This window comes from Protopterus annectens, chromosome 9.part0 (genome assembly GCF_019279795.1).
Source record: "Protopterus annectens isolate FY-2018-M chromosome 9.part0, PAN1.0, whole genome shotgun sequence".
Lineage (NCBI taxonomy): Eukaryota > Metazoa > Chordata > Ceratodontiformes > Protopteridae > Protopterus > Protopterus annectens.
Window position 1 is genome coordinate 1,679,793,871 of NC_056743.1, and position 72,089 is coordinate 1,679,865,959.

The following is a 72,089-nucleotide window of genomic DNA, read 5'->3' on the forward strand; positions in this document are numbered from 1 at the left end:
AATTCTAGGAACCTTTGAGCTAGGGTGTTGGAGCTAGAGTAATGCTCCCAGTCTATGTTTGGGTAGTTGAAGTCACCCAATATAATGGTGTTTGGAGAGACCTTCATATTTTTCAGTGTTCTCAGGAAGGCTGAGTGGGGTTCCTGGGTTTGGGTGGGTGGTCTGTAGCAGGCTATAAACTGGAAGGCAGTTTTATCCACTGTTAGTTGCACATGGATAGTCTCTGATGCTTTGTGCTGTGCCACTAACCTGGAGGTGTGGGTATCTTTGACGAATATTGATACTGCCCCTCCTTTTCTGGTTCGGTACGAGTTTTGGGGCCAAAAAGCGTGGTATGAGGTATAACCTGGTAGTGCTGGGGTGCACTCGGGAGCCTTCAACCAGGTTTCTGTTACTGCACAGATATCGATGTTCTCCATGCTAAGGAGAGTTTCGAGTGCATGCATCTTGAGGTTTAGACTTCTGGCGTTGAGTAGCATTACTCTTAGTTTCTTATCCCTTGTGATACCTATGGAGGTGGGTTTGTCTTTTGAGCCTTGCCTAAAAAAGTCACAATGGGGGTAGCAAGAGCCTTTGCCAATATCCAAAAGCCCAGGGGTGACAGGTGCAAGGCATTCCCAGCGAAGCATCGTGGCTTGTCGAGCATGTCATCCATGGTGACAGGCATTGGATCCCCTTTGAATGGCACCAATACTTAAGCCAATTGTTGAAATTAATCATCTTGTCTTCATATTGTGGCATCATTCTTGGTGAGGGTAAGATGCTACTCAAGGTCAGGGTCATACCGGCCTGGGCTACATGCTCAGAGAGCTCCTCTATGTCTCTTTTCATGTAGTCCAGGGAAGTACGTCTCAGGTCATTCACACCAGCATGGACAATGACTGAGTCATATTTGTACTTGCCTTGGAGTGACCTGAGTGCTTGGGTTATGTGGCGGATCCTAGCGCCCGACAGGCAGCTCACCATGACCTTCTCCTTGTTCAGCCTGGTGAGCGGGACGTCAGTGTGCCTGACGATAGAGTCACCTATTACAAGTGCATCAGGTGTGTTGTTTAGCCTTAAGGGCTGTGACTGTTCGGCACACTGGCTTTGTGAGCTATGTGTTGCACGTGTTTTGTTTTGGGGTGGCGGTTGCTTGGGTGTCTGCTTTGGAGGTCTCTACTGCTTAGGCAGATTTTTATTTAGAGCCTCCGAGTATGTTTTTGTGTGTTTATGTGTTTGGTTTGCTGTCATGGTAGGTCAGTGTGATACTGGAATTGTAGTGAGTGTGGTATCCTTCTCCTCCTGACTGGTTACGCCAGTACTGAGTTGAGAGAGCTTAGCCTCCAGTTTGGCTATATGGTTGCATCTCTCACATGTGTTGGAATTTGTTGTGAGGAGGAGAGGGATGTCTGTGTACATGAGGCAGTTGTAACATTGCCTCAAGATTCCCAGATTCACCAGCTGGACCGGAGAGGAGATGGACAACTGACCTTTGGACATGCTAGAATAGTATTGGGAATTCCTTTATAATTGAAAAAAAGGGCCAATGGGGAACAAGGTACTAAGGGGAGTTTGTGAGGGTGTAGTGCTTTTAATTTTTTAGTGCTGACTTATATAATTGCTTTAGTGAGCAAGTGCCAGGTAACTTAAATGCAATGTGTTACAGGTAACTTAAATGCAAAACCGACAAACAGTAACTTTCTTTCAAGTGAAACAAGGAAATAAGTACAGTAAGCAATGCAGATATCACTAGGGATCCACAGAGGTGCTGAAAAGCCGTTTTTTAGGTGGAATTAGCATTTCAGGGAAATAACAAGCAAACAAGCATACAAACAAAGCTAGATTCAGCAGGCCTGGATCTAGTCTATGCTACAGCAAACAAGGTGTACCAATTTCAGTAAGAAACAGTTCAAATATGCAGGCACTATAAGCCTTTAACCAGAAATTCCCAGCTCAGAAGGGCAGAGTCCAGCATCTCCTCCCACCAGAGTGCAGACCATGGACCTTCTTAATGTAAAATAACTAGTGTGAAGCCCAAGTGATTAAACCAGAACTAATACACTTTTAGAATAACAGACACTGAGCCCTCAATCAGCAGTTCCCAACTTAGAAGGATGTAAGCTACCTGTCCTGCCACCACAGTGCAGGCCACAAACCTTCCTAATGTAAAACAACTGGTCTGAAGCCCAAATGCTTAATCCAAAAGACTTAGAATGATAGCTACACTTTAATCAAGTTACTACTAAGAAGTGGTCATTTAAGACTTCACTTGACCACTACTGATTCAAGTATGCAACTGCTACTGGTAGCTTACCATAGTTCTCACCTCAAACTGCTATGTTCATCCAATGTTATAAACCATTTATATCTCAATTTTCCCCCGGTAGTGGTGGAAATGAGCTGCCAGCCATTTCTTGGCAGTTGGCACATGTGAAAATGGATGTTACCACAAGTTTTGAAGCATTTCTCTTTGCAAAATATTATATTGTGAAGAATATCATTAGGGGAGTTTAGATCACAAAGATGGTGTCCGAAGAAATCAAAAATATTCCTCCGCCTCCACAATCAGCATTGCAGGACAAGGAATCCTGATGAGCAGTGTGTAAAGGGTCACAATATAAGGCAGAGATGAGAATCAGCCTGGCACATGATGTTACATGTGCCATTGTCCACTCTGGTGGTATAGAGTGTTAAAACTCTTACTGTGGCCCAGGCAACTCAGGTTTGATTAGTGACTCAAGTGACTGATGAACAGGCAGGGAGGGGTGAGTTTGCCTGTCCTGAGTATGAAGGCACTCATCAGTGTCTTTCCCTAAGGAGACATGTAGAAGTTGCCCTTGGATGTGTTCAACAAGTGAGGGAGGGCTTGGAAGGTGTAGTGGGCAAGGCATATGACAAAAAAAATGATAGAAGCAAAGACAGCAGGGAACCTAGGATGCCCTTAGGATTCACAGCCATCCTCAGCACATCTAAAGTAAATCAAGGGGACAATGGGGAGAAGACTTGCTGGCGGACATGGCATGGATGGGATTTACTGGTGACTGAGCAGTAAAAATGATGTGAAAGGGAGATGTCACACATGCTTCAGGCATAAATCGTAATGGCGACCATTGAGACAGCCATTACACTGATCAAAAACGTACAAATCCTGACATCCTGGGTCCATGGGAGGCTAAAGAGAGGGAGCAAACACCAAGTATGTACTATAAGTATACCATGTATTAAACCTCCACATGAAAACTGACACTGTGTGCAATATGAACCTGGGGAAAACACATACCTATCCTGCCTACTGGTATGACAAATGTCTGTTTATTTATTTTTTTATATTTTATCTCTGTTTATTTTTCATTTATATGCAGCAGCAGCACCTGATCAGCACTCCTCCCACCATCCATGCTTGTGATCCCATCTGATCAGCACTCCTCCCAACATCCATGCTTGTGATCCCATCTGTCAGCACTACTCCCACCATCCATGCTTGTGATCCCATCTGTCAGCACTCCTCCCACCATCCATGCTTGTGATCCCATCTGTCAGCACTCCTCCCACCATCAATGCTTGTGATCCCATCTGTCAGCACTCCTCCCACCATCCATGATTGTGATCCCATCTGTCAGCACTCCTCCCACCATCCATGCTTGTGATCCCATCTGTCAGCACTCCTCCCACCATCCATGCTTGTGATCCCATCTGATCAGCACTCCTCTCACCATCCATGCTTGTGATCCCATCTGTCAGCACTCCTCCCACCATCCATGCTTGTGATCCCATCTGTCAGCACTCCTCCCACCATCCATGCTTGCGATCCCATCTGTCAGCACTCTTCCCACCATCCATGCTTGTGATCCCATCTGATCAGCACTCCTCCCACAATCCATGCTTGTGATCCCATCTGTCAGCACTCCTCCCACCATCCATGCTTGTGATCCCATCTGATCAGCACTCCTCCCACCATCCATGCTTGTGATCCCATCTGTCAGCACTCCTCCCACCATCCATGCTTATGATCCCATCTGATCAGCACTACTCCCACCATCCATGCTTGTGATCCCATCTGATCAGCACTCCTCCCACCATCCATGCTTGCGATCCCATCTGATCAGCACTCCTCCCACCATCCATGCTTGTGATCCCATCTGTCAGCACTCCTCCCACCATCCATGCTTGTGATGCCATCTGATCAGCACTCCTCCCACCATCCATGCTTGCGATCCCATCTGTCAGCACTCCTCCCACCATCCATGCATGTGATGCCATCTGATCAGCACTCCTCCCACCATCCATGCTTGTGATCCCATCTGTCAGCACTCCTCCCACCATCCATGCTTGTGATCCCATCTGATCAGCACTCCTCCCACCATCCATGCTTGTGATCCCATCTGTCAGCACTCCTCCCACCATCCATGCTTGTGATCCCATCTGTCAGCACTCCTCCCACCATCCATGTGTGTGATCCCATCTGTCAGCAATCCTCCCACCATCCATGCTTGTGATCCCATCTGTCAGCACTCCTCCCACCATCCATGCTTGTGATCCCATCTGTCAGCACTCTTCCCACCATCCATGCTTGTGATCCCATCTGATCAGCACTCCTCCCACCATCCATGCTTGTGATCCCATCTGTCAGCACTCCTCCCACCATCCATGCTTGTGATCCCATCTGATCAGCACTCCTCCCACCATCCATGCTTGTGATCCCATCTTTCAGCACTCCTCCCACCATCCATGCTTGTGATCCCATCTGATCAGCACTCCTCCACCATTCATGCTTGTGATCCCATCTGTCAGCACTCCTCCCACCATCCATGTTTGTGATACCATCTGATCAGCACTCCTCCCACCATCCATGCTTGTGACCCCATCTGATCAGCACTCCTCCTACCATCCATGCTTGTGATCCCATCTGATCAACACTCCTCCCACCATCCATGCTTGTGATCCCATCTGTCAGCACTCCTCCCACCATCCATGCTTGTGATCCCATCTGTCAGCACTCCTCCCACCATCCATGCTTGTGATCCCATCTGATCAGCACTCCTCCCACCATCCATGCTTGTGATCCCATCTGTCAGCACTCCTCCCACCATCCATGCTTGTGATCCCATCTGTCAGCACACTTCCCACCATCCATGCTTGTGAACCCATCTGATCAACACTCCTCCCACCATCCATGCTTGTGATACCATCTGTCAGCACTCCTCCCACCATCCATGCTTGTGATCCCTTCTGTCAGCACTCCTCCCACCATCCATGCTTGTGACCCCATCTGATCAGCACTCCTCCCACCATCCATGCTTGTGATACCATCTGTCAGCACTCCTCCCACCATCCATGCTTGTGATCCCATCTTATCAGCACTCCTCCCACCATCCATGCTTGTGATACCATCTGTCAGCACTCCTCTCACCATCCATGCTTGTGATCCCATCTGTCAGCACTCCTCCCACCATCCATGCTTGTGATCCCATCTGATCAGCACACCTCCCACCATCCATGCTTGTGATCCCATCTGTCAGCACTCCTCCCACCATCCATGCTTGTGATCCCATCTGATCAGCACTCCTCCCACCATCCATGTTTGTAATCCCATCTGATCAGCACTCCTCCCACCATCCATGCTTGCGATCCCATCTGATCAGCATTCCTCCCACCATCCATGCTTGTGATCCCATCTGATCAGCACTTCTCCCACCATCCATGCTTGTGATCCCATCTGATCAGAACTCCTCCCACCACCCATGCTTATGATCCCATTTGCAGTGGCTACTGCACTACTGTCACCTCCACAGCCTCTGAACAGATTGAAGAAAATGTGCAGCTGTAGAGAGGAAAGCCTGAGTGCCTCAGGGAATGCTGGGGTGAATATACCTCTTACAGGTACTGTAGCTTGCCATGTCAGCAAACCAGACATTTGTCACAATAGTAGCCAAAAGAGGCATATGTTTTCTCCAGGGTTGCTACTTTATCAAATGTTCGGAGTAGTCCTTTACGTTTAGATAGTTATGAGTTGCCAGCAGTGTCACTGACCATGCACACATTGTTACCATCTAGGCAAGCTGTTATACCCTGCCAGTTCTTTAGGATTTATCCTATAACAATAAGCTGTTTACAATGCTATGCTAATACAGTTTACTACAAGTGCAATATGTGTGCTAGGACCACTTTGGAACATTAAAGTTTAACCTGTTATTTGGAAAAGACAGATGCCCACAAAGAGAGTATTGAGAATAGGTGTTTTTACATGTGTCTACCGGGAGTGTCTGACTGGGCTGACACCCATTTTCAGCTGTTTACAACATTGCCACTTAAATGGGATTTTGAGTACTGAAAGGGAGCCCAGCAGGTTTGATTACATACATGTTAGTGGTAGAGTGGTTACATGTATCCATGAACTCATACATGTAGTTCAACATGTTGAGGCTCTACTGTCCTGTTATTATGGTGGCAGTGGGTTTAGTTCCTCCCTTGGAAAATTTTCATTATGCAAGTGTGTGATGTAAAACATTAGTATGCATGTACCGGTGATGAAGGGTGTTGCTTTAAGTCCACATGGAGTTCTCTTTCATTTCACAATGTGTGTTTCAATGCATGCTTTCTGTCAACTGATGATGCAGCTTAGCATGTAAATGCAGTGCCTTTGTGATTACAGGTGATAAAATTTTGAACTCAAGTTCCTTAGGGATTATGTATTGTGTTTGTAATGCATACCACAAATTGCTGCTTTACTGGAGGTTTTTGTTTTACTGCTGATGTATCTCAGCTTATGAATGGTGAGTCTTTGAGTTTACAGGTGATGAAGGCTGTGGGTTCAATCCCCTAGTGTTCAGCACTGATACATCATTGTTACAGTGGGGATGGGCATTTTATGAGATTCTCATTGCTGTACAGAGAAAATAGTATGAGAGATTACGTTTCACCTACATTCTTTCACTTTTTTGGCACGTTTCTATTCCTATACTTTATATGTTTTTCATGCTATCCTTTCAGTTATATGAATTTCATTGCATTTTGCCATTTTGTTACTCTCTATTTATTTTATGTTTATATGCAGCTTCAGCATCTGACCAACATCCCTGCAACCATCTAGGCCTGTCATCCCACCACTTTTAGCAACTACAGTGCTGCCACCTCCATATCACTGTCAACACAAACAGTGGTCATTGCCACTGGGCCTGCTCAGGATGGAACTGCAATAACACCTTCAGGAAGCATTGACAGGGGAGGTGACACATATGTCACCCAGGGGCAGCTGGAGGAAATGGTGAAGGACGTTATCATTAGAGAGTTTAATGGCAGAATTGTCTGGCTTGAGACACTACTCCACTGACTCATGGAGTTATGTCCCTGCACTGGCATTAATATCAGAGCCAGGTCCCAGTGGTGAGGAAGGCGAGGGAGTTAAATGACTCTCTCTGGATCAGGCCTGGCAGGGATTGCAGTTGTGCACTCCATCCTATCACCTATCCTAGGGTTCCCATCCATTTTGTGTGCCCACCATTGTTTGTTGTCCAGTCCTTCCCATCACTATTGTCTATTCTCTGTATGTCTGATACCTCCTTCTCCATTGTCTAACTGTCTCAGCACATCTCCTGATAGTCTTTTCTTTCTTCTATACCTGCAAGCATGTTCCTGCTACCTGGTCTAAACATCTGATCATTTTACTTTCCCTTGCTACCTTCTCCAGCTTACCTTCTCTTAATATATATATAAAACAGGCACATGAACACCCCCAAGAAAACTTTTTCCCCACTTTCATCTTTCTTAATACCGAACTATTTACATTGTGTTCTACCCTCTGCCACCCCCCCTTTTATCACTTCCATTTCCAACTTTTAAATTTGGTCAGAAAATAGATCAGCATGCAAGCTTTATGGACCTTTAAGGCTGCCACACAACTTCTGCTACTTGCCATTCATGTGAACACAGGATCCCCAGATCATCATTGAGTTGCAAGCTCAAGCAACAAACAGTTCTGGTGCTCATAGTTCCATGCATCATACTACTACTAGTACTCACTCTTCCCACAGTCCTTGTAGCTATGAGCATAGTTACTTAGTTATTCTTTGTGCATCCTTGCTTCAATGTATTAATTGTTAATGAGCATCAGATCTCATCACACACACACATACACACCCACACACACACACACACACACACACACACACACACACACACACACACACACACAAACTGAGATACACACACACACACACACACACACACACACAAACTCAGATACACACACACACACACACACACACACACACACACACACACACACACACACAAACACACACACACACAAACTCAAATACACACACACACACACACACACACACACACACACACACAAACTCAGATACACACACACACACACACACACACACACACACACAAACTGAGATACACACACACACACACACACACACACACACACACACACACACACACACACACACAAACTCAGATACACACACATGCACGCACACACACACACACACACACACACACACACACACACACACACACACACACACACACACACACACACACACACACACACACACACACACACACACACAGGTGGGTTGGTTGAGATCACACCCACACTATTTCTAAATCCTAGGGTGTATTAGAAAATGAAAAGAAAGAGGAAAAATAGTAGTTATTGCTCTTCAAATAAAATTGTACACCGGTTGCAAAAAATAAAACCAGTTAAAATTATACAGTGCATTATTGTTTCTGCACATGGTAACTTATCGCTTTGAGCTACCAAAATAATTTAACTTGTGCAAGTAAAGGAATATTCACTATAAACTACACAAGGTAAAAAACAAAATAAAACACAAATAACACATGCTTAACACCAACAATAAAATCATACAGCATTTTCACCTTGCCAAATTTAAGACTTCTTCAGAAGTATTTACAACCTCACCTCTTACATTAAAATAAACCCCATTGTGACAAATTAATTATTTAAATGTACATCCAAATTGATTTTAAAAGTATAAACAAATTTAAGGGTATGAATTATCCATTATAAACTATAATATCTATATATATCTATATATATGTGGAATGTAGAGTATAATATATACGTTTGTACAAAATATACAAAACCGAGTCATAGTCACCCAATTAATAAATCTAAAATATATTGTGTAAAGCAAACAATCATTAAAATGCATTAAATCACATTGAGTAAATACTGTCAAACTGTAACACCTAAATCCACAGAGTGAATAAAAATAATAATAAAAAATTAAAAAATAAACATTAAAAAACAATTTGAGACATTTGATGACCCCACCATACAAATAACATACATGTAATGAAGTAAATATGAATAAACATTTAAATACATGTGCATTGCACATTGATTGATAGTTACTTTTATGTATAATCAAAGCTTTACTGTTCATAATTTCAAAACAAGTAATATAGACACACTTTCATTAAACCTGGGGAAATTCTGCATTAAGGCTTAATTTCAAATATAAATATTTGTTTTCAAATCTACTCTTCCATCATCCCCTCCCTTGGGATCAACAACAATTTTGTCAACTACAACAAATTTAAAAAGTCTTGTACATAATAACTCTGTTTGTATAGGGCATTGGTGGTACATTTACTTTTAATATCAAGTTTATGTACATAAAATTCTTCTCCTCAAATGCGTCTGAATCTTTTCTATATAGTAGCCAGAACATGTACATTTTACAACGTATACAACCCCTTTCAATGAACAATTATCCCCTTTGACTTTAACTACCAATCCATTATTCACACCTAAGTTCATGAAATCTCCCTTGTATTTTTGACATTACCATCTATAGCACTTATACTGCAGGAAAACCCATCATGCGTTATTAGGGTAAGTGCAATACTCAGACTATACCTATGCTTACAATTCTGATTTATCTAAAACTATGCTTAAATATCATTTAGCACTAAGCCATGTCTGCTGATGATATATTTTAAAATGTAGGCAACAACCAAAATGACAGTCAGTTATGTGTAATTGTCACAATGCTTTTGATGTAGATGTTTCATGTACAAGTTTATAGTTCTTTGCCTGTTGTTTGTAATGCATGTGTTGATACATTTGTATGTGTGGATGTGGTTCTCACTGACTGATCTGTTGTGTATAGCCTGCCTATTCGCATACTGAGTGGGTGTTTGTTGTGTCAGTGTTCACACTGTTGTTGTCAGACTGTGTGGCATGCCCTTCAGCTCAACATGGGTATTGCATCTGCCTACAAAACCTTTGATTCTTTGATTGAGACATACTTGTATCCTGTGTTTGGGGATGCTTCTACACATATGCATTTGTTTGTAACATTTATAAATGTCTGTTACATAATCAGCGAGCAGCATTTGGGTTTCTGCATTTTGCAGGTTAGTGATTGTTAATAAATGTATGTTGTTCACAAATACATTTGAAGACAGACAAATTAAGTTTGGGAACAAGCTAATTTGTCCAGGGACAGCTTTGCTAAGGGCTATAGAGATTTAAATTGAGGTAAAGGGTGGGAGTTTGTTAGGAAGGGGGGTTAAGATTATGGATTACAGATAGGTTTGATTAATTGGGAAGGGAAGGGTTAATTTATTAGAGGGACTTTAGAGGAATTGAGGTAGATGTAGGGTGGGACTTAGCTGCTTTATACGAGTGTAACTGAGAGGAGGAATCATATTTTGGCATGAACTTGTTAAGGCAAGTGTTGTGCCCAAGACAACCTATAGGTATCTCAGAGAGCATGTAGGCCTTTGGTTACTAATGGTGGATGTCGTATATATATATATATATATATATATATATATATATATATATATATATATATGTGTGTGTGTGTGTGTGTGTGTGTGTGTGTGTGTGTGTGTGTATAGTATTTTTTGTTCTCTTGTTTTCAGTTATGTGCTTAGGTTAGTTGGTTGTGTGGGTACTGGGTGGGATATGAAGGTGATATACTTTGCTGTTATGGTTCAGTCTGGAAAAGTTGGTGAATTGTTTAGGTTTTGCCATTAACTTTGTTGACTCTGGGTTTCTTGTTTAGCATGTCCCGCTTTGGTTTGTAGTAGTTAGTCAGCTTCATTGGGTTGTGTCAGGGTCAATATCTTTGGGGTGTTTGGGTGTGTTTGCCCGCTTTTGTTTTCACTGGTGTCAGTGGTCCTCATTTAGTTTTGTTAGGGGCATTGTGGTGTATCAGTAGTCAGAGAACAGTGAAGTGTGACATTGCTCTGTGGAGAATTCTCTGACTGAAAGAGCGTGTTGTGAGTTGTGAGTAATGGTTGGGGTGGAGTCATAGCGCATGCACTTTGGGGCTTTAACAGTAATGGGGAAGGGGGCTGGAGGGCTTTTGCATATTTCTGGCTTGTTGGATGCTTGGTTTTAGCATCAGAATTTAATGGAAAAAAAGTTCTTGCTTCTGGTTGGGAAGGTTACCCTCTGGCTTGTTGAATGCTCGGTTTGAGCATCTGAGTTAAATATAAATAAATAAACAAATGAACAAATAAATAAATAAATAAGTTAGAAAAAAAAAGGATGAGCAATATCATACAGTCCATGGGAAAATGAGAGAAATTAAGAGTAGTGCAGGACTGTGTGGGTTAGAAACAACATGTGTTCACTGGTACAATAGTATGCCTCTGGTTACACTTCCATTGTCATTTTGATTGATGTTCACTGCTAAGAATGTGCACAAGTATGCTTATAGGTTTATAGTTCTGTGTTGCATTTGTTATTTGTTTATTAACCATTTTATTAGAGATTACAGCACATAGCTGACAGCTTTTTATTACAGTTATTAGCAGTAGTGATGTGTTTCTTTTGTTTTGTGCTCCATAATACAACTGAATTAGAATATGTCTTTTGGGAATACAACCATTTTGATAAAGAATATTTGGTGGTGGTGGTGGGAGGTATGTATAATGGGATAGCTGAGAGTTTTGCAATGGTGAATTAATCAGACTTCATTAGTTAACATTTTACTCAACAAGAAATAATATACTGATATACCTCTAGATGATTCAAAGTTTTAGTGACACTGTACTTGTCATGTACACTATAATATATTGACATTTTTTTTTCTAATCCACTACTGTAAACTGTCATTGCTGTGTATGGCTAAGTTTGAACAAAGCTGACTTTTGATCAGGGGTGGTTCTTAGTTCAGAACTGCTAGGCTGAAGCCTTCACAGGTTGTTTTTTTCCCCTCTCCCTGTGTTTTCTTCTTGGTTTTGAAGTCTTAATGTGTTTTTGTTTTGTGGCAGATAGTGACTATGGAGAGTTTGCAACAGACATGAGCAGCTATTGTGTCACAGGCTGAGGAGCTGTTCTGGGAGGTGCTTCAGATGGAGTCAGGGATGGCAGATGACCCAGGGGAATCCAGCTGGAAGAGATGACATATGGCAGCAAAGACCAGGTTGGTGGCTCAAGGGAAACAAGCATGGCAGTTGAAGGAAGTTGTCATACAGGAACTTCCAGCTGCTGAAGCGATGCAAGATGGAGCGGCAAGTAATGACATGCTGTTGGGAGGCCCATTTGGTGGGGCAGGTTGGGGTGTGTGTTAGGAATAATTGCAGGTTAATTGGAGAGGAAGGGTATCAGGGGTTGAGTGAGGTTGTAGGTACTACGGGGAGGTGCAGAGACCTAATGAGCATGGTCAGGGGAAGACAGTCTGTGGGGAAGGTAGTGTAGGGTTGTGCATGGGGAGCTTGAGGGTCATTGGAGGGAGGGCTGGGGTTGCTCTCTGATGTTGGATCGGATTTTGCCATGCAGCCAGGTGATTGGATAGCTACACACGATTTGGGGCAAGGGACAGTTTTTCTGACTCCTCTCATACAGTCCTTAGTTAAGGGGAAAATTTGAAGGGGGTGGAGTATGTGGATGTCTTTGAATTAATTCTTGCAGAAGGAGTTCAATGATTGGTGGAATCAGACACAGGTAATGAGATAGACCTTTTGGCAGCTTTAGCAGCATTGGGGAAGAGGAGAATAGGTAGGCTGTGACCCAGGACGTGGGATAATTGGGTGATAGGTTTTGTCTACTATATGACAGTTTGCATGGAGAAGGATACTTGTTTGGCTTTGCCGCCTTTGGCTTAGTTTCTTAAAATTCGGGAGGCTCAGTGTTTGCAACGAGGGACCTCTTCGTTATGGTGAAAGCAGTTGATTACTCTCTCCATTGGGATGTTAGACATCAAGATATATAGCTAGCTACTATGATAGATAGTTTTGGGGTGGTTAGCAGAGGGCAGGGAGAGAAGGGGGAGAGTACTTTGGGCCTTTGATGCAGGATGTTGTGCATGTGTAGGGTATAAATTCTTGCATGTTTATTCAAAGTGTGTAGGGAGCCATCCAGTGGTGCAATGTGGTCGGTGGAGGCAAATTTGGTGATTCTAGGTTCACTTTCAACAGATGTGGGTGTTTTCCTTTCTTCATTCCAAGGGTTTCAGACTCTCCGAGGTAGGGGGAGTTTTCAAGAGTTACAGGGAGGGGTGTCCTTTCAGTGGGGGGCAAGAAGATGGCCAGGGGGCACATTCTCCCGTTAAGGTGGAAGTGCTGCGGTGTATGCTCCAGCAATTTCTTGATTCTTCACTTAAGGAAGAAATAATTGAGGGCTTTTCTTGGGGGAGGGTTCTATTAAATCAAAGGTGGTGGGAGATGGGGTAGCCTGTAAGCATTTGTGCTCTGTACTGGGGAAGGAGGAGTATTCAAGGATTTGGTGGAGAAGGAACAACAGGCATGTAGGTTGTTGGGACCTTCTGATGAATCCCCTTTTGAGAGTTTTAAGGTCTCATTGTTGGATTTGGTTCCTAAGAAGGTGGCCGGTGACTACAGACTTACTCATCATTTGTCATACCTATAAGGGAGCTCCATTAATGACTTCATTTCATTTGGGGATGCCAAGGTCAGTTATGCATCTTTGGATCATGCTGTGAAGGTTATTTGTGGGTTTAAACATCTGTGGTTGGCAAAAGTGGATATTGAATCTACTTTTCACATTTTGCTGGTATAGGAGGAGTAATGGCCATTACTAGGCATGGTAGTTGGGACCAAATTTTACTTTGATAAGGTTATCCCAATGTGATGCTCTTGTGCTACTTTAAAGAAATTTAGCTTGGTACTTCATTGGGTTTGGCAGCAGCGAGAGGATATGCAGAGGGCAGTGCATTACTTGGATGATTACTTTATAGTAGGTGAGGGTCTGAGGGAGTGTTTGAATGTTTATGAGAGTTATTAGGGATGTGTAATGAGTTGGGAGCCCCACTGGCTAGGCAGAAGTTGGAAGATCCAGCTAAAGGCATTACATATCTTAGGATTATTGGTGGATGCTGAGCGGGGCTTGTATTGCTTGCCGGCTGATAAGATAGCCCAACTGAAGGAGAAGTTTGGGTGGGTGGTGTGCAAGGATAAGGTGCAAATTTGGGAAGTTATGGAGCTTTGGGAGCTTATGAATCTTGCATGTTGGGCAATTCATCCAGGGCATACCCTTTGTAGGTCAATGTCCTTTTTGTTTAAAGGAGGGAAGAGCAAACACCATTGGGTCAGGATTAACAAGTTGGTATAGACTGATCTGGCACTTTGGTTGTCCTTTTTGGAGGAGTTTAATGGTGTCCCTTTTCGGCAGATAGATTGGATTGGTAAAGAGGAACTACAACTCTTTATGGATGCAGCTGAGAGTATCAGAATGGGTGCATTTTTTGGGGGTGAATGGTTTGCAGCTCATTGGCTGGTGGATTTGAAGGATGAGTGGAAAAGGGATGTTGACTTTTTGGATTTAATGCCATTCTGGGTTGTATTGGTAGTTTGGCGGGCATGATTGAGGGGACAGTTGGCAATTTTTAATTCAAATTATATGGCGGTGGTGCCAGTTTTGCAAGCAAGGATGAACTGAATTGTTGTTGGTTTTATGTAAGTTGGTTTTGCAGAGTTTGTTAATACATTTTTTGTTCACAGGTGTACATGTGGCAGGGATTAGGAATGAGATTGCTGACAGTCTGTCTTAGTTTCAGTTTTCCAGGTTCCGACAGCTGCCCTGGAGGCCGAGAAAGACACAATGGTGTTGCCAGATGAGGTGTGGCATCTTGGGTTGATATAACCAGGAAAATGGAGCAACAATCTTGTGTGGCATTTACCAGTAAAGTGCATGGTAGGGTATTATATGATTTCAATAAATTTATTTTGCAGTTGCTTGAGGATGAAGTAATTTGGTTGGAGGAACTTTTGCTAAGACACTTGCCTCAGGCTTAAGGGCAGAGTAAGGATATGCAAGGTGGCTGGGTTGCATGATTTTACAAGTCCTGGATGGTGGGGTGCATATTGAGAGGATGGAGTAGAGTGGCTAGAGTGAGTATGGATATGAATTGGCCATTGACAAGACAGGTTTTAAAAGTTTTACTAAAGCATTTAGCTTTAGTGGTGGTTGAGTCAATGGATTATGTTTTGTGGGTTATTTTGTGTTTATGGGTGTAATTTGGGGCATTTCAGATGAGAGAGCTCTTAGGTTCATTAGTTTGGAGAGATGTTACGGTCTTTCCAGGGTCAGTGCACATTTGGTTGCATCGGTCTAAAATGGATCAGTTAAGTAAGGGCATGCAGTTTCATGCATGTCCATCAATTCCTGGTTGGACATGGCCCATATGTATGTTAGGCACAAATCAGCTCTGCAGGGTATGCTACTGAATAGAGCTGGAGTTTCTTTAATCTAGCTGGATAAGGCACATGTTTTGACCTATGATCCTCTTGGTGAGGTACTTTACTTCTACTTTCAGTTGCTGCATGTGCGGGTGAGATACATCCCAAATGGAGCATTATATTCAATCATGGGCCTGATGAGATACAGAGGTACAATGACCTCCTTTGATCTGGATGAGAATCCCTTCATGATGAGATGGGCTAGGTAGAAAGTCTTTCTGACCACTTTGGCAACATGGTTGTCAAAGGAGAGGTCACTATCGACTTGAGTCCCAGGTCTCTGATTACATCTTCTGTATTCAGTGGGTTATTGTGTCACGTGATAGTTTTGGGTACTTTGTTTTTCCCAAAGGGATGACTATACATTTTAGTGAGACCTTTCTGTAGGATGTGTGTGGTGAATCCACTATGGCGCCCAGTTTGCAGTCATCTGCAAACTTTGTCAGCCATAATCCTTCCATGTTTGCTTTCACATCTGAAAAATAAATGCGTTTTGAGTCTGACATGGCTCCAGCAATTTTAACCTTATGGGTTCTGTTTTTAGCCAATTTGCTACCCATCTTGTGACATATGGATTTACATTTAGGCTGCTGAGCTTGTCGATGATGCCAGAGTGTGGTATTGTGTCAAAGGCCTTAGCCAAGTCCAAATAGGCAGTGTGGACGCCTTGCCCTCATCGATGGCACTAGTGACTGTCTCAAAGTCAACCAGGTTTAAGAGGCAGGATCTGCCTTTACAAAACCGAACTGTGTGGGATCAGAGGTCTGCAGATCACCAATGTCGCCATTTATGAGTTCCATGATGATCCTTTCCATAGCCTTACAGATCAGGCTGGTCAAACTTATGGTTACCTGGGTCAGTTGAATTTCGTGGGACCACTGTTGCTGTGCCAGTGTTCAGGTACATATCCTGTAGTGAGGCTAAGATTGAATAGAGTTCTTAGGGGCGGTTTAGTTCATCTTGAGTTCATAGATGCTGTGTTTTTGCCTTGTTGAGTGCTGATTTCACCTGTGTGTCTGTGATGACAGGTAGGTTACATTCAGCAGGGATAGTTACTTCATCTTTAGGGGTGAAGGAGGGAGAAATTTGCACTGAACCTATCTGCCAGAATGTTGGCAATGTCAGTAGGGTCAGTGAATTTTTGTTATTGTGTACCAGCTCAGAGCATATCTGAGAATTTCCTCCCAAGGTTCTGACATAATTGAAGAAGGCTTTGTGATTGTCTTTGGTATCCTTGGCAATCTTTTACTCAAAGTTTGCTTTAGATGTTTTTAGAGAGGCGTAGTTTTTACTTGTGCTGATCAGAATTGGCTCTGTCCTGCAGCAGCTTCCTTCTTTGTTGTACAGTTTGTTTATAGCGAGAGGGTCTTGGTTTTAGTTGGGATTGCCTGGTCCATGCATTCCTGGAGATGTCCATAGAAGGCTTTTGTGAAGGATTCAGCATTTTGGGATGTGGTTTCCATTGACCCAGTAGGCTTAAAGGATATCATTTCCGACTTAAGGAGCTCAAAGTCAGCTTTTGAGAAGTTTTCACTGTAGTCTTTTGTTCTGGGGTGGGGGTGGGATATGTACATCCAACGTGATCAGTTTATGATCAGATCTTACTAGTGAGGGTATATCCGGTGCGGAGCATTTGGACCCCATGTTTGTGATAATCAGGTCAAGTATATTATCTCTCCTCGTAGGAGAGGTGACCAGATAGCATTTGAGTTTATGAATTCCAGGAATCTTTGGGCCAGGGTGTTAGGGCTAGAATAGTGGGAAGTCACCCAATATGATGGTGTTTGGTGTGACATTCATATCCTCCAGTGTTTTCAGGAATGCTTGATGGGATTCCTGGGATTGGGAGGGTGTTCTATAACATGCAACCAGTTGTATGGCAGTTTTACCTATGGTGAGTAAAACTTGTATGGTTTCTGATGCTTCATGAGAAAATGGACACTCCCCCTTTGTGGTTCGGCCTGGAACGGTATAGCCTGGTAGTGCTGGGTACTCTCAGGGCCTTGAACCAGGTTTCAGTTACTGCACAGACATCGATGTTCTCCATACTGAGAAGTGCTTGAGTGCCTGCATCTTGAGATTTAGACTTCTGGCGTTGAGCAGCATTACCCTTAATTTTTTATGGCGGTTGATTTGTCCTTTGAGCATTGCCTAAAAAGGCACTATGGGGTGGCAAGAGCCTTGGCCAGTATCCAGTGGTGACAGGTGCAAGCCATCCCATATCATCCCAGGCTGACAGACATTGGATCCCCTAGAATGACACCAGTGATTAAGCCAATTGTTAAAACTGATCATTTTGTCTTTGTACTGAGGCATCATTCTTGGCGAAGGCAGGATGCTGCTCAGGGTCACCAGTCGGGCTACTATAATCGGAGAGGCTCCTCAATGTCTCTTTTCATGCAGGTCATTCACACCCGCATGGACAATGACTGAATCATATTTGCTTGCTTTGGAGTGACCTGAGTGCATGTGTAATGTGGCGGATCCTAGCCCCGATAGGCAGCTCACCGTTACCCTCTCCTTATTCAGCCTGGTAAGTGGAACATCGGTGTGTCTGACTATAGAGTCACCTATTACTAATGTCTCTGGCATAGTATTTTTTAGGGGCTGTGAATGTGTGACACACCTGTTGCTTGAGGTATGTGTTGTAGGTGTTGTGTTTTGTGGGGTGTATTTCTGGGTGTCTGCTTTGGAGGCCTCTGTTGTTTGGTAAGTTTTTACAAGAGCCTCGAGTATGTCTTTGTGTTTTTATGTGTTTGGTTTGGTGGTGGTTATATGTGACTGGTTTTGCTTTGGGTGTGGGTACCATCTCTTCCTGACTGGTCTTGCCAGTCCTGTTCAGCCTCCAGTCTGGCTATATAGTTGCATCTCTCACAAGTATATGTGTTAGTAGGAAGGAGGAGAGGGTTGTCTGTGTACATGAGACAATTGTAACATTGTCTTAAGATTCCCAGATTAACCAGCTGAACAAGAGAGGATGCTAGTGGTCTACCACTCGACATACTAGAATATTTTAAGGAGTGTTGTGCCTTTAAGGGAAGTGGATACTCACAGGGTAGTGGATACCTGTAGTGCTTACTTTAGGGTAAGAGTGCTTGGTTTTATGAGTGCTTGCTAGAAGTTCCGAAAAACAAGTGCTGATATATACAGCTAGATAGACTGAATAGAGTTTCTAAGGGAAAAATTGAAGAGCAGACTGTTAAAACCTGTATAGAATAGTTTACACCTGTATAACTGCTGGGCAGGTTGCCCACGCAAAAAAGCAAGTAAAATGCCCTGAGGCGGATTTTTATACAGGGAACTTGAAAAGAGCTGGAAATGGTCCAAGGCAACCAATGAATTACAGCTCAAGTGCTGAGATCACTTCCCCAGGGACAGATAGGCTGCTCAAGGCTCCCCACTCACTGGTGAGCTCAGAAACTTCCTTCTATCCAAGTAAGGCAATGGCCAACACAGGAACTACACACAGCCCAGAATACAGCAAAGCCTGTATACTGGTCTTAATCGAGCAGCAAAGGGAGAAAACAAGGAGTATTTTTTTTGTTTTGTTTTTAGAAGAACACAGAAATGCAGTCAAACAGTAAAAACGATTAACACAGGCTAGCACACTTTAGTGAGCAGCCTCAGCAATTAAATTATCAAAAACAGTAATATTCGACCAGAGTCGACCAAAATACTACTTTTAAGTGCAGATACTTAGAATACAGCAGCAAAGCAAAAAACAGTTGTATCTTATTAAATGAAAGCCAGAGGACAATGCAGATAAAAAAAGCCAAAAGTACTTAAATCAGGAAAGTGGTCGCTTCTTTCAGTTCTCTGTAGCCAGGACCCTCTGCAGTGCGTGGAGCTCTGCTTGGGTATATATGAGGCGGATTTTATACAGGGAACTTGAAAAGAGCTGGAAATGGTCCAAGGCAACCAATGAATTACAGCTCAAGTGCTGAGATCACTTCCCCAGGGACAGATAGGCTAAGGCTCCCCACTCCCACTGGTGAGCTCAGAAACTTCCTTCTATCCAAGTAAGGCAATGGCCAACACAGGAACTACACACAGCCCAGAATACAGCAAAGCCTGTATACTGGTCTTAACTAGTCGAGCAAAGGCGGGAAAACAAGTTTTTTTTTTGTTTTTTTAGAGAAGAACACAGAAATGCAGTCAGGCAAACAGTAAAAAAAAGTTCATTCTTTGGAAAGAGGAGTGGGCTTTGTCTGGTGGGTTGGGCTGTGGAATTGATGTGGACTCATGTGGAGAGCCCTCAGGAATTGCTTTTTCAGCTGAGAGAGGATAAGTTGGTAACAGTTAATCAGTTTGTACATGTAATATGAAGGGTGTTGTGTTGCATGGGTTTTCCAGGTGAGACGTTTTCTACTCATTCTTTTTGTATTGGTAGGGCTTTGAATTTGGCAAGGGAATGCAGATCTTTTGAAGTCATCTGTAGACTGGGGTGCTGGTCTTCAAATGCCTTTTTATCTTTGTTAGCTAATGGATTCGATTGATGATTATTTTTTTCTGTCTTTCAGGAAAGGGGATTGTCATTTTGGGTCATTTGCATACATTGGGCAGAAAAGAGGGCTGCTGTTGGGATGGATGGAAAGGATTTGGCTTCAAGTTGGTTGGGCAGGGCAATTAGTTGGCATGGGATTAGAGGTCATAGGAGGATTCAGTTTATGGATTATATTGAAGTGATAAGGTCATGGATCGGGTTGTCATGAATATTGGTGATACATTTGGATGGTAATGGTTTGAGGATAATTCCTAAGAACTACTTGGTGGATAGGATAAGGGAGGATCTGGTTATGTTATATCCAGGCATATGCATTGCATGGTCAGAGATAGTACCATGTTTGTGTTGGAGGAATGCTGTTAATTTTAAGGCTTTGGAGCATGCACAGAGGTTTATTAACTATAGACCGGCATGGCAGTTGGGGGCATTGGGTATGTATATGATAGACCATAGGGATTTTGATGAAGGGGTCCCAGTTTGATTTAGATCTGATGGGGTACACTTGAATGAATTTGATTTAGATTTGTTTAATTAACATTTATGTTTATTTTTAGAAGGTTTGGTGAAAGTTCTTTTGTAGGAGAGGGACAACAGCTTGTGGTCAGGCTGGAGGGTGGAGAAGAGTGGCAGGCTTGTTCCTCTTCTGTTCTCTGTCATGATGTTGGGTGTTTATACAATAATTCTGGGGATAAAAGTGAGTGGTTGGATGCTGCTTAATTGATAAAATAAGTGAGTGGAGGTATGGACCCTGCTTATTTGGGAAGGGTGAGTGGGGTACGCTGCTCTGATGTATGTTATAAGGATTTTACATGTTGTGGTTACAAAGTTATTTGAGCTGCAATTAATATTTGAAATGATGTAATAAAGTTATGTTGAATTAATAAAGATCATCAAATGTCAGTTGCTATCATGTATATTATTGAAGGGGATCAGGACAATACTGTTTGTACAACATACATTCAATTTTCATGTGTTACAGGCTGTCACTGTGTTTAGGATTAAACATTATTACCATTGTTTTGTGTTGTATTTCTTAAACTGATTTGGGATTAGCCAATAGCTATGTTGCCTGGCTCAGTTGTTTGCCATATGGCTTTTTATATTTTCCATGATATTGTCATCTCACTTTGTCTTCATTATGATAATGTTAATTGGTGATTGTGCATATGACACATTACACAAACACAGACACATGAAATACATTTAACATTCATACACAAATATAAATGTTCAGGGCAGACATGCAAGGGAAAAACATAAATACTGATAATTTGTCAGACAGTCAGCTGAAACATTTACTGAGGCATGCATCAATATTAAACAGTGCATGTCCCAATACTACTGTTATGGTGTCGTTTTCCCAGGATTGTTTTGTAAAGTAGAGTCATGTGAATGTTGCATGAGGCAGTGTCATGGCATGTGTCACTTCAAATTTCAGGATAGATAAGTGTGCTGACTTTGCATATGTTTGTCATGCTTAATGCTGGCCGATAAATAACTGTTCAGGTCATGTCATGATTTCTACTGGGAAGTTCTGATATGCATGCCACAGGATGACCTTAGGTAAGCTACCCACATTGTATGATGGATACAGTGTCCCTGATATGTTCAGATATTGGAAAATGTCCATAAGTATAGACAATGGGACATAGTGAAGGTGTTGTGTGCATGAAGAGCCATCTACTAGCAACAAAATTGTTAATTATAATTGTGCTACATAATAAAGTTTAGGTCATTTCATCTGAGAGTTTGCTTAAATGAGCCCTGCAATGTATGGTAATGCACCTTTACTTTCATATTCTCTTATGCAGAACTGACATATCAGTGGGATGTTTTGGATGGCACAGTGGTGCAGCAGTTAACATTGTTGCCTCACAACAAGAGGTTCTCTGGTTCAATTCTTGGTGGGGTTGCCTTCTGTGTGGAGTCTGCATGTCCTCCCTACATTTGTATGGGTTTCTTTGGGTGCTCTGGTTTCCTTCCAGGGTACAAAGACATGTGTCTGAAGCTTTTCTCCCCGAGCCTCTGCTGAAAATTGGCTCATTCCATGTTGGACTTTCCTAGTAACCAAATGTTGCTTAATGTCTGTTAGACTGCAGGTGTACACACTAGTTTGAGTTTGATGTCAGCTCTGATTTTCACAGGAATATGAAGCCTGTCATTGTTATGATTTTGATTACTGATATAAGTCACATGTGGTGCATGCTTAACTAATGCAAGGTTTTATAATGACTCTTTTCTGCAGGTTTATTGTGTCACAGTGGCTATGTTATGCAGGTACGTAGCATCAGGTATGCATATGTAATTTCTGTCCTGTGTTGTGATTCACCTTGACAGAGCATGAGATCCATGGACAATCACCCATCAGACATAAGTGAAAAGTGCATGCCAGGCCACTGCCAGGGTCCTCCGAAGACAATGACCAAGACAGAGATGAAAATGACAGTGAGGAAGCTGGGCCTCCATATGTCATCATCCCTGCTACACCCTAGAGGAGATCTCATCAGGAACTATAGGAAGATGATTATCAGGAATAGAGCCAAGAGGTGGTAACCAATGTGCTTTGCGCACAGATGAGGGACATGATGGGGATTTTTTTTCAGGATATGATACAGACTATGCATGACTTATTCAGAGAGATAGCCAGAGAGATCATTCATGATGTGCATCCCCATCAGGGTGGTCCCTCAGATCTGTACGTATTGTCTGCATGATCCGCTTGTGTAATACTGCCACCATCATGTTTGCCATATCATTGATAGGGCTGTATATGCACCCGTGTGCATGCATACTATTTTGCTGCCATGCTTATGTGTTACAGGTCCAAACATGCAATGCAGATATCATGAGGCATTTACTATTATGTTTCAAGTTGTACCTGACACACATTACCGCATTAGACTTTCCTTCAACATTCAGTAGTAGTAATTGAGTATCAGCAGTTAGCATGCAGCTACTGCTGCAAAAATTCGACTGTAAACATGTGTGCTACTGAAAGATACTCACAGACAGCATACTGCCCATATTCCGCTATTATCACAGTGGTTTGCTTATGATTTGTGTATTGCCATGTCATGCATGTGCAACAGAAGGACTTGACCTTGCACCTGTGTTTTGCATGACAGTTCTCATGCCGTCCCACTTGCATAATGGCACTGTATGTGGCATGTGTTGGCAATGCTGGTGCCCTGTTGGGTCCTATAAATGTATTTTTACAGATATGGGCAATCCTCCATAACTGAATGTATAGACCACCAATATAACGTTCATGTAAACACCATGGAAATGATAATTTATTCAGTAACAGTATAGTATCCACATCCACTCGTTATTCACATAAATTCACACCTTTCGGCAAATGGTGTACATATTCAATGATTTATGTACATGCATCTACACATATTCCAACCCACAGGGAAACACCCATTGTACCCTTGAAATATGAGCAGTCACTGACTTCATGTTAATGTGTTGTTATATTGCTCTTAAAGAAATAAAAATGAGGCTTATTCCCACAAAAAAAAAAAAAAAAAAATAGCCATGCTCCTCTGACTGTCCTTCAGTTTTTCCTTTTTCAACATTCCTGTTGTGTAGCCCTCTTCTTCACCCATAACCCACATATGTTTATCTTTCTCCCTATTTCCTTAGGTGTGTGTGCATTACCTGTGTTCTCCACACATGTACTGCATCCATTGTTAGCTAAAGGTAGCTCTGGCTATATGACTATGTTGCCCTTTGCCTTTATGAATTTTTTTTTTTATTACACTTGTTATGGATTCCTTCAGAATCTATAAATGATAGCTAGTATATTTTAATAACAATATAGTTACATAGGCATTTCTTAGTTATCTGTAATATTACTGAAGAGATTTTGTTATAGATAAGTATTTGCGAATGTCAGGTGCTTAAACTGTGATATTTGTTCTGTAACATTGTTAAAATGTATCATGCTTGGTCAGTAATTTTTCATGACTTACAGAGCAGCGATGATTGATATACAGTGTGCCGTTACTACTGAGAAACTCTGTTATGAACCAACATATTCTAATTCACTGTGGCATATTTACATTTTACATGCTTCTCCATGACTTTTTCACTGATATCAGCATATTGTACCAGATTTTGTGAACTTTAAAGATCAGGCCTGTTTTAGATTATCATTTGGTTGGCTTCAACTTGGTTTCTTAGGAATTCATATGCTATACCCCACATTCCACATTTTATCTGTGTGTGTGTGTGTGTGTGTGTGTGTGTGTGTGTGTGTGTGTGTGTGTGTGTGTGTGTGTGTGTGTGTGTGTGTGTATATATATATATATATATATATATATATATATACATATATATATATATATATATATATATATATATATACATATATAAGGGTCTACTTCAGTAGACCGAAATTCCATTTAATCAAATCATACTTAACTGAGATGACAACACAGAAACCTTATTTCAACAAATTTAGGAAAGGAAGTAGTTGGCCAACATTAAAAAACAAACACACTGAAGCATGTCAAACTCCTACACCCCCAACTAAATATACCAACTCTGAGATTGCACTATAGTAAGGAAAAGGGCAAATTTCCTCATCTTGGCTAATCGCCTCCTTTCCTGGATTAAAATTCAAGTGATGTGAAGGTTCATTTAAATGTAGTAGACCCATATATATGTATATATATATATATATATATATATATATATATATATATATATATATATATATATATATATATATATATATATATATATATAGATGTGTGTGTGTGTGTGTGTGTGTGTGTGTGTGTGTGTGTGTGTGTGTGTGCGCAAGTGTGTGTATTATATTTTCTAGTTTATACTGAATAATTTATATCTTTAAATTTCTTTATCTTTTTAAAATCTTTCTAAAATCAGTTTGGACATTGCTGTGTTACTATCACAAAGATGGATTTTAGAATTGTATGACATATCCACCATTCCTGATGCTTTTAAGTATACTTCAGTAAAGAATTAAGAAAAATAATTCATAAATATTACTTATGTGTCATGAACATTTTTGTGTATATTTAAAAAAGAAATGCATGTGCCAGAAATTTGATAAGTAATAGTTTATGTGTGGAATTTTTTGCGTTTGAGACCATCACCTTATACAGTTTGCACACTCTATCCTATTCAAGAAAATAATCCAAAATTGCTAAAACATATGCAAAACCATCATGAGTGTACAGAATTTGCAAAAATAATCAACTGGACTTCTCTTGAATTACTCTATAAGCACAGTACACCTGCTTTCCATTTCTTAATCAACTTTCTGATACTGTTCCTGATTTCTTTTGTTTTTAAACAATAAATTATAGGACTGACCAATGGAGGGAAAATATTCTGGACAACAGCAGCCAAACTACGTACTTGTTCAGAAAATTCTGGCATGGAATATGAAATTAAGACAAAGGCTATAACCAAGTAGAAGACACTTATGACAAGAAGATGGCTGGCACAGGTAGAAAATGCTTTCTTCCGACCCTCAGCAGAATTAATTCTAAACACAGCAGCAATGATCTTTACATAAGAACATGCAATAAGAAACAGTTCGGCTAAGACAATAATTATGGACACTATTTGATCATACATAATCTGTAATGACATTTCGGCACAAGCCAACAATATAATAGACACATAATCACAACAAAAATATTCAATTCTGTTTGGTCCACAGAAAGGTGCAGTGAGTACAAGGTATATATGGGGCACTGTTCTCACACTACCTATTGTCCAGCAAAATGCAGATAACATGAAGGCATGCTTGGTGGTCATGGCAGTAGGATAAAGCAATGGGTTGCATATGGCCTGGTAACGATCATAAGCCATGGCCACCAACATTAAACTTTCTGTTCCTAAAAAGCAGAGGTACAAAGCCATCTGTGTAATGCACGGACCAAAAGCTATAGAGCTGTCCTCTGTTATTAAATAGTACATCTCTGGGATGGTAACTGAAGGGATAAGAAGGTCGAGGAAGGCCACATTACAAATAAACAGGTACATTGGTGAGTGTAGGGCATGGTCAAATGTTATTACAATAATAAAAATGATATTTTCTGTAAACGTAAGAGCATATATTAACAGCAGAGTCGCAAACAAAATAGTCTGTGATTTCACTTCCTGGAGTCGAGGAATTCCTGCAATAATAAAATTTGTGACAGAAGAGGCAGTGAGATTCCATTCTTCCATGATATCAGAAGATGTCATTCCCTAAAAGTAAAAAAAAAAAAAAGAGAAGAAAATAGTTAATAAAAACTCCAGCCACTTGTTAACTGATATTGTTGAACTATTGCTCTGAATTTAATAATACTCTCTGGACAATAATGTGCACCATCAATATAAATAAATTCTGTACAGCATATAATCTCATTCATAGCTGTGTGGAATAACAAAGACTCCTGTCAATAAAATGGCTTAGAGGACCTTATGTTGGCCATAGTAAGTATTTTTTTATCATCTGCTGCTAAAAGATTTTCTAGGAGTTGTATAACTTAGCTTTAGGATTCTACCGCAGATGAGTCTATATTAAAATTGCGAAAGCTTACTTTCGCGAATACAAAGTAATGAACACATAAATGTCAAAATCTAAAAACAGCGAAGGATGAAAACAGCGAAAATGACACCATTGAACGTATTCCCGAAAGCAACAGCACCATACAGGTAAGGCAAACCTAATGGAACAAATCTAAGACAAAACAGTTTTTAAAACATTTTTGCAGAGGGGCACACCCCCCTGCACCCATCACACCCCCCTTCTTAAATATACCAACTCTGAGACCGCACTACAGTGGGGAAAATGATTTATTTCCTCATTCCCACGAACACCCTGCTGGCCAAAAAAAGGACGTTCGACATTTCGAATTTGCTTTTTTCGCTCTTCGCTATTTGAAGACTTTGACATTTATGTGTCAGTGAATGTGGATTTGTGAAAGTAAGCTATCGCGATTCTAATATAGACCCCCCCACAAACCACAGCATAACATGGCCTGGCCTGGCATAGCACAATGTAGCACATTTTATGGAATCAGTTGAGATTATGCAGCACAGTATACCATATCATGTGATCACATAGCATGGAACGGATTGGTATGGCATAGTGCAACAGAGCTTTGCATGACATGGTATCAGCTTGTCTGGCACAGCATAGCATGTCATAGAATGTGATGACATGGCCTGGTCCACTGTGATATAGCAGGTCATAAAAGAACATGGAATGTCATGTCATAGCCAAGCATAGAATAGAACGACACAAGATATTCTGACATGAGACAGCATAGATTAGTTTGCATGGGGCCTAATGCTTAAGATATTTGCCTTATAAACACAAGGTGCAAGGTTTGAAACTCACAAGGGATAATTGGTTAGGCTTAAAATGGCTCACAAGGGCAGTTAGCCTAGTATGAACCTATGGTATACCTTGACATTTCATACAATTTGATTACATGCAGCAACAGTATAGTACAGGATGATATGGTTAAAAATGGTATCAGATATTGTAGCATAACATGGCACATCATAGCATGTTATATGCTATTTATTAGATGTAATTTTATTTTAAAATTGTTGACTGGGTTAGAACACTAATTCCAATATACTTCAGTCTCAGCCTGGGAATACAAACAATTACATGCAACATACATACAAGCAGAAAAATGCAAAGAACATTATATACAATTCATTCTATAGAAGTATAGTAAACATGTAGGCAAAACCGGGGAACAATAGCAGCAGTTAGGTCATTCAGAAGAATATTTTTTAAACATGAAGCAGAGAACTATGTTTTATAGACAGAGAGAAGGAAGAAGTCATGTTATCTAACTGGAGAGAGAGACAGACAGATAGATAGACAGAGAGAGAGCAATTGCATCAAGCTTGTGATTAAAGGTGAGCTTTTAGATGTGATAAGAATGTTGGGTATCAAGTGTTCTTTCAGACAGACTGTGAGAGATCCCACCCCCTCAGAGTTTGGGTCCATGAAGAGAAGGTATGGTTTGTGCACTGGAATATATTGTGGGGTATATGAAATACAGGATCTGAGTGGTTTAGATTTCTCAGGTTATAGGATGGTGCCTACCTGTGTAATTTTGATATAAGATGATAAAAAGACCCATTATAAATAAGATCTGATATATGTGAGGAAAGCAGGAAATCAGCCTGCTGTGCAGCAGGAAGCCAATTTACTTTTTCTAAGGACTTGTAGTGATATTTATTTCTTGGGAAGTAAGTCTTGGGAGGGTTAAGTCCTGAACCTGCAGAGAGCATTAGCAAAGGTTTGAATGGTGGCTGCATTTTGCTTAGATGCAGTTGCAATGATAGGGAGACTACATTCAAGCTGAACTTTTAAAATACCTTTTCCTTTGGTATTTTTGGTGGCTCTACAAAGAAATGAGAATTTCTTTAAGTCAAGAATAATAGAGTTGGGGCGTGGCCAAGATGAGCACAGAGTAGCAGCTTTTCTTATCAGCTCTGCCTTTACAGAACTTGACTGACAGGAAATATTGATATAAACTTCCCTAATAATAGTTTTTTTTTATTTTAATTAATTCTTTAAAATATATATTAGGGTAGTATATAAAAAATTTCAAGTAGATTTTAATTTTTCCTGTCAAAGTTACACTTGGAAGTACTACAGTAAAAGAACAGGATGAGCTTCACTAAATCTTCTCATCAAGAGACAACTATCAAAAAAGAACTACAGTCATTACTAACTCCTATTCAGGAACTAAGTGTCAAAATAGACAAAATGGATATAAAAACTGACAGTTTCAAAGAAAAGTGTTCTCACCAAATGGACATTCTACATGAAGATTTATTGCAACAGAGGAAACAGATTTCAGGAATGGAAACTGCATTAAGTGATATGGATAACAGAATTCAGGGGAGTGAACATAATGCTGAGTTCCTGTTAAAGCAAAATTCTCTTCTTCAGACAAAGGTTGATGACCTTGAGAACAGGTCCCGTAGGAATAATGTGTGAACTTTTGGCTTACTGGATAACATAGAGGGAAAAAAAATATGAACAAATGTTTATCTTCCTGGTTGCCTGAAGTACTTGAACAGCCGGAGGCTCTTTCATATGGTATTGAAAGAGCCCATAGATCAATGGTGACATCTAAAAACACCAAGAGTAATTATACTAAACCTGTTATTGTAAAGTTCCTATCAGTCCATGAGCAAAATCCCCAATCAAACTGAAGGACAATATTATACGCTTTGATAATGACTATTCTTCTTCAGTATTATCAAAAAGGAAAATTTTCTTGCCTTTAGTCAGAGAACTAAAAAAGAATAAAATAAAAAAACATTTGCTTTTTCCTGCAACACTGAAAATATTTTATCAAGATGGTTTTAAAATTTTTGACGACCTAGACAATGCAATAACTTATATAAAATCTAATAACATACTGGAAAAAGTAGATGAAATGGAGTGGGACAGTCCTAGTCTTAAAAGAAATGCTGAGAACAACACTTGGAAATCATTTGACCCTAAAAAAAAAAAATCAAAAGATGAATCATAACAAGTACATATTTGCACTTGATTCACTCAATTGGGGAAATGAAACCGGACATCCAGATGAGCTTTTGGTATTATATTTAATATAATGTAAATTGGTTAACTAAATAGTTGTCTATTTTGTTTTGTAGAATAGTCATTTGTTGAGATTTTTTTTCTCATTTGTACTATTTGTTTAAGATTAATTATCTTAATGTTTATTTGTTTGATTCCCATGGATGCAGTGATTCTCCTGTCTTGGATATCTATGCTTCCGGATGTCTTGTAGTGGTGCTTATCATTAGGTGGCGTATTTGTTTATCTTGATTTTGGTTCCTATAGTGGTTGGAAAACTTTTATTTAGTTAAAATTGCTGTATTTGTATTTTAGTTGATTTATGGTTAATTGTTTGATAAAGGAATCTTATATGATGGCCTGATGTATAGTTGCAGAATTGCTGTGCTAGTGATGGTACTTCTGACCCGGGATGTGAGTGGCAGTGTGGCTGAAGTAATGGTAAGGCTTTGTTGTCGTTTCTGAGTTGTTGGTGTGTTTATTTGGAGGCTCTGGTTTGGTGCTCTAGCACTGTAGAGACATGTGTGGTGTTGTTTGTGTTAATTGTATGTTTTGGTGCCTGTGTGCTTTGGTCGGAGATTAACCAGAGAGTCTGGTTGATAGGGTGGTGAAGCTTTGCTTGATAGCTGCCATTGCTTCATGTTGTGTATGCAAGGTTTTTTTTTTTTTTCATCTCGCTTGGTATAGAGGGAGTCTCGAGACATTGCCTTATATGTAGTTAAGTAATGTTTTGCTTAGTATTTCCCGCCAGAACTTTGAAAGCTTTATCTTCATGATGAGCTTGAGACTGTGGTATCCATCGTGGCTGGAAAGCTTGGAGCTTTCTTAAAACGTCATCATGAAGGCGTCGGAAGTAAATTGATCTTCTGATCCTCACCGGGAAGCTACTGAATTGAATTTGTTTCCTCATACAGCATACGGAAAGAAGATATAACTAGATTACTACTTTCAACTTATTGTAAGACATTATATGCAATAATCTCTTAAATAAATAGGGATTATACTACGCATTTAGCCTAAATACTTTTTCTGATCATCATAGGTATTCGTGAGCCTTATGTATTTATATACGAATAGTATTCTCATAAAATATTTGCTTTATGTATGACAAGCGTGCTGATATCTTGATGAGAAATACTAGTTGTGATTTGTGTATTTTTGGAAGATTTAATAATGCTACAAGCTGTTTATATACATGTGTTACATGTACATTTTTTATAACTATTGACTTGCTGAGAAAATATTCATGAAGCATTTATCAAAATGTTAAATGTGTAGATGTATATAATAGGTTATCTCAGTTATTTTATGAATGCATTTGTGTAATAGGCTGATAGGGATGTACCACATAGGCAGCAATACTATTGCAAGGACAGGTGCATTAAAAATATTTAGATCTGTTTATCATTAGAAAATGTGAAATTTTCATCCTTTGTTTTGTTAATGAAATAGCTTTTCAAAATTCAAAGATAGTATAAGCTATAATTGAATAATAAAAAGCTCATTATATTTAAATAAGGATTTTATATAGTATACAGGAGCTATTTAAGCACCTTGCTTCTTTGAACTAATATGACCTTTTCACTAGTTTTCAGTATGGTGATGGACCCTTTGAGGTAACTCAAATTAATGCAATGAATGGAAGATCAGACTTTTAAGATTTATTAGTCACTCTTCTATGAGAGACTGCACCGGCGTGTTTGGTTATAAGAAAACTAGCAGGATGTTGTTGGTTTTACTTCTTGATGTGTAATCACTATATTTGGTTTCTGGCAAAGAAATGTAGTGTTCATTTCTTTCAGAACAATCAGTATGTTAGTTGATTGTTAGTAAAATCACTTTTATTAGCATCTTATTTATTAGCTGCCAATGTTAGTGGTTATTGAAGGCCCTTAGGTGATTCATTTACAACTATGTTCCATTTAGCTGATCACCTATGTCAGTACTATATATCAACCTTCAGCCTTTATTAGCCATATTTCAGTAATAAAAGAATGCCATAGTCTCTTTTTAAGGTTCTTATGAAATGTGATTACTTTAAAACAGAAGAGTGAACTAATAGATCATAGTAGTTCTTAATGACCTACTAACCAATGTAGGACAATTATGTACTTTATTCCTAAGATGCAGCTGTCATCAATTTATTAATTGACACAACATTATATCTATATATTTGGTTCATACAAAAAATTGTTTATGTTATTGATGAGAAGCCTTATTTTTATAGTTATGACTATAGACATTTAGGCAGGTGCTGACTGGATGCTGCTTTTGATTGGTGGTCGATTCGAGTGACTGATGTCATTTGAGTTAGGAGTTTTAGACTCCAGAGGGGTTCAGGTTGGTTATTTTGTTTCATATTTATGTTATAAATATTTTCTAATAACTTTTCAGACGTTCATATGTTATGTAGTAGGAAACAACCTTAATTTTAAGAATATATACTCTTATACTATGTTTGTTCTAATGATCATAATAGTATTCCTATTAGATATATTCTTGCCTATTTCTTAGATCAGTATATTTATATTTACATCATTTCATTTTCAATGACTACACTAAAAGGTATATCAGTTAACATTAATGGTTTAAATAACCCTAATAAAAGGAGGAATTTAACTAGATATCTTAAGTTATATAAATCCCAGTTAGTATTTTTACAAGAAGCTCACTTAATAACAGAGGATATATTCAGATGTGAATCTAAAACATATAAGATTTTAGTAAGTTCTGAACATACTAAGAAAAAGTGAGGAGTAGCTATCCTATGGAACGGCATAATGCCTTTTCCTAAAATAATAGATACATATAAGGATAATAAAGGAATGTTTTGTGCAGTCACCATAGAAATATACAGTAACATTTTCACATTGATCAACATATATTGGATCCCAGGAATAGGGATAAACACAGTGAAACAACATGTAGATCAAATTGTACTATTCTCTAAAGGGAACATTATTTTGGCAGGAGATTTCAATTGTATTCTAGATTACAAAGACTCTAGTACTAATGGGAAGAGAAGAATATCTACATCATCTAAATTATTAATAGACTTTTCAGATACTTATTTTTTGAAAGATATAAATTATTTTGCAGATACTACTTTGTTTTACACCTTTTTTTCTCATAGACATAACTCATACTTGAGGATAGATAGAGTTTTTATTTCTAATAATTTAACAGATTCCTTAAACAAATCAGCAGTGATTTCATGTCCTTTATCAGATCATAATTCTATAATTTTTGAAGTGGTAGTCAATCCAAATTTTAATATTCATATAAAAAGCTTATATCACAAAATTAAAAGATTTTAATGATTTCATTTCTACAGAAGTACAGATTTTTTTTAGAACTTAACAGTACTAATGACATATCAGAAATTTACATATGGGATGCCCTAAAAGCTTATCTATATGGTAGGATATTGAATTGGTACAACAAAAAAAAGAAAGCTTGGGATAAAGAGCTGCAAGATATGCAATGTAAATTAGACACTTTAAAACTTAGTAATATGGGTGATAAAGATATATCAGATAAAAGAAAAGAAATAAATATGTTAAATAATACATATCAAAAAATATTAAAACATAAAACTATGATCAATATAGAAAAATTAAAGTTTATAAATGTCTCTTCTAACCCTAAATCCTTAAAAATTCTTGCTAATAAAATGAAAAGATTAAATAGATTTAATCATATTAATGAAATATTCTCCCCTAAAAAAGGAAAAATTGTATCAGAAATTCATAATATATTAACTGAATTTAGAGATTTTTTTATAAACATCAACCAAATAACTACTGAAATTAACTCTAAAGAGGAAATAAAAATATTTATTAATAAATACACTAAAACAAGACTTTCAGAGGAACAAGGGATTTCTATTGATAAACAAATATCTTTCAAAGAACTTCAAACTCACATTACCAAATTAAAGCAAAATAAAGCACCAAGTAATGATGGCATCATTCCTGAAATTTATAAATTACTACCTATAAATGCTCTAAAATTGCTTTATAAAGTATTTAATCCTGTTCAGGACAAAAACATAATTCCATCTTCTTGGAAATACACTTTTATTTCTCCTATTTTAAAATCTAACAAAGATCCCTCTAAGTGTACCTCCTATAGACCCATCTCCCTATTAAACACTGATTACAAATTATTTATGTCCATTTATGCAGAAAGGCTTAAAACACTTTTATCCAAATTAGTTGATAGTGATCAAACGGGGTTTATAATAAAGAGAACTTCATATGATAACATTAAAAGAATATTAACTTTAATTGATTCGGTGAAAAATCTTAAAACAAATTTAACCCTAGTTAGTTTAGATATAAATTGTGCTTTTGACTCAGTTACATGGGACTATCTGTTCACTCTATTAAATGAATTAAATTTCTCCAATAATTTTATCAATCTTATCACTCTGTTATATGAAGGTAGCCAAGCTTATGTTAAAATTGGTACTAGTATATCTCAAAATATACCAATAGTAAAAGGTACTAAGCAAGGGTGTCCTTTATCGCCTCTTTTATTTTCATTAGTTATGGAACCATAGGCAAATTTAATAAGACATGATACAGATATTGAAGGATACAAATTAAACCCCACTATATCATCTACAATACAAATGTTTGCAGATGACATATTGATTACTCTTGGGAGTAGAAGGGAATCTATACAAAACCTTTTTAAAAACATGGAATATTTTCAAAAAAATTCTGGCCTTACTTTTAGTAATAAGAAAACACAAATTCTTTTAACAGGTTCAAAAAAATACAATATACCTGATGAATATAATGAATATATAGCTCAGTATCAACAAATAGCATATTTAGGTATAATTATTACTAACAATATTAAAGATACCATTCAAATAAATTATAATAAAAGTCTATTACAGATAGAAAATTTAATAAATAAATGGAACAAATTACCCTTTTCTATGGATGATAAACTTTTAATAATAAAGATGATCCTTCTCCACAAAATCTTATATATAATTAAATCTTTATCTATACCTCCTTATTACCAAATAATTAAAAAATTTAATTCAATGATTCAGAATTTTTTGTGGTTACCAAATAAGTCAAGGATTGCATTAACATACCATATGTATAATTGGAATAATGGAGGTATAGCCTTATCAAATTTAGAAATGTATTCAATTTCATCAGTATTCAATACAATCTCTCATCTCATCGATGTGGAATACACTGCTAAGTGGAAAGAGTTTATAGAGGTATTGTCACAAAATACCAAAGATATAAACAGTTCATATAAGCTAAATATAATTAATAATCCATTTATTTGGGGGTTAAAAGTTTATATTTCTGAATTTTCTTCTCTGAGTTTTAACTCTAAGTATATCGTTTTTCTTTTAAAATCATTTAAAAATGTTATATTTAAATATACTATATATAAGGATTGGCTTTTTTTACTCTTCCCTATAGCCTACACACACAGATCTATTTTCTCTTCAGATTATACAAAAATGTCTATATTTCAGCAAAAGCATTTAACATGTTGGCACCAAATGATGATAAATAATGAGATAAAATCCAATAGTTTACTCTTGGAAGAGTATAAACTTGATTCTTGTTTATGGTTAGAGCTTCAAGAAGCTAGACAATATGTATTAAATAAATTGGATTCTATGTCTCCTATAATTAGGAAAAAAAATTCCCAAGCTAATACATTATATGGTTTTTATCAGTTTTGCATAAATGTTCTGCTAATAACAAGTTATCAAACATTTATAGGGCAATTAAATGTGATTTAGATACACATTCAGATAATTATTGGAAATATGTTTCTTTAGTTAATAATAATCCCCCTTCTGAGAAAGACAAATTGAATATTTTACAATTAGCAAGTATGACTACTTCTTTAAAATGGAAATTATTCACATGGAGATTTTTAAATAGATCATTTATCACTCCTCATAATATAAGTATATTTTCTAAAAAGAACATAACATGTTGGAGATGTAATATTGAGTTGAATGCTGACTGGTCTCATATGTTTTATAATTGCATATATTTAAGAAAATTTTGGGATGATATCAATAATTTGTTGCAAACAATTTTTACTGATAATTTTTTTATATCTAAATCACTTGTTTTATTTAATACTCCTGTTCCTGATTGTGTAAAAGAAAATAAGTACCCTTTGGTTTGGTCTATACTATCTATAACTAGAAAAAACAATCACTAAGAATTGGAAATCTAGTACAGCACCTACATTTTTGGAATTTAAAAAATATACTCCTTGATACGTAGTGGTGCTGCGGTAGCATTGTCACCTCACAGCAAGACATTGTCCTGTTCAGTTATCAGCTAGAGCGTCTTCTGTGTGGAGGCATGCGTGAATGGGCGTGCCTTCATTGAAGGTTGTGTGTCAGGGCTGGTAACTCGGCACGTAAAAATCCACTACCAAACATTAGCAGACCGGAGTTCCGCTGTGGCGACCCCTAACCGAGATAAGCCGAAAGACACAACAACTCCTTGAAACGTGTAAATTGGAAATGTTAACTATTAAACCTAGATCATCTAGAAATACTACATTATATAATTCATGGAATATCATCTATGAACTTCTAGAAAAATAGTTTATTAATTTATGTAAACAGATGATTTTTATTAATCCTACAGCTACATTAAGAATTTTTTTTTTGCATGATGAACGGCTTTGTACATAGTTTAGTTACATTGGTTTATATATTAGAAGGTTTGTTTTTTTATTTTCTTGTTTTTTTAACTTTAAAGAAAAATGTTATAATTTCATGGAAATATTTGTTCATTTTAATAATTATTTAATAAATTTCTTTGAAAAAAAAAAAAAAAGAATAACAGAGTTGATTTTCTTGTAAGTGATTTCCTGATGGTGATGAAAGTTTAAACATGAGTCCATCCAAATTCCTAAATATTTAATTATGGAAAACATTCAATTGATGATAGAATTTTAGGATTCTGGAAGTAGCTGACATTTCTTTACCTAGTTCCAAAGAGCATTATTTCAGTTTTATCTGAATGAAATACCACTTAAGTGACATCTGTTTATCATTCATCCATTGTGCGAGGGAGTAAAAGTCTCCCTGTAGCCCGAGTACAAGAGAAGGGAGAGAATGGCTGGATGAAAATAAAACCAGATCTTTGGGGAAGGTCAGATGAATCCATTGGGAGTTTGTTAATGGAGACTGAAAAAAAAGAATAGGGGACAGAAGTGACCCTTGAGAGACTCCTTTCAACAGCAGGCTGATGATGAGGTAGAAGAATTGAAGTGAAACCTGAAATGGTGATTAAACAAGTATTTATTTATTTATTTTATTTTATTTTTTTTTATTAAAGTATTTTTTTAAACCATCAATTGAGGTAAAGTATCTTGGCTTAAATCTGTTTCTATGAGGTGGTCCAAGAGAATAGTGGGATTGACCAGATCAAAGGCATGGGTGAGATACAGTAGGATGTGGCCTGACCTAATAGATGTGCAATAATATACCATAGAATAACATGACATAACCATTTCACAGCATGGCATATGATGACCTGGTATGTCATAGTATAGCATAGCATATCATGATATCAACTAGCATGGTACAATGTTATATATAAGAGCATGGGATAGCAAGGCACACCATATTATATCCTTTCACAGAATGGCATGGAATGGAATGGAATAGAACAGCTTGATATTGTCCAGCACCAAATAGCATATCATGGTTTGGGGTGGAATGGCGTGGGATAGTATAGCAAAAAAAGGTAGGAAACAGTGGCACCAGATGGTATTGAATAGTACAGCACATTTTAGCATGGCGTATGTTAGCTTGTTGTACCATACAATGGTCTGGCCAGTATATCAGATCACAGAAAAATGCTGCTATACTCTACAGCTCTGTAGTTAATAGCATGTGTTCCATACACATTTCCGCTTCTAACATTCTATCCTACTACAGATACAGAAAAATATAATTATGGCTTATTATAAGCTTGTTATTGTTCAATGAGCTGCCTGTTTTTAATAAACAAAGTCGGTGCAGCCTTATTATTTCCATATTAGTGTACAAATGATGCCTCACTGTTATTGTTTGGCATTTATTTTAGTATGGAGCACAGAGGGATATGAATCAATACAGTCAACAAGGTAATAAAATGTTCTGTGTCTTAAGTGCCATATTTAATGAGAAATTAAAGCATGCCTATGGTATAAAGAGGGTTCAATTAAAATAACGTGATGAGATGGAATAATTATCTATCCATTTGATTCAGTCTGTATCTAATTGTTTTTATTCCCATTCTTCCTACATCATCAACATCATCAAAAGTTTACTAGTAACCTCGATGCATTATCAGCCTTACTAAATATCCCTAAACCCACCCTGGTTATGCTACTCATTTAAAAATTAGTTAAAAATGCACACAGTCTCACGCACACACATGCATGCACATGCACATCACATGCACACACACACACACACACACACACACACACACACACACACACACACACACACACACACACTCTAAAATAATATCCCAATCATCAAAATAACCTTCAAGAGTAAACCTATCATTGCTTTAAAAGACAGTGAAAATGGAAACAAAAAGTAAAGTAAACTGCAGACGTCCTATCCATGTCACTGCAGGAAATTCTTTCTCGCATAATTTCCCTACACTAATGTGTGACATTTCTTCCACATTGCATATATTGTATGTAGTTAATTTCTGTGTCCTTCCATTACTTTTTCTATCTTTTACACTTTGTGCTCTATCCCTTCACTGTTAACTATCTTCTTTTTCTTTTTTCTTCCCACCTTACTCTAATTATCCCTTCCTATTGTAGTCTGTACTGTGCACTTTGTTATTATTACTTGTATTGATTCATTGCTATCTGCACACATGTTGTTTGCATTCATAATACTTCTTAACTTGGTTGTCTATTGTCATATATACTGTATATATATATATATATATATATATATATATATATATATATATATATATATTTTTTTTTTTTTTTTTTGACTCGGTTGAGACTGAAATAATTCCATTTGAATCAGTGCTTTACCCTGGTTACTAGATTTTATAACTAACTGACTAAAGTTGTAGTTGCTGTTGTTCAGTCACTAGTTAAGTGTATGATACGATCACAAAGACTTTAGCACACTAGGCATGCCTGTGAACAACTCTGTATCTGTTTGCAAACTCATAATCATTGCTTCATTTATGTTATCTTAGCCTCTACCATTCCTTCTTCTCTTGCCTTCACGTCTTCCCCGAGCATCACTGAATTGTCTACTATATCCTACCTTTTGTGTGCGTTAAATGGCCAAAGTAGTAGCTTTTGTTTTACTTTTACTAACAAACTTTCCAGTGAGCAGTCTGGGTTTATTTTCTTATGTATTGACTATTTTGATCTAATTTATTTATTTATTTAGCATATGGAAAGGCTATTTGTCCAGATGACATACCTGTGGAAGCATGGAGGTGTTTAGGAGAGAAGGCAGTAGTGTCTTTAACCAGATTGTTTAATGGAATCTTTGAAAGTGAGATGATGGCTGAGGAGTGGAGAAGAAGTGTATTGGTACAGATTTTTAAGAATAAGGGTGATGGGCAGAGCTGTAGTAACTACAGAGGGATAAACTTGATCAGCCACAGCATGAAGTTATAGGGAAGTGTACTGGAAGCTAGGTTAAGAAGGGAGGTGATGATTAGTAAGCAGCAGTACAGTTTCATGCCAGGAAAGAGCACTACAGATGCAATGTTTGCTCTGGGGATGTTGAGGGAGACATATAGAAAAGGTCAGAAGGTGTTGCATTAGGTCTTTGTGGACTTAGAGAAAGCATATGACAGGGTACCTAGAGAGGAGTTGTGGTATTCTATGAAGAAGTCAGGAGTGGCAGAGAAGTATGTAAAAGTGGTACAGGATATGTACTAGGGCAGAGTGACAGTGGTGAGGTAGGAGTGATGGATGCATTCAAAGTGGATGTGGGATTACATCAAGGATCAGCTTTGAGCCCTTTCTTATTTGCAATGGTGATGGACAGGTTGACAGATGAGTTAGACAGGAGTTCCCATGGATTATGATGTTTGTGGATGACATTGTGATTTGCAGTGAGAGTATGGAACAGGAAGAGGAGACCCTGGAGAGATGGAGAGATGCTCTAGAGAGGAGAGGAATGAAGGTCTGCAGGACTAAGATAGAATATCTGTGTGTGAATGAGAGGGAGGCTAGGGGAATGGTGAGGATGCGGGGAGTTGAGCTGGCGAAGGTGGATGAGTTCAATACTTGGGATCAGCAGTTCAGAGTAATGGTGAGTGTGAAAGAGATGTGAAAAAGAGAGTGCAGTCAGGATGGAGTGGGTGGAGAAGAGTGTCAGGAGTGATGTATGACAGACCAGTATCAGTAAGAGTGAAAGAGAAGGTCTACAAGATGGTAGTAAGACCAGCTATGTTAACTGGGTTGGAGATGGTGACACTGATGAAAAGACAGGAGTAAGAGCTGGAGGTGATAGAGTTAAAGATGTTAAGACTTGCACTGAGTGTGACAAGGATGGACAGGATTATAAATGAGTATATTAGAGGGTCAGCTCAAGATGGATGCTTTGGACACAAAGTCAGAGAGGCGAGATTGCATTGGTTTGGACATGTGCTGAGGGGGGATGCTGGGTATACTGAGAGAAGGATGCTAAGGATGTGGCTGCCAGGTAACAGCAAAAGAGGAAGGCCTAAGATAAGGTTTATGGATGTGGCAAGATAGGCTATACAGGTGGTTGGTGTGACAGAGCAAGATGCAGAGAACAGGAAAAAATGGAAATAGAAGATCCACTGTGGTGATCCCTAATAGGAGGAGTCGAAAGAAAAAGAAGAAGAAACTTGAATATTTTTACTGGGGTAACACACTGGTCACAATAAAACATTTTCAGGCACATCCTGGGTAAATAAATTCACACACACAAAAAAAAAATAAAATAAAATAAAATAAAATAATACAGAAGAAATTCATACAGGTTAATTAAAGAAGGTAGATAATCCAAAAACAACATGTAAATCTTCTTGTTATCCATGGGATGCCTAAGATTTCTCCCATGCCACACTTCAGATAATTATTTTTTTTTCCAATGAACAACCTTACAACTCTCTGGGAAAATAGCTCTGACTATATGGACCTTTGCTGACAATGTGATGTCTTCAATCTTTAATATTTTATAAATGTTTGGCATTGCTTTCCTCTTGTAGAATATGAACGGCCAAAGCATGTGTTTAAGGAAATTGAGTATGTGACAATCTACTTGCATTAAGATGGACTTTGTACTGTGAACTCTGAGTAAACTGTGAATAGTGGAAAAGGGCTTAAAAACAAGAGCCTGCTTGAAAGCAGGAAATGTGCTTTATATGGAAGTGCATCTGATTTTCTTTTTCTGCCTAGAGATGTAGTAATGTGAACTGCTTTAAGCCTATGGGTAAACCACTGACTGGTTGATTGTCTTTTATACTGATCTAATTGGTCCAGTCTATATTTTTGTATTGTCAACAAGTATTACCAGTATATAAGCTTATGCATTTCTTTGTTCGGGGAGACTCCCTGGAACTTTGCATGAGGCTCTCACACGTGTGTAATAAATACCACTGAAAGAGAGGAAAATCTGTCTTGTCTTTATTTAAGGTAAAAGCTAACACAACAATTGGTGCTGTTTATTCAGATCTGAATTGACAACAGCTGCAGCAGCCAGGGATTGAACGAAATACTGCTAGTGAAAGGGCCCATGACAGAATTTTCTGTTTGTGTGGTGTTTCTTTCATTTCTTGTACTCACCTGCTTTAAAATTTGGTATTGATAACTTTGCAGGAATAAAATAATTCCTTTCATTCAGTCATTTTGAGGTAAGTGGCTTGTATTTTATTTCTGATATTGATTGTGCAGTATGAGTGTGGATTAAAATGAAAAACTGGCGACATAAGAGTGAAAGGAGATATGAGAGTGGGGAAAACGATGCTTACAAAGCCTCACAGCTAAATCTGTAAAGTACAGTATAGCTTATTGTGGGAAAATGGGAGCGACTGTGGGAACCATAAAGGAGCCAGAAAGAGGTACACCAGTTGGTTATATGTATTTTTGTGTGCCTCGGGACAGTTGTATGTTTACAAGTCAGTGGATCACCCCCACTAAGGGTGATGGTAAACACGCCTTCCCAGAAAATGGCAGTTTTAATAAAAAATTTTGCTTAATCTCCAGGGAAAGTTAAAGAAAAAAAGGGAAAAAATACCAGGGTTGTGCTGGGCAGCATTTAATGATTGGATGACAGAGGCGAAAGAAAGAGAAAAAGATTTGGTTACCAGTAGTCTAAAGGATAATCAGCAAAAACTAAAAGAGCAATTGAGGGAATTACAACACACTGCCAGTAATTTAGATGTGGTAAATGGTAAATGTTTGAAGGACCCACCCTTTAAGGGGCTTTATCCTATAAAGAATTAGCTAAATTGCAAATAACTGAATTGTCAGAGGATGATAATGCCTGGTTTCCCCCACCACCGACCGCACCACCGACTGCACAACTGCAGTATCAGCCCCCCCCTCGCTCAACAAAGAGATAAAATACAGCAGCCAGATTCCACCACTAGGGATGGAGAGCAAGCTGCGGACAGTCAGTCTAGTGAATCTGATCCAGAAACAAGTGATAAAAAAGAGGGACCAAGAACAAGTATTAAGACTCATAAGGAAGCAAAAGCTGTAAAGTACTTTAAATCTACACCCTATTATAAGGGAAAAGGGAGGCAACATTTACACCGACGAAGGCATTTTGGCCAGTTCCCTGTTATAATTGACAGTGGAGATGGATATTTTGGGCCAAATAAATTTAATCCAGACTCAGAGTCGGAGTCTTCAGATGATGACAGATTGTTACCATTGAGGGAAGTACCTAACCCAGCCCATGCTAGAAATGCACAGGAAACACTGACCATTGTAGTACCAAGGACGTGGTCGGTGGTTGATTTTCAGGCCATTACCAAATTACTACCGTCCATCCATACTAATCCAGCTAAGTTCCAGATGTGGGCTGGCGGGACATATTAGCCTACAAAATTCCACAGTAGAAGAAGTCAGGGCAGTTCTTTAGTACGCCGTGCCAGCTGATCTGATGAAACAAATTTGGGACCATGCTAATGTCCCTACTCCATTTCCAAAATACAATTCACAGGGAGATAATGGATTTGAAGCGGTCAGGCAATGTATAGTAGATGCTATTATGATAATAGTTACACCTACACCCAACTGGTCCAAAATCAAGTCAGTTCTTCAGAAAGAAGACAAACCTGTGGATGAGTATTTAAAATGTCTCACTGAAGCCTTTGAGGCATATTCTGGTTACCCTGAACCCACCGAAGGGCCAGCACAAAGTGGATTGTTGGCTGCCTTCGTAGATGGGTTATGCCCACAAGTACGGGATAAATTAAAGGAAGTATGTTTAAACTGGCCTAGTCTTGGATTGCATGAATTGATCACACAAGTGCAATACCTCTCCAACCACTTAGCAAGGGAAAAAAAAGAATTACAGGAAAAATTGGTTAAGGCTCAGATTCAGATGTGTACTGCCTTTGGGCAGCATGGACAGGGAGGACAAGGACGGGGAAGAGGGAGAGTTGGACACTAAGGGGCGGGAAATCAAAATAGACAAAAATGGCAGGAAACACGATCAGCCCCACCCCAAAGCTACAATAATCAGATGGAGTGTTTCAGTTGTGGACAAGCAGGCCATTAGAGAAATGAATGTCCATATCTAGCTGAACAACCTACCCCACCTACTGATACATCACCTCAGTGGAATTCTAATTGGACCCCATGCAATCGGCAGCCATCACAATGAAGGATCCCTGAACAAAGACAACAGCAGTTGTGCCCTTTCATTCCTGTGGATCAAGATGGACCGCATGTTATGTTGCTTGTCAAAAATAAACCATACCCATTTTTAATTGACACTGGAGCAACTAAATCTATGTTAGCTGGTGAAGCAGCAATAAATGTCCCCCTATCCAATAACACAACTAGAGGGGTAGGTGTCTCTGGTATCCCTATTGAATATTCTGAAAACGTCCCAGTCCCGGGATGTTTACAGTACAATCATGCATTTTTAAAAGCACTCTCATTACTTTTAAATTTATTGGGGAGGGATTTGCTCTGTAAGATGGGAGCAACCATTTTCTGCACAGCTGATGGAGTATATTTACAAGTACCTTCAGATAAACAAAATAGTATTTTGGCTACTTTAGATGAGACCATCATTCTGCAAACAATATGTATGCAGTCTGACCTCAATTAAAATAAGCATTTAAATTCATTACCTTCTCATCTATGGACCACTCATGATAATGATGTTGGATTTCTGACTTCAGCCACTCCTGTAAAAATAACCTTAAAACCTGGGGCAAAGTTACCTCGGGTGCCACAGTACCCTTTGATGACTGAGGCTACATCTGGTATTGCCCCCATCATTTCCGCTTTGGTACAGCAAGGAATTATAGTACCTACAACAAGCCCATGTAATACTCCAATACTACCAGTAAGGAAACCTGGTAAACAAGTGTACAGATCTGTGCAAGACTTGCGAGAAGTCAATAAAGCTGTTTTGCCTGTTTTTCCAATCGTACCAAACCCAGCTACGAATTTAAGCTGTATCCCACCTACAGCACATTGTTTTATGGTTATAGATATCTCATCAGCCTTCTTTGCTATTCCGGTACATTCTGATAGTCAGTATTTGTTTGCATTCACTTATCAGCATAAGTATACTTGGACCCGACTACCCGAGGGATATGTAGAATCTCCAACCCTTTTCTCTAGAGAGATGCATAGACAACTACAGGATTTACAGTTACCACCACGTTCAGTTTTGGTCCAATATGTATATGATATTCTTATAGCTTCACAAGATACTAAGTCTTGTATAGAGGATTCCCTTCTAGTTTTAAAATTTTTAGCTGAATGAGGCTTTAAGGTAAATAAATCTAAACTGTAGTTCTGTCAAGAAAAGGTACAATACCTGGGACACATAATTTCTATGGGTTCACGTCAAATACTTCCAAGTAGGATCACCTCCATTCAGACTGCCCCCCCGCCCTGTAACTCCGAGACAACTCAGGGGGTTCCTCGGCCTGACAGGTTATTGTAGACAGTGGGTGCCTAATTTTTCAGAAATTTCGGCCCTTCTTTTATAGCTTCTAAAAAAGGATGTCACAGATCCTCTGCCTTGGTCCCCTGAACATGAAAATGCTTTTCAGGCTATTAAAACAGCCCTGATAAACCCACCTGCCCTTGGGATCCCAGATTATTCTAAACCATTTGTTTTCTTCTGTTGTGAAAGGAACAAGACTGCCCAGGGTTTGTTAGCATAAGCACGTACAGGGGGCTATCGACCTATAGCATATTACAGCACTCAGTTGGACCCTGTTGCTTCTGGCTATCCACCCTGTTTATGAGTGGTGGCAGCCACTGCTGTTTTGATCGATATGGTGGCACCATTGACTTTAGGACATGATACTATATTAGCAGTACCTCATGCGGTGCAAGCGTTACTCTTAAAAACAAAAACACAGTATCTTTCTAATGCTCGCCTCACTAAATAGGAGTTAAGTTTATTAAGTAATCCTGCTGTGCAAATTGCACGTTGCCCACCACTAAACCTTGCTTCATTGATTCCAACTAGTGACGAGGGCGAACCACATGACTGTGTGCTTGTACTTAACACTGTTCTTTCCTCCAGGTTAGATTTGCAAGATGTTCCTTTGCTTAATCCCGACTTAGTTCTTTTTGTGGATGGATCCTGCTTACGAAATAATTCTGGTGAACTTCAGGCTGCATGGACAGTCTGCTCGCCATCTGATTTCTTACAAACTGGACAATTACCACCTGGCACCTCCGCACAAGCCGGGAAATTAGTGGCACTTTTGCATGCATGTAAAATGGCCAAAGACAGATCTGTTACTATCTATACTGATTCACGTTATGTCCATGGTGTTGTTCATGATTTTGGTACCTTATGGAAGGAAAGAGGGTTTTTGACATCCTCTGGGGCACCTATTAAAAATTACCTGTACATTGATCACCTATTACAGGATTTGTTACTACCTTCTTAAATTGCTGTTGTTAAGTGTGCAGCTCACCAGTCCAACAACTCCCTAGTAGCTAAGGGAAATAATTTGGCTGACTCGACTGCCAAACAGGCTGCTCTTTCACACACTGTTCAGGGACAATTTCTGCAGCCTATTTTACAAACGGTTACTTTTGACACTACTGTTTCAAAAAACTTTACAAAACGAAGCATCGGAATCAGAAAGAAAAGCATGGCTGGCTCAAAGCTGTTTCAAACGCTCTGATTCAATTTGGCAGCATCCTGATGGCAGATTAGTTTGCCCTATATCTATGTTAAATTCTCTTATAAAAGCATATCACTTGCCAGCTCATGTAGGGGTACAAGCATTAATCAAACAAATCCAAAAGGATTGGTTTGCCCCAGGACTTTCTGCTTCTGTGCAACATTTTTTGAGCACGTGCTCCATTTGTTTACAGCATAATATTTCGAAAAGCACAATGGCTCCCGCTCAACCAGTGCCAAAACCAATGGAACCATTTTGTGCCTTACAGTGGGACTTTATTGAACTCCCACCTTGTACTCATTTTAAATATGTTTTGACTGTTGTTGATATTTTTTCAGGGTGGTTAGAAGCCTACCCATGTGCTAAAAATGATGCTATTTCAGTTGCAAAAAAATTGTGTTATGAATGAATGCCTCATTTTGGTGTTCCCTGTCAAATATACTCTGACTGTGGAATGCATTTTACTGCTCAGTTAGTTGAATCATTGTGTACAATGTTAGGCATCACTTTGAAATTTCATTGCCCATATAGGCCTCAGGCATCAGGTATTATTGAACAAATGAATCAGACCTTGAAAACTAGACTTGCTAAAGTCACTTCAGAAACAGGCCTAACTTGGGTGCAGGCCTTACCACTAGCCTTACTTTTTATGCGAGCACAACCGCATCCTACTAAGGGTCTTTCTTCTCATGAAATTCTCATGGGTCGCCCTCTGCGTACGCCCATGACACCACACCACCCCTTTCTGAATATGATGCATTTGATAATGATATTCTTTTGTACTGCAAATCTCTTGTTTCCTTTTTACAGTTTCACCACCGACAAGTAGCAGCTGCTCAGCGTCTTCCAGATCCTTTCCTGTCATCTACTCTACAACCAGGCGATTGGGCATACGTTAAGTCCTTTTCTAAAAAAACAGTGCTCCACCTGCACTGGAAGGGGCCCTTCCTGGTTCTTCTGACAACATCATCTGCTGTGTGACTACAAGGGTCTCCTACCTGGATCCACATTTCACACATCAAAAAAGTTTTACAGTCCGAAGACCAACAGCTTTTACCTTTTTCAACTCCAGATTCTCCATCCATTGCTATTTGGACTCAAAGTAGAACTGTTCCAGTACCTGATGATGCCTAACATCTACCCCTTTGGAAAACTTCAAACTCCTGAGACCACACAGGCGCAACAACCATTTCCACAAAAATATTGTTCAGCCATTTGGTGGTCATTCTTGTTGTACTGTTATTTTTAATGTGGCCATTTCTATTTCCTGCTCCATCGATGCATCAAACCAAGCAAGCAATTTGGCATCCACCCTTCAACACCTATCAAGCCATCAAATATGCTTGCACTTCTACCTTCAACATTTCTGATTGCTGGATTTGTGCAGCTCTTCCCTCTTCGCATGATGGCCTGCCAATGACAGCTAGTCCTTTACCTACTGAAAACTAGTCCACCATCCTCTTTAACATTTCTGGTGGATTGTGTAAAAAGATACATTCAAATTGAACTGCAGCTCTGACTTTGGCATATCGACAGCAAGGCATTTTATGCCTAAAACAAAAGGGAATAAAGAAAGTCGGCTCAAGTAATTGCACTATAACAATTCAGAGAGCATGTGCTGTTACTAACTACACAGCCTTACAGTCAATTAACGTTATGGCATGGGATAGGTCTATTTCCTATTCAGTGTGGTGGGCCTCTGTATCTGCACCATTCAAGAATTATTCAGACTGGCAGACCTGTAATGTAATGGGAATGATGCTGGGGCCAAAAGAGGTATGGATCTTTGAAAATGGCCCTACAATGACAAATTATTCACAACTCTCATGACTTAAGTTAGATTTATATGATGTATTCTCCCAAGTAGTGTGCAATAATAATGTTACTACAAACATTTCCACTATGCTCTTGGAAGAAGGATTGTATTTTATATGTGGTAGAAAGGCCTATAAATGGCTACCGGGAAACTGGTCTGGTAGCTGTTTCTTAGGCTATTTAGTCCCAGCTATCCGACTTGTATCTGCTTTACCTCAAGGAAAAATTCGGAACGCTTGGGAGGTCAAAAAGCCTGCCAATCTGGTAGGCCAAGTTGACGCTTCATGGATTTATCATCATGACTTGGCTCATGTTGGCACCAAAGGACTATCCCATATGGACTTGGGTGATGATGTCATATCGTGGGCCGGAATAATTCCAGTATACGGAGCAGTAAAATCAATTTGGGAACTGAGAAAGTTGTCTAAGCTGCATGAAATACTAAGCAATGCCACATTCTCTGTTTTGGAACTAGGGACTGATGAACTGACTGCTATGAGAGCTGTAGTCATCCAAAACCATATGGCTCTCAACTTCACCCTAGTGGTGAAAGGTGGAACTTGCACTTTAATCCAGGAGGAGTGCTATACATTTATTCCTGACAATCAGCACAAAATTGAAAGTCACCTTGAACTCATTCAGAGAGTATCCGAACTCTCTAAGGCCAAGGAGGCCAATAACTCAACATGGACATGGTTAATCAACCTGTTTTCAGGTTGGGGAGGTGGACTATTGAAGTTAATTTTATTAATCGCAGTATTAGCTATTATTGCCTTTCTTGTTGTGTTTTTAATCAAACCATTGATTTTAAAATTAATGCCTTTCAAAACTACTAAAAAGGTGCCAAGTTTTTATATCCCTGCAGCTATAAATATAGATGATGAAATAAAAATGTGTGACGATGTTGAAAGAACCAGCAGCCACATGGTTATGTTAGATTTAGGGCAAATGTATGATAGATTAAATGGTGATGCTTACACAGTATCAAATGGGGGATTGTAGAATATGAACGGCCAAAGCATGTGTTTAAGGAAATTGAGTATGTGACAATCTGCTTGCATTAAGATGGACTTTGTACTGTGAACTCTGAGTAAACTGTGAATAGTGGAAAAGGACTTAAAAACAAGAGCCTGCTTGAAAGTAGGAAATGTGCCTTATATGGAAGTGCATCCGATTTTCTTTTTCTGCCTAGAGATGTAGTAACGTGAACTGCTTTAAGCCTACGGGTAAACCACTGATTGGTTGATTGTCTTTTGTACTGATCTAATTGGTCCAGTCTATATTTTTGTATTGCAAAAAGCACGGGTCCTTGATACTCCACACTAGTCATAAACCAAAGTACTCGGAATTGGCAATAACGTACTTTTAATAACCTTTAAGTGTACAAAAATACAATCCACTTTTCGTCAACACAAATAGCTCGACTTCTTCAGAAACCATACAAAGGTAGATGTTGAAACAGGTTGCTTAAATATACAATTTGATTCTGTCACATGGTGAGCAAATTGAGGTTTAAAGGCGTACAACATAAATGCAAGAAATTATATCCAAACCCTTAGTAAATCTAAAGCCGCCTTCCACCTCAACTGTACCTAAAAACCTCTCCAAAAGACATATAATATACAATTAAAAATTCAACTTTAAAGTATATATAAATTTGTATACATTTATAAATATTCTATGTAGAAAAATATGTTAGAAAATATATAAATATATATAATAAATTGATATATGAACACATGCATATGTATATTCAATATTTATAAGAAGTACATGTAAATATACAAATACATAGAAAACAAATTATATAGACAAATACATAAGTATCTATACACTAATATAGTGTGAATATGTAAATCCTGTATAAAATAGATATAGAAATCCATAGTGTATAAAATATAAGTAAGATAAGATAAAATATGAGCATAAATATAAATATATTACATGAGTTAAATAACCCTATTTATACATTCCATCATACATATAATCTACATAATATAATAAAATAAAATACAATATTAAAAGAAACAAGATATGTCTGATGGAATGTTCAACCAAAAATATATATATTTACTGAAATAAATATATTATTATTCGCATTCCACTGAGATAAACATAAAAAGGATGATGAACTGATGACAGATAAAATATATATATAATATATATATATCTGTTAGAAAAAGTAAATAAATAAAATGAAATAAAATAAAATAAAATAAACCCAAATTTCGAAGGACTCTTGGTCATTTCTTGAAAATATTAACAACCTTGAGTTCAGGGCTGAAGATCTGTTAGTCACAATAGATGTGAAAGATCTATATTCATCCATACCGCACCATGAGGGGATTGAGTGGTTGGCACACATGTTGAAAATCCTTGAAGTCCCACAGAATGAGATTCAGCTAGTGGTAGAATTATTAGACACAGTTCTATCTTATAACTATGTACTATTTAACAATGAAATATACCATCAAAGAGTAGGGGTGGCAATGGGTTCCCCTTGTGGTGCTAGCCTGGCTAACTTAGTAATGGCATTCTGGGAAAGGGAATTTGTGTTAAAAAAATCTAGTATATAAAGAGCATATTCAGTTTTATACTAGGTTCTTGGACGACATATTTATCCTCTTCCAGGGTAACACTGACGAGTTGGAAAACATGTTGGAAATGTTCAATTCTAGTACTACCTTTCTGAGATTTACATCAAACTACAATAAAAACAGAATAGCATATTTAGACATTGATCTAAGTAAAGATTATCAAGAAAAAGTTTACGTCTCGAAGATCTATCGCAAAGAGACATATTCCAACATGTTTTTGCACTACACCAGTTGCCATCCAACCTTTCAGAAAAAATCAGTAGTGAAAGGTCAAGTAGTCAGAGCCGCAAGGATGGTTACTAGGGATACTGAGTTTGAAGACGAATGTAAGCTTCTGAATTCTTACTTTGTACAGAGAGGATACCCATGTAATTTGATCTCGGTGATGATTAAAGAGGTGCAACATAAGAGAACAACAGGATTGTATACCCTGATTTTGAATAATAGGGGTATGAGTAGAATGGGAATTAGTATAGAAAAACAACCATTCAACCCTTACAGTTTTATTTGTACCTTCAATTTGGACTCATATAAGGTAGTAAACATTATCTTGAAAAATTGGGACATCCTGATGAGAGAAAGTAAATTTAGGAGAATTTTTTCATTAACACCAAAAGTAGTTTATAGATGAGGGAACAACTTGCAAGCTATTTTAGAATCTAACAGCAAACCATGTATGAATAAGGAAGGCATGTGTGCCGGTTCTGTCAGTACATCGATACAGGAAATAGTTTTATAATAGCTGGTAAGAAATACATTTCCAATGGGAGATACAACTGTTGTAGTAAACAAGTTGTCTATTTAGCCAAATGTACATTATGCCCAGCTTTCTATATAGGTAAGACCGATAGGAAGCTGGGCGAGAGAATTTATGAACACACATATAGTATTAGTAAAAATAAATTAGAAAACGCGTTGGCAAAGCATGTTAATGAAAATGAAGGGCACCAATTTAAATTTAGAGTCATAGACCAATTGAGGAATGATGAAAGGGGCGGACCAGAGTCATTGAAACTAGAAAGAAATGAACTTCTCTAGCAACTGAGAGTGAATGCATGCCAATACCCAGGGATTAATGAAATGAATACTATAATGTGTATTCTGAGAGTGAATAACTTGGCTAGATAGTTATAAACAACAGTATTGGGTTGAGTATATGTACAATCAGTTTTTATTTTATTTTATTTTATTTTATTTCATTTTATTTATTTACTTTTTCTAACAGATATATATATTATATATATATTTTATCTGTCATCAATTCATCATCCTTTTTATGTTTATCTCAGTGGAATGTGAATAATAATATATTTATTTCAGTAAATATATATATTTTTTGGTTGAACATTCCATCAGACATATCTTGTTTATTTTAATATTGTATTTTATTTTATTATATTATGTAGATTATATGTATGATGGAATGTATAAATAGGGTTATTTAACTCATGTAATATATTTATATTTATACTCATATTTTATCTTATCTTACTTATATATTATACACTATGGATTTCTATATCTATTTTATACAGGATTTACATATTCACACTATAGTAGTGTATAGATACTTATGTATTTGTCTATATAATTTGTTTTCTATGTATTTGTATATTTACATGTACTTCTTATAAATATTGAATATACATATGCATGTGTTCATATATCAATTTATTATATATATTTATATATTTTCTAACATATTTTTCTACATAGAATATTTATAAATGTATACAAATTTATATATACTTTAAAGTTGAATTTTTAATTGTATATTATATGTCTTTTGGAGAGGTTTTTAGGTACATTTGAGGTGGAAGGCGGCTTTAGATTTACTAAGGGTTTGGATATAATTTCTTGCATTTATGTTGTACACCTTTAAACCTCAATTTGCTCACCATGTGACAGAATCAAATTGTATATTTAAGCAACCTGTTTCAACATCTACCTTTGTATGGTTTCTGAAGAAGTCGAGCTATTTGTGTTGACGAAAAGTGGATTGTATTTTTGTACACTTAAAGGTTATTAAAAGTACGTTATTGCCATTCCGAGTACTTTGGTTTATGACTAGTGTGGAGTATCAAGGACCCGTGCTTTTTGCAGTTCAGTTCAACGTGTGTTTTCTACCAGTTTGTCTTCTATATTTTTGTATTGTCGACAAGTATTACCATTATATAAGCTTATGCATTCCTTTGTTTGGGGAGTCTCCCTGGTACTTTCCATGAGGCTCCTACACGTGTGTAATAAATACCACTGGAAGAGAGGAAAATTTGTCTTGTCTTTATTTAAGGTAAAAGTTAACACAACACTCTCAAAAAGAATGTGTCTTTTAATTTCATGTCTGAAGTCAAATTTACAGAGATGTTCATGCCTAGGGGAAAAATAACCACTGCATTCATCCTTCCTCATCTTTTGTGAAGAGTTGATTTTACACTTTACTGAAGACAACTGCATTGCTGGAAATAAAAATCAAAGAACTATGGATCTGTCCCAGGCCATTGGTAAATAATCCTTGGAAGAAAGTTATATCTTTGTTGTACACTCTGCAATAATCAATATTGTATCTCTGATAACTGATCTGTTAATTCTATATTTAATAACATACAGTGTATATAATTGAAAGTCAGGCAATTGTAAATATTGTATAAAGTTGTTTAAAATGATATTTAAAAATATTATGTAAATGTTATTTTAATTGAAAATAAAAAAAAAATTTGAGGAAAAAAAAAGAGTTGATTTTATGTACAGAAGCAAACCAACATTTGTACTTTCTATATTCCTCTTAATCAATAGGCTTTTCAACTCATTTACACTTTCACCCATTAGAATTGTATTGACTGCAAATCTAAAGTTGTTAATAAGTTCCCCTGTAGTTTTCACTGTGACATGTGATACATAAAAGCTGGCATTTTCCATAATGTATTTGACACAGACATCAAATGAACAGGGTGACAAAATACAGCCATATAACACATCCTTCCCAGTCATAATTTATTTCAGATTCAGTTATGTGAAATGCTTACTTATCATCAGTAAAGAAAATTTAGAATATTAACTGCATACCAGCACCATATTGGCTTTAAAGAAGTACTATGGTTTTAATATGGGTTAACTTTAATATTAATAGTAATATGAAAGTGAAATTTGGGCCACACCTTAATGAATTATCCCTACAGATGCAGCTGATACAAAAATTCTATCACTATGACAATAATGGGTAATAGGTTGAGGCTCAGGGATTTTAATGAAGTGAGGTACTCTCCTGGTAATGGTCATAGTACAGTGGTTGCCATTTTATATCTTTATTCTTTTTATTATTTTTTTCTTTTGATACAGTAATTCACCATTGCATCAATAATAATATTACAAATCCTAAATCACTGACATAAAAACTATCATCTATCTGTACATACACCTTCCATTTTTCGAAATGTTCACGTTTCTCTCCTCAATGACAGAAACATTTGTAGACAAGCACAGTGTTCCTGTAAACAAAAGTTACTACCTAATACTAGTTCTGCTCTGCACATTTCTCAGTATGTCTGCAAAATAATTCCAGCTTTAATTTACAGTCTTACTTCACTATTTCCCTATTTCGTCACCCTTAACAAATCCTAAAGTTAACAGTATCACACAGAAAGTGAATCTGCTCTGCTTTGATACTACCTACCACTACAGAAACATCACCTGACCTAATAACCACTGCCCTAACCTCCCTCACTATAACTCACCCCCATCCCCCTTTCTCCTCCATAGTGTTCACCCATTTTTTTCTTTTCCATTGTTGATGTTTCCTCTGTCTACTTCCCAAACTAACTGTTCTCATACAACTCTGGGCCTTTGCACTGTATACACTTCTGTTATTCTCTTTCTTCCATGACATATTGCACTTATTCCCCTCAGATCCACAGCTGCAATTTAGGGATTTTGCTTTCTCCCTTCTTCCAATCACATTCTTCATCTACTACACCAAGCAAACAGAGCCCCTTCAAGTTTGATATCTCTCTCACATAGATCGCTTCCACACCTTCCTTGCTTTTTCATATATACATCCTCCACTTCTCTACATAGCTCCCACATATGACACTGGACTGCATTATTCATCCCTCCTTTCAGACAGCAAGAAGGTGCCCCTCCATTAAGTGGAATGGCATCTATTTGTCTTACACTCCCTCTGGATTAACTTTAAGTACACATTGGCTTCTTAATCAAGCCTTTCTTCACAAATTCATCCTTTCCTTCACTCCTTCCAAGAACCAATTCTCTTTCCAGATAACATTTTCCTTAGTCATGTTTTCTCTCAACTTTCTCACAGCCTCCTTTGCAAATCTGTCCCTTACATACTTACTTCTACCAATAGCCTTCCTCAGCTTCTCTTTTTCCTACTTCTGATCACTCATCCACACTTTCTACATACCTGCCTATGCTTTATAACCATCTTTGACACATTTTATCTTTCTTGACTTTAGCCAGACATCCCCTATAATGTAAAAAATCCACAGGCCCAACCTTATATTTATCCCACATCCTTTGATACTCTAACACTCTCTACTTCCATTGGCCTTCAAGTCTACTACTTTTCTAATTCATAGCATTTTACCCTTTTACCTTGTACTATACTTTGTTCAACATTACTCTCAATGTAGCTTGTGATGACTTTTTATCTAGCTTCTCAGCCTTGCAGGGGTTGATATTTTATCTTCAGAACCTGCCACTAGTGAAAGTGGGGAGGGTATTCTTGATCCGTATACTGAGCAGACCCAGTGGGACAAAATACCATGCAGGGAACTATATCTCATTGCCGCAGATGAATAATTTTTTAGGGGAGAGGGTCTGGAACTTTATGCTAGACTAATCAAGGACCACTCTTCATCACCAGTCTGAACCATTTGGATTATGCACTAAAATAAGATGGCCAATTTTTATATTGTGGTTAATATGGTAAAAAGCTGGCAGAAAAGTTATCCCAGCAAAAAAAAGCAGTTTACCCATACTTCTTCCCTTTGTAAGTTATACATTTGTATCCAGATTTTAATAGGGTAAGCAGCATTGATACTTCTTTCCACATTCCTTTATGTCCACTGCATTGTAGTCATCAAGCTACTAGCAAAGCAATATCTGTGTTATCAGTTATGGGGTGTGATAAGTTTAATACTTTACAATGAAACTAATGTATATGTCATTAAGGAAGACACAAATCATTATACAAATATGTTTTTTAGTTTAAGGGGCACAGAGTATGGACATTTCTGCAGTTTTAGTGATATGTTATACTATCTCTAGTGCTACATATAAAAATGTTGTGCAAACAGTCTCAGATACATAATGTGCAAAACAATTGAATACCTCTCCTGCACAGTATACGCTGGCTGAAGGGGCAGGACTGTAGAACACTTTAATAAATCTAGTCCATAATTGCACAAGTCTGTTAATGACAGATCTGGGGGAGCAGAATTCCTCAGGAGTGAGCTGATTGTGAGCTGGTACATACAAAAGCCCCACTAGGGCATCAAGTTATCAGAAATCCAAGCTGGGCGAAATTGTTACATCAACCTAGTGACATCATCTCCCAGCTTGCATTTATTTTCAGAAGCTTTTTTGCTGACCAAAAAAAGATTGAGATAGTGAAAATCAGTTTTAGGATCTTCCTAAATAAGAGGATAAAGATTTTCAACAACTGAGTTCCTTGTCATGAAAATAAACTGTACCAGATTGACTCTGATTGCATATATGTGGGTTTCTACAGATGTGTTTCTCCCTTCATTCAAAATCCTTAGGGATCTTGCCTAATGCCAGAAATCACAAAAAAGTATCTGAAGATTAAATCAAGCTTTTCTTCAAGGCCAGGAAGGTAACTCCCAAAGTGTCCTCACATAACCCCATTTCCATGATAAATGTGAAGACAAGATACTTGTTCATATATTGGTGGTTAGGCCGACTTAGGGTCCATCTGCTGAGTAAAGTCAAGCAGTTTTTTCAAGGCAAGGCAGTCAACATCATATCTTCAGTTTGTGGCATACATTCAAGCTGAGTATTTCAAAGTTCAATGGGGATATTGATTTCTAATGCTGAAAAAGTACAAAGGAGGGTAAATTAGGTCTTTTATTGACCAACCTTAATAAAAATGGCTTCTCTTTCTTTTTTTTTTTTTGTTTGTGATAGAACATGCTAGGATTCTTCATCTGTAGTAATTTTTTTTAACTAATTTGGTATCATCCAAGGCACAAGACCATGATTCATGACGGCCCTTGTTCCCCTGCATTTCAATTTGGCATTAGTTCTGTTACTGTGAAGCACAGTAAGTGAAAACCAACCATACTCCTTAAAAGGAAACACTGCATGGCTGTGAGTATAAGGAAAATGCTTCCCTAACTAATAACAGCCATCTGAAACCATCTTCTCTCAGATAAACATAATATCTTAATCACCCAAGAGTTCTAGAAATTATTCTGTAAGCATCTTCAGAACTATTTCACTGCTGAAACAATATACAGAAGCCTGTTTACTATGCTATTACTTTGTCAGCTGAATATATTTCTGAAAGTATTTTTTTTTTTTGGTAAATTTTCACACTACCATTTCTGTTTAATCGTTTCCTCTTAATCCCTTGCCTGTGTGGTTCACAGATATTTCAAAACCATACAGTTGAAACACTGGTTAGGGAGCCAAAATTCTCACTTTGAATATACCATTTTTTCTTTTTTACATCACTATAAAGCTGATTTTAAAACAAGAATAAAATGTTATTTATATCACAACTGTGAGATAATAACTAAACTAGTACAGTAACTCTAGTAGCCAAGTGCGTACTACACAGCCTCCCATTAAAATGAATCAGAAATTTAATACAGAAATTAGATGCTATCCTATTAATTACCATTAATTTTCACCCCCTACTCTATGAACATAGTGACAGGATGTGGTTATCCAACTCATGTCCTATTACTTTTTCATGTACGAACATGTGATTAAGGCTTGCTCAGCATTGTCTAGTCTCATGATTTGAGATTTCTGGGAGCTACAGGTTTGCACACCTTTTTGGAAAGTATTTTCTTGCAAGCATGTAATTTTTAAACTTTTCTTTCACGAAAGTTGATAGATCTGTGTGCATTGGTAACATTAGATACCATGCACAGCAGAATACAGTATTTTAATTTATTTATATTTTTAACCTCACCAGTATCTGGGATGTGCAAAAATGAGCTCTGCAGCAGCAACTTTAATTATGTTTCGGTTACTATTTTATACCACTTTATGCAATCACAGGTGGCTACCAGAAGTGGCATTTTGTTTTATGAACAGATAGTGGAAGAAAGCATATGGCAGGCACCAGGCAGTTTCTATTAAAGTGATCACTGCTGTGCCTTTATGGGGGTTGTGGTGAATGTGTATGTGTGTGTGGGGGGGGCTGAAAGCACTAAGCTGAAAAACAGTATTGCGATCATTTGGTCTTTCACTTTTGCTGGCAGGAAACTAGACAGCTATGTGGACATTGTCATCAGTACACACTACTCGCAGTACAGGGCATGCCTTTTTTTTAATTCGCTTTTAAGTTTTTATGTCTTTTTTTTTTGTTATGTTATCTATGAAGGGGCTTCACTGCTATGTAAATAAAATAAAAATGTTAGATGACATTTCCACGTTTCCACTAATCTATGTTCCCACACAGGTTTGTTTTCAATTGTTGCCTAACATTTTCTCATTATTTACATAGCAGTGAAATAAATGTATTATCTGTGTATCTAAGTATCTTTGTATATTTGCATGTATGTATGTATCAGTCTATCTGCCTATCTATCTATCTATCTATCTATCTATCTATCTATCTATCTATCTATCTATCTATCTATCTATCTATCTGTCTATCTACCCTGTTGGCATAACTATCTGTTTAAGTAATATGTTATATAGAGTTACTCTTCACTGTTGTTTATCTTTATATTTAAGAAATGTTGTTTTTAGCAATTTTCCTTTTACTTTCTACTAGCTTTTGAGAAATATTTAAGCAGGAGTAATCAGACATTCTTTGGGAATGCTGCTTTTGTACTATGCTGCCTGGCTATGACAGTCTAAGATGTATATTTCTTTTATCTATCTGTCTATCCATCTATCTATCTATCTATCTATCTATCTATCTATCTATCTATCTATCTATCCATCTATCTATCTATTTTACTCTAGGTTGGGAGTATTATTTTGATAATGATTTAAGGTAGTAAACCAATGTGAAAAAAATAAGACCTGTGTTTACTGCAAGCTGTGCCCTAATTGTTCCCCCTCAGCATAAAAATTCTAGACCACCCTTTTCAGGATCTTATTTACACTTCTCTTCAATGCTAATTTCAGTTTTGATTTCTTAATACCAGTGTTTACTGCTGTGTTCATTCCCTTCTCCTACGCATGCTTTTCCTCATCACTCCATTTAATGTCAGTCAGATCAGACTTACAGGATTTCCACTTAAGAGACCTAGTTAGTCTATAAATGTAAGTAAGAAGTTAATTACTAATATGAATAACATTTTAGTTTCACTTTCTTTAGCAAAGGTACAAAATTCAATTCTCAGTTGCCCATTTCAGCAATACCTGTCGCCCTATCTTCAAAACAAATTGGGGTTTAATTTATGATTTAACTCATCTGGACAGCCTGCTTTGTTCAGATCAGTCATGCTAAGACTGAGTGTCTACTGGGACCTCCTTTTTGTACTACATGCATTATTACTTACCAGGAGGTCACTTTCTTCTCCTACTCGATTAGTACTTAGTTTCCTTAGTAGTAAAATACTATCTCAGATGAGCAGGAAATTCCACTGATGCTGATTCTCTTTCTGTCTCTACCTCTGGTCAGTCCATTTCTACTCTACCTCTGATCAGTCCATTTCTACTCTACCTCTGGTCAGGCCATTTCTACTCTACCTCTGGTCAGTCCATTTCTAGTCTACCTCTGTTCGGTCCATTTCTACTCTACCTCTGGTCAGTCCATTTCTACTCTACCTCTGTTCGGTCCATTTCTACTCTACCTCTGGTCAGTCCATTTCTACTCTACCTCTAGTCAGTCCATCTACTCTGCCTCTGGTCAGTCCATTTCTACTCTGCCTATGGTCAGTTCATTTCTACTCTACCTCTGGTCAGTTCATTTCTATGTCTCTGGCTGCTCCTGCTTCTGTTGATTTGATTGCATCTTCATATTTCTCCACCAGAAAAATCTCTTGGCTCCATTCCCTGTCATTTCTTGCCATTTCATTCTAAGCACATAATTCCTTCTTAGCTTTTGATAAGGTCCACTTTCCCTGAAGCTGACTACTCTGTAATACGCCACCTATTTCTGCTTATGACTAGCTATCAAATGTTCCTTCTTTATTATTGCTGTCTCTTTTTTTTCCTGGCTGGCGACTTGTATCTGATGAGTCACCTACTTGTTTTTTGCCAATGGAACAGCTCTTCAGCTTGTTCATCATATTGTGATCTATCATTCTGAAAGCACACAACTTTCTGTTCTCAAGCAAAGAATTGATACATTTTCAAAAGGAGTGCCATCTTCTGGCTTCATTCAAATACTGAAAAAAGGCAGGGCAGCAGGGAACACAAGGCCTAATTGCATTATGTTGCTTCAAACACCATCTTTACAGGCTCAGACACTATTTACTATCCTGAGAAAGTACGGGAGAAGTCATTTAAAATTATATGTATAGACCCATCTGCTAATATGATTTTTCTTTTCTTCAACAAGTGAATAATCCAGTCTTTTGAAGTACAGCTATATAAGTTGCACAAACATGTTTCTCAGTCGATGCCGCTCCTCATATAATATTTCCATCTCTAAAAATTCCACCAGTCGAATACCTCGGTGCTGGAGGTGTCAGGAGCTGCCCGACATCATCGGTGAAGAAATGTCTTAATTCCTCATCAGAAACAACATTTTGGATTCCATGCAAGGTAGCATTTCCATGCATGGATCTATTTTCTTGTAAATCCAGCTTTATTTTCATACTGTCTGCTTCAGTTCTCAGTGATCATATTCCATCATGGGTATTGTTAGGACACTTTTGCATCCTTCAGTTTATTATCTGCGATTTGTTTTCCTGTTTCTGTCCAGTTGTGTTATTTTTTTTTCTGGAACCACATACTATCTGGCTAGAATTCACCAAACACTATCATGCAAAATATTGGCACAAAAACATTGACAACTTTAAGGCTGACCCACAACTATGCCTGTGTTGAGAAACAACCTTGACATATGCAAAATTAAAAAGTAAAAAAAAAAAAACATTTTTTTTGCAGATGCCAAGCCCCCTGACCCCCCACACCCCCTGCTAATGATATATATATATATATATATATATATATATATATATATATATATACTAACTCTGAGATTGCAAAAAAAAGTCTCAGATTTGCTATTACTATGAGCCTACTGTTCTAACACAAGAGAAATATGAGTATAAAATCTTTGAAAAGCCAATGTGAACAAGTCTATCAAACTATGAAAGAGAGTCTGTCAATGCAAACTTTCTGAAATAAGTGTTACATGGGGCAAAACAAAACTGTTACTTATGAATATCACTGGATTAAAGTACTGCAAAAGTAAAGTTTAAATGTTTTTGCAGGGAGCAATGCACAGTGTGAAAGAACATGCCACACTTACTCGCAAACATATATATGCCACCTCTATGGTCACAACAACTTGAAGACAAGTGGAATCTCCTGCCAGAAGGGAATCATTGCTGGGGCACACTTAGAATCTCACCATAGAGATTTTCTATGTTTTCATATGATTAGTATTTTACTCCTTGGCATCTTGTGCTCTGGGCAATTTATGCTTGAGGAATTTCACCTTGGCCACCTATAGATATACTTTCCTAGGGTATATTATAAGCACCCAAGTCCCAGGTGTTCAAACACCACTGTCTGTGATAAAGAGACTCATCCTGTAGCTCACATGTTCTGCTGCTTGTGCTTGGGCATGATTGCATGTTTAGGCATGGCGTGGCAGCCATGTGGAGAGCATTGAGCTGCTGTACCTTAGCTGAACATGTTGCAGAGTTTGATCAAGGTTAATGTGGCAGACATGGTGAGGGAGTGGGAGGGGTTGATAGTGTAGATTAGGGTATTTAGGCAGCATTCGGGTATGGATTTCAGATTAGGGAGTAGGAGTAGGAAAGAGTTTGTGTCAGACAGTGGGAGGAGATTAGGGTTAAGCAATGATTGGAGACTCAGGAGGACTGCAGTCTTAGGTTTAGGGAGTTACGCATGAGAATAGGTTTAGGGAGGTGGAGTGGAGTTTTAATTTTAATTTTAGGAAGTGATGGGGAAGGGTTACATTTAAAACAGGGGAACAGAGTTTTAGGTAAAAGGAGTGATCTGAGAATTCAGAGTTAGTGAGCAGGATGGGATTTTAAAGGTTAAGGTTAGGAATTGAGGACTTGTGCTAGAATTCGGGACTGGATAGATGTTTTAGGGTTAGAGTTAGGGTTCAGGCATGTCTATGCAGCTCCTTAGGGCCTGGTGGTGGAAGGGCTTGATAATTAAGAAAGATTGGACTAGTGGGATTAAGACACTTGCCATTTAGAGTAAGTGGATGCTAGTAAGGGTGCCACAAGCTGTTAGGATTCTAGCTCTTAAAGTAGACTTGTTTGAAGACAAGAGAAAAAAGACCCATTTTATAATTAATAAAATTTAAGTAAAATGCATACATTGATGAAACAATTGGTAAACAAAATTATAAAGTCTGCAGACCTAACGTTTTATACTGGATGCAAAGACAAGGCAAGCAGAAACTCCTACAATTATGTTTTTCTTTAAAATGTAATTCAGACCAGAAGTTTTTTCACTGTAATGTGAATGAAAAATTTAGTATTGTATGTTTTATCTCAATTAACCTATTTAGGATAATGTCTCGACAAACTATAGTGAGAAACAAGAGTTTCATACTTAGGAGGCCATTTCAACACAGAATCTATAAGCTCAAATATAAAAAAAAAACATGGTTCTAATAGCAATGGAAAAAATGTTAAAATGTTAATGATCTAATGATGGTGTTGTTTGAAAATATGCATTCTAATGACAGTATGAGCTCTAATGTCAAAGATAAAATGCCAAAAAATGTATATAATAGTATAACTGAATACAATAGTACACATTAATATCATGTGTAGAAAGAGAGAGAGATTACCCCTGAAAAACAGCACATATTTAAAGTAAATTTACCTGATTAAAACAAAAATGTTATCTCCAGGTGTGCTGAATGCTGAATCCACAAATTTGGGAAGAGTTGATGCTTACAACAGGTAAGTTGTGGTGACATGCTTCTCATCTTCTTAGCATAAGAATTACGGACAAAGCCAAAAGTAATGTGAGGAGTCAATGACCCAAAACCAGAGACATATTTTAAATATTGCTCAGAATGTTCCTAGAATAACAAGTTTTGTATTACATGTTTTTTTCAAATATTTTTTTATTTTCCAAATAATATAATGTTTAACAATACAATCATCAATAAACAAGTATTATAAACTTTTATATACACTATGTATAACCGATCTGAACAAAGGAGGGAAAAAAATAATAAAATATATGAAATTAGTAACAAAAATGTATAATATCCAAAAGTATAAACTTACATATTAATTATTTAGGGTTCATTTTTAATATCTCCAAGAGCCAGCAGGAAGAAAAACAAATCCAAATGAGACAACCACTTTATTCGAGTTGAGCACTTTCCTCTCCACTAAAGAGACTTCATCAGAACAATGTGCACACAACACCCAGCCTTTTATATCCTCCTCATTTTTAATGCCTCAATAAGAGTTAAAAATTTTTCCCAAGGATTGATTGTCCATGTTTTAGGTGAAAGTCTCGATTCCTTCACCTTGATTTCTAATGTTGCTGTTTCTTCCATCAATCTCAAGAATTCTTCCAAAGTAGGTTCTTGTGAAGACTTCCACTTTCTAATTATATATTTCCTTGCCACAGCTAGTATGGACCAAATTAGGTATAGATTTTTTACATGTGTTTTTTGAAGGATAAGACGTCTGACACTCAAATGTCTGTCAGGTAGTGATTTCAACCATCAATGGTTTACCAGAAAAATAACTCACATTTATGAGAACAGAATAAAATATAAAGCAAAAGCTTGGATATTTTGTGAAATTCTATACAGTTAAGAGTCATGATTCTGAGACATTTGTACTTGTTTAACTAAAACAGGGGATAGTGGTGCTGAAATTGAGACAGACACAGAATCTGCACTTCTTCAGTAAAGGGGACAGGAGAGAGTATTGTCCCAGGATGAAAAAGACATGCTAAGTTGAGTGAAGTGTCTCATGACAAGTTAAGGCTAGGCCTACATCGGCAGGATGCATAAAAGAGTAGATGGAGATATGAAAACATTCCAAGTTATTTCCAAAAACAAAGCACCACACTTTGAAAAAGTACCCCAGAGATGATATTAGAACTTGGAAAGGTTGAATGAGTAGCTAAATATTCATCACAAGGCTAAAAGCATAGACTGCTGGTATGAGTTGAAAACAGACACGGCTTCAAATGATCAGATTTATAGAGACATAGATAAAGGAATAAGTGTAGGATCTAGTGCATATTTTAGTGTAAATACTACCTGAGAGCATTTTATTCTGCCAAGTGAATTTGCTGTTCTATCCATTAAGCAGAACAAGTAACTTAAATTCAGAGGTGAGATATTTCTAGCCAAAGGGACAGTGAGTAATGAAAGAAGTGTCACTAAGTCAGCTGGTAAAAAACTCCAAATAACACAACATTTTCCACAAACCACTTAATTAATGGCAGAAAATAACATACTTATATATACAGTATATGAAACAGAGAAGTTAAATGATTGCAGAGGTGATAACTTGATTTACTCAGTTCTCAGCAGACTGTATAACTTGGGACAGAACTTACATAACCACAAGCCCAGCAACTGAAGGAACATGCTTACCTGAGAGTAAAATGAATGAGTGAACATTTCAAGAGTTGTGTAGAATGTTCACTGATGCTTGAGGACGTGATGGATCTACATACATATTATCTGCCATCAAATACCCAGCTTAATGGTGAACTGGGAAATCAATTTTTACACAGTGAAGGAGAAGAAACATTCAGCAGAGTACAGGGATAACTCGCTGAATGCTAATGAATGCATGCACAACTTTAAAGATATCAGAAAAGGAACGGACAAGAATTTTTCAACATTAATTGACAGTTATTATTTGAATAGAGCAAAGCCAACATCACATATGGTTGCTATATGGTATCCTCAAACAAAAGGGAATCAATGTAGGCTCAGATCTGTGAAGTTGAGTCTCAAGAAATTCATGGATCTGAGACCCTTGTCTTGCTATTAGAATTTGATGAAGTTAAGAGTGAGATTCACAGATAAAATGTTCTTCGATTAGAACCTTCTGGTCTTTTATAGGAATTCATATAGACCAGTGACTGATATAAAATGATAACTATAGACAAATGTTTGTCTATTGTTGTGACACCAATGACTGGTGTTGAAACCAAGCCTTAAGCTTAATGCCAAAAAATGTGTCATCATCCCCATTGGGAAAAACTCAGCTTACAAACATGTTGATGTTGGTCTCACGACCAAACATAAGAAAACTAAAGAAAATGAATATCCTGGTCTAAGGGTTTCCACTGAAGCTGTTAGCTTTCATTGGTTAGTGCTAGGCTAGTTGGTCTTAAAACCTAACTGACTTCCCGTCAAAGGAGAGAATCAAACCCAGCAGCTTGTAAATGTGAGGTAAATCACTTAACCATTATGCCAACCCTCAACCCCAAAAATTCACTGAAATTTCCTGACTGGGTATTGAATGTGGGCTTTGGGGGTGAGCATGCCAAATCTTAATCAGCAGACCAAGAAAGACCCCACTTTGAGACTCATTGCCAAGAAATTCATAAATCAGAATTCCCAGTTCAGAAGAAAGTCAGAGTGAAAGATGCCAACTGTGTGGGAACTAGCAAGATATAAAAGTCTCAAAAATATGTGACAAGACAGCCACAAAGACTCTTAGCAGATTATGTGTTAATAAGTTTTTCAATCCTGAGTATGCCGTAGAGGAATCCTGGATCAGACTAGAGATACTGACCCCAGAAATGAGGAACATATTGGGTCTGTCTTTCCCCTCTACTAGCCAATTGTCCCCACCTCTACACAGTGCATTACATAAAGCCCATTCCCTAAAAATACTGCTACATGACATCACACACACACACACACACACACACACACACACACACACACACACACACACACACACACACACACACACACACACTCACAACACACAAATCACATAGCCACTTATGCATAACATTAAATCTATTTCCTTATTTTAACCCTAACCACAAATGCTCATTAGCTACCCCTGATGTGAATAAATTTGGTACATAGTTTCAGCATTAGTTAACACCTCCACTTACCTGCCAGAAGCAAACCCCGCACACCTCATGGAATGTTGATGTTTCCATCATTCACATTTCCTGCAGTCAGTAAATTGCATGTTTGAATGAAAAGGCACACCAGTAACCTTATCTGGCTAAGAGTTTGTTTTAAAGAGTTAGTTTAGATTAATGAAATTATCCCTGTAGTTTGACATGCTGCAATATAAATAAGTTCTAATGAATCCTTGCTGTTCATTTGGCATATCACAGGTATTTTTTATGTTATTGGTAATTGTATTTGCACTGCACAAGTGTTATAGTGATTCATCAATAAGAAATGCAATCCTTTAACCTTTCTCTGCAATCAGCTAATCCTGTTCAGGGGCAATGTTCATCTAGTCCTGTCCCAGAAATGATTGGTATAAAGCAACAGATGCCCTCAGTGGGAGACCTTTGCTCTGCTGAAGAAGACATACTTAACATCATAGACAGAAACAAAAGGCTAAGTTAAAGAAGCCTTATTACCTATGCAATCAACTGGGAATGTGATTGAAAATTGAAATTTAACATGAAATCCATATAGATAAAATGAGAGTAAGCAAACTTCTCACAAACAGCAACTGAGGAAAAATAAATCATGGGCACATAAGCTGAAATAACAGCACTATCTCGTTTGCATACAGGCAAATCAGTACATTGATTTAATACACTACCTCATTAAGCTCTTATAACAATATGAAATTGAACCATGCCTAGGTTGCGCAGTAGCATAACTCCTGAGTTTATAGCAACTTGCTTTGAAATTAGTTCAAACAGACCTCACACAGCACACTGCAGTACCTGCTCTCCTGGTAGCCTTATAATCACCTTTGGCATTGAAGAAATAGAAGGCTAAGGAGAAATTATCTTTGCATTCATTTATTTGGCAGAGTTACTATTACTGATGGAATGGACAAGTATGCTGAGGCACACAAGTACCTATCTTGAAAAGATATAAAGTTACCTTATACCAGGGTTGCAAAGTAGCATTTTTCATTCTTGGGGAGCAAGAGACGTGCACAGAAACAGTATTCCCCCTCTATTAAGTTAAAAGACAGAAATTATGCATACCACATTCACCAAAAAAATAACACTATCTAGACTAAAATCATCTCTCGCTCTCTGTGTGTGTATATATATATATATATATATATATATATATATATATATATATATATATATTTATTTTTTGAACAAGAGCATCTTGACTCTATGCATAAGTAATAGAATTTTTTTTTCCAGGATGCTTCTGTACTAAGAATGGGCTGAGTTAGCTACTAAATGCTTTATCCCACACTTGGGGCCACTCAAATTATCTGTGTTATGATTCCTGTTTATTCTCACTAAGGATAATGTGTAATTATTGACCATAGGATGAATAAAGCCAATCTAACACCAAATTGGATACATTAATTCATGCTCCAAAAGGGAATTTTTCTAGGCTTAACGTGGCGCATAAGCCTACGAACCTTATGAACCTATGAACTACAAATAAAGTTAAACTACAGCTGCAACCAAATAATTTGAAATGGCATTACTGAAAATGAACAAAAATAATGAGAATATCTAATACTAACCTTAATAAAAGTAAACAGTCTGGGACTTTGCAAATTACTCTAAATCTTAGCTGAATGCACTATTCAGTTTTACAAAGGAAATGATTGTGTATTTCTAATGGGGTATTAAAAGATGTTAGCTGTGCAGCACTACAGATCTATCATTGTTATGCTTTAGTAGTACTATGGAGATAGCTAGTGATTCTGAGAGATACAAGAGTCGCATGGAACAAATTGGTGTGGACCACAAAACACTGCATTCAATCCTCATTTCTCCAAAATAACAAGTTAGAGTCTGTCTTTCAATTCCTGCATCTCACTACTTTGATTCATTCTGAAACTGATTAAAGACTCTGGGCAGAGTACGTAACTAATTTACCTTAACCATGTCCTTGTAGTGTGATATTTGCAAGTATATGTTACCCGGCAGACCTCAGATGCCCTACCTGACAGAGGCATCATATTATTGAAGTCCTACAATGCTATTTGCCTATATCACTAATAATGCAATGAGCAATCCTCTTAACATTCGATTGTACAGTGTGTTGTGTTTCCTTCTAAATGTCCTACTGATGTTGTACTAACAGTGATTACTTTATTTTAGAAGAAGTCTCCCTTCATCATATTTGTGCTTCCATGGAGGTTTTATATATAATTTTGCAGTATGAGGCTTTCCCTACCACAAAATGGGTTATGTAGAGTGGGGCTTGCATATCCAAAACTTGTTTCCCCATCCACAAAAAGCAAAGCTCATCATTGCCTGTATTTAAGCTCAACTTGAGCTATAGATGTGAAGCAAAAAAATTAACCCAGGACTGCCCCCTGTGCTACTAATGGACAAAGGGTGGATTGTAAATGCTTTATCCCATGCATGGGTGCCCTTAAATTATCTATAGTATAATTCCAGTTATTTTCAATAGGGTTGATAATTATTGACCATGGGATAGGTAAGACCAGTCTAACACTAAATGGGATAGGTTAATTCAAACATCAAAAGGAAAATTGGCTAGGCTTAAAATGGCCCATAAGGAAAACTAGTCTATTACTCAGTTATGAATCCATTTTCTATTTTTATCTAGACAAGATTACATCAGGTTATTTTTGTCCAGCAGTATCCTTTTTCTGTTGTAAATAGATAGTTCATAGTGGAGCTAAAAACAACAACATAAAAAATAACATAATAGAAGTTAAGAACTGTCCTCTGAGCTACAGTAAGAAATTAAAATACTAAAGAGAGACCCCATTCATAAGAAGATACATCAGCTGTGTAAGTTTGTAAACAACAGATAGCTTGGGACATGGGAATAACTTGTGGCATAAGTAACATCTTTTAACTAGGGTTTGTCAGTCATCTGGATAGACCGCTTATGTTAGTACAAACATTTCTTGCATAGATCTCCTACATATTCCATTAATGTATACAAAACTGCAGTATAGCATTCAAATACAAAGGCAAAACAAGTGTTTTATTGAATTCCGATAATTTTAATTTTAGAAATTATTGCACAAGAATGACGTTAAGTGTCATGTTCTGGCATAATATTTGAACATAAAATGTACTCATTTTTCCATTTTTTTTTTAAATATTTAGCAAAATTTCCTAACCAAGCCAATTCATAAGGCATATGTAGCTTTCCGTTACTTAAATGTCACAAGGAAAGAAATCTGTACTCTTAACTGAATTCAATCCCACATTTTAAAACTGGATAAAATCTGCATCAGAAATGCAACTTATGCCCAAGACACTCGCTTCCATAACCTGAATGATGAGATTTGCTGAGTATTCATATATCTTAGCAAATATACTTAATTTAAATAATATTCTTTCCACAGAATTTAATCTTAAGGTTTACACTTTTGACTACTCACAGAAAGAGTGAATCAGCCCATTAACTGAAAAATATAACTTTGCCTAGTGTCCGTCAGTTGTTTATGGGTCAAATGTCTTGAAAAGTAAAGTGATATTGTCAGATATTGTCTAGGTATCAAACAAGTGAGAGGAGTGGAATGTGTAGATGTCTATTATTATGCCATAGCATTTGCCTTACACCTGAATATTCTCATGTCTGTTGCGCTAATGTTTTAACTGCTAACAATATTTATTATATAGTCTCATGATATTAGTTAAATAGCACGTCTTAGCAAGTACATTCTGACAAAACTTGATGTAGTTTTTGTGGAAGCACAGACTGGAAAAACTCGCAGAGTGAACAGACACAGCAGATAAAAAAAGCATTGATGTTATTTGATATATGTAGACGCTGTTAAACCTAACTTCAAACAGTGCTGAATACCCACAAGAGGGCACTCTTACAGATAAAAAGCAAATTGCCAGGTGAATTTATCAAATTCTCAAAAAATATACACACATATCTATATCTAAATACATATGTGTGTGTGTGTGTGTGTGTGTGTGTGTGTGTGTGTGTGTGTGTGTGTGTGTGTGTGTATGCATATATGCGGTTTACTCCTGGACACAGTACAGGCAGCACAGGTTTGAGGACCTTAACAGATACCCTGCAACTCTATCTGTCCGGAAGCCACCATTTTAAGCTTAAAATAATACCACTGAAGTATGTGTCCCAGTAAATAACTACTACATAAGCTAATCTTTTAATTAATGTGAGACTTTATAAGCACATCAATAATTTACAGTGTTTTTTTGCTAGTCACCATGAAAAGCAGATGCCAGCAGCTCCTATCCTTTCTCTTTTGTTACCCACTATCCTCATACTGTTTCTGTGTATATTCTCCTGTTCTGCAGTTTACCCTTCCCTGAATTCATTTCTAGCCTCACTCATAATTGCCTTTCCTACTGCACCTGCCCTATTTTACTGTCTTCAGACTCTTACATATTAATGTTTTTTTATGTTTTGCCCTGCTTTTAGCTGCTAGGAATACCTCTCTCTCCCCCTGCAAAGCCCCTCTCTATTGTAGCTTATTTTAACCATACAGCACTGGGTTTTCTTCAAGTAAATCTACTTGTGTAGCTTGAGGCCAATGTTCTTTTGTAAGTTACTTCTGCTCATATTTTATTTCTTTTCATTTTATTTCTGGTGACTATACCTTTAGAAACTTTATATCCTTGTCTCTCAAGCTAGTTTTTCACTATCTTTTCTGATTGTTTCTAGGACTTCTTGACCAGGGTGCTAGCTCCACTGCGTTCACCTGCTCACTTCACTCCTCTACCCTACCCCCATTCCCACACACCCCCATTGCAATTACCTTTATACCTAACTATCCCTCCCCTTCCTGTCCCCACTGGCTACTACAATTCCAATTCCTGCCTATTGCCACAACCACATTACTATTCTGTCAATCTTGTCAACACCACTTCATCTATACCACTGTCTCACTACCTACTCTATCTGACCATATTTATTTCCAACATGTATTATTTTCTAATATCTTCTACACTACTCCTTATTCTCTCTGTCTCCACCTCTTACCACTCCAATCTCTCTAACCCACTCCTATGTTCACCAGCTTCTCACTCATACAACATGTATCCAACTACTTCATATTTTACTATTTCCCCTAATCTCTTTACTACCTCTCTCTCAAATCTATATAAACTATCCATAATACAGGTTTTTAAACCTTCCCACAATAGCTAAGTCAAAACTATACAAATGCCATCTAGCATCTACTACACACTCTCTCCTCACTAAAAACCTACTTTGTTCTGGAGATATCCATCCCAACCCTGGCCCCTCTTCTCTCCCCAAAACTACCTCTACACTGCCCCCATCTTACTCCTTTAACAGTCACCAACCTCAGTCACGACAATCATCTCCATCCAAATACTTACCTATTTACTCATTGAATATTCAGAGTCTAGCAAGTAAAGTCACTGAGCTGCACTCATGGATAGCTCTCAATACCCCTCACATCCTCTCTCTATCTGAAACCTGGCTCAAGCCACACATCTCAAATAGTGAAATACTCCCACCAGGTTATAATATCTTCCGATCTGATAGACCTGTAAAAAAGGTGGTGGTGTGGCCATCCTCTACTCAAACATTCTTAACCTCTCACCATACCCTTCCCCAATTCCTGACTTCCTCCCAGCTGAAATCATCATCCTTAACTGCCATCTGAATCCCCACAAAAAACATGCAATTTCCTCTATCTACCTTCCTCCTGGTAACAATCTGCCCATTCTTGAAAACATCCTATCCTGGTTCTCCCACAACATACCATATGAGACACTTATCCTTGGTGATGTCAACATTGATTGGTCCAAACTCACAACTGACTCCCCCCAACTCAGTATCCACCTACACAGCTTCCACCAACTTATAATATCTCCCACTCGCTTCCATAAAAATTCCTCTTCCAGCTCCATCATAGACTGGATCCTCACCAATTCCCCCCATCAATACCACAATCCCACCTCCTTACCTGACTCCCTCAGTGATCATCTCCCTACCACCATCTTAAGACACTATTCCCATATTCCTAAACCCCAACTTATCAAAGACTGTCAAAAACTATCAACTTTCAATTCATCCCAATTTAACT

General features: G+C 37.8%; 1 protein-coding gene across 1 annotated transcript; it reads right to left on the bottom strand.

Moving 5' to 3' along the window:
* Positions 1-25,438: 25,438 nt before the first annotated feature.
* Positions 25,439-26,416, bottom strand: LOC122810747 (olfactory receptor 6N1-like). Its single transcript, XM_044082308.1, has one exon. The coding sequence runs from the start codon at positions 26,414-26,416 to the stop codon at positions 25,439-25,441; it is 978 nt and encodes a 325-aa protein (XP_043938243.1).
* Between the last annotated feature and the right edge of the window lie 45,673 nt (positions 26,417-72,089).

What these genes read in the sequence shown, in the direction of transcription:
- LOC122810747 (XM_044082308.1), bottom strand. Translation starts at nt 26,416, where the DNA reads ATGACATCTTCTGATATCATGGAAGAATGGAATCTCACTGCCTCTTCT.